Genomic DNA, 72,089 nt, shown 5'->3' on the forward strand with positions numbered 1-72,089 from the left:
GGTTGAGTTTCTGTATGTTTAACATGCACATAAGACATAACTTCGTGATGATTCCACAAAAAAGTAATTGAAGGAACTCGTTCCAACACCGATCTGTCGATAAACGATTCACACAGAGTTCTTTTGTATTCAATATTTGTTAATTGTTTCATTATAGCGTGCCTCACACAATGAAATTAGCACATGTTGTAGTATAAAAGTAACTGTTGAATAATGTATGCGATATTTTCGCATTTAAGATTCAAAATATTTCAGCAGTTCAATATTACTAGCTTGTTTCCATAAACACATTCCAAACATCATGTCCTACCACGTCCTTCATAACCGTTTCAAATTATATGTTTACTATGTTGATTCCAATGTCTCTGTGTGTCACCCTGTAATCTTCTCGAAGTATTCCCTCGCTCTGTACCTCCTCCATGGCCAGCCAGAATACAATTGTGACCAGCTGGAAGACGATCTGATGTATTTAAAGATAAAATGTCGGGGTCGAGAAGGAGTCGCAGGGTTTCTGTGCGTATGCCGGAGTCTGTCAGCCTTGCTCATGCAATGCCTGGCAGAATCTGCCCTGATGGCGGGAAAGTTGATCATTCATTTTATATACAGTTACTTAAGATCCTATGTTGAATTGTCCACTGTGTACACTGTTAACTCTTTTAAGTACCTGAAAGCTAGCGTGATTACTTTTCTCGCATCAATTTCTTTCTCAAAGACCATACCATCTACGTTATTAGTGAGACTTGTATATACGTGTGTATGAACTGAGTTCCAATACGTCTGCATGTATATTGGGCATTTGCTAAGAGGACGCTGGACCAGCTCCTCATGGTCCCTCAGCCCTTACTTCTCCAAGCGTGTACTCGTTTGTTCATGCCTCGTCCTATAACAGGTACTTTTTTAAGCGATCGTAGTTGAGATACTATCGCGGGTTTTCCTTATACAGGGTAGTGTATGTACCAATTCCATCGTGACCGAAGTAGATAAACTTCAACGTTTAGCAGCATCACATAGGTGACTCGGTTCTCTGGTAGCTTGTCGCCATGTTTCTGTCCTTAGATGATGGTATGGACGCCTTTCAGTGAAAATGCGAAACCAGTGTAAAAACTTCTAAATGGATTGCTTCTGTAACGCAACGTTCAGAATATCCTGTCTTCAGAAGTTTAACGTTAATCTGTGTTGAATGTGTATACTTATCTGATTTTTTGTAGTTAACCTTTCACCTCCATTGCTTTATGCTTTGTAGTTTTATCCAGCTGTTTTTTCCAAGTTAAGCTCCCTATTATTCGTATTTACAGCTATTGCGCTTTCAAATTGGTTAATGCGTTGTACTGTAATTATGATTGATTTCTAGTTATTTTACATTCTTTCCCTGTGAAAACCTATTGTTCATATAGCGTTATTTATAACATTAATGGAAAGTTAAGTAATGTGTAGAATAACATGCGTCATGGACAGATGTCATGTTTGCTCAAATTAATTACTTATGAATTGCTTCATTATAAAGGAAAACTGCTTAAACGATTTGTCATTTTAATGAATTGTTAAATTTTATCAGTTAGATAAATGCAATGAAAATATAAAAATGAATCCAATTTAAAGTTAAAGCATTTAAAACGAACATGACGCATGAATGGGATTATGCTTACAATAAATAGCATGACATTTTATGATATTTATATAATATAACATGTCATATTTAAAAATGTTTATTCTCTGGTTTTAATTAGCACATTTTAACATGTTTTCCCATTGGATGTAGAAACTGCAAATTCCATTCAATAACTACGAATATTTTATCCAAACTTCTAAATACAAAATCTTTCTGAATATCACTCGTATGGCAAAACTCGATGCACGCATGCGAACAAGATGAAAGAAGATGAAATATGTCTGTTAAGTAAATCATAAAGCACTATGTTTAAAGCAAATTGAATAAATATATCAGGGTGCCTAAAACGCATCCAGTCCCGTAGCGTCGCTTAATCGTCGTTGGTAATCGTTTGTAATAACTTAAAATATTGTTAGAAGTTATTTTTTTAATAATTATTGGTACAACATCTTATATAAGAGACAAATCACAAGATGTGATTCCACTATTACTTAAGTAATATCCCTTATTGAAACTAATAAAAACGTTCTTGTCCTGCAATACCTATCATTAAGTCATTAAATGAATCAGAGAGATAGTGTATAACTTGTGTTAATTTTAAACAGAAGTTGATGTCGGTCGAACAGATCATTGCCGGTATGCAGTAGTCACATGTTGATGTCAGACAGCTCAATTTCGGTATGCATTAATCACATGTTGATGTCAAACGGCTCATTTTCGGTATGCAGAAATCACACTTTTAACTACTTTAGCGGTTATGTCCCATTACGAGATTTAAACAAAAACAACTACAACTGTTTTTGCTAATTTTATATACAATGTTTTGGACAAATATTGTTTATGGTTGATTTTATTTCATTATATTGTTTAAAGCCCATATGTAATACATTTCTAATTCAAATGTTTGGATTCAATTAAATACATACTACTTCTCAAAATAATCTGAGGATGTCGAACAATATTATTTTATCAATTACCACTAAAAGATACAGATAAGTAGCTGTAAAGATTTCCATTAGTTTAACATATTCAGCTATGTATTATTTTATTATCTTTTTAAAAAAAGTCATTTTAGATTCATGCACCTCTCCAGGTTTTTATTAATGCATTTCAATATCAGTCCCGTCTTGCAATAAGCTGTGTTCTACTCTGCCAGTAATACTACTTTAAAGAAAAAAAATCCTTACTTGATTTTGCATTTCCTTTCATATTTAAGATAAAAATAAATAAATAAAAAAAAGAATTTAAATATACATTTTTATATATGTTTTGCTATTCTATAACATACATGTAGTATAAAAACAAATACATGTCGTCGAGACGTAAATTCATTGTTGAGTATGTCAATGTGTGTTGCCTCTGGCAATAGCTCTTGAACATTTTTCTACGTGTTCAGCTATTCTATCGCATAATTTAAAAATAATTTCTTGTTGGTGAACTGTTAATTCTTTGCATTGTTTCTCACTATGGCTTGCCTCCGCCGTTTGTTGTATACGTTCAGCATGATTTCCGATCGTTTTCGGAGGGTAATTTACACTTTGGGCGTTATATTCCGGTTCGGATTTGTCAAACCAGCAAAGTCGTGCCCGAGTATTAAATATATATTTCAGTATTCCCGTCATAGCGTCTGTGTTACATCTTTCCAGATACACGGGAATAATTGGTACCTGGCCAAGATTTGCATAGTGAAGTTCCTTTTTGCACCATTCACTCTTGATGAATGAATCTGAGATAAAGCACACAACAACATAACATTTTTTTACAGCTTCAACAATACAGTCATCAAGAAATTCACCAATTTTGAAATGTCTGTCGCCGAGTAAAATTAAAGAGTCTTCTTGTCCTTCATGCTCGAACTGTTTGGAGAGTGTGAATTTCATTATATCATAAAAGGTTCCTATCACAATATTCTCATCATCTGAACAATATGAAAAGAAAACAATATATTTGGGCTTTTCGTTGCGGTTGTAGTTAACGATAAACATTTCCTTGTTTTGTAAATTGTCATTCTTTCTTCGACGGAAATAACAACGAATTAAAACAACACAAACTATTACAAAAGAACCTCCGATGACAGATAAAATAATTAACAACTTTTGAGCAGACCCGATTTTCGATTGACACAACTCTTCTAAACTGTTGGAGGAATTCTTGCTCGAAGAGAGGTCATACAGCTTACCACTTTGTTCACATTTTAGGGACATTCTGACATTGTACAGCTGCGATGCCCGTAACATCTCACAACTGCACTCAATTAAGTTGGATTTCAAGTATACGTCTACTATTGTTAGACTGTTAAGTATTTGTAAAGACTCCAAAAACTGATAACCGAGTGTTTTCAATTTATTGTTTTCAAGATCTATTGATTGTAAGTGTATATTCATTGCCAAATTCACTTCAAAAGTTGTAAGACTATTTCCTGAAATATTGATGTGTTCCAGCAAAATGTTTTGTTTAAATGTATCTCGTGGAATAACTGTAATGCCATTATATGCTATGTCCAGTATTCTTAAATTGGTATTTCTTGATAAAAAACTAGCCAGTTCAGTATTATTGAATAACCCAATTTTCAGTCCCGGTAAAAGTAATATTTCAAGCAAAGGAATGTCCTGAACAAATGAGGACATAATAGTTGGTCCAGGATATGCTGATTCCAAATAGGACGCGTCCAGTAGCTTCAAATGTTTGAAACCAACTAACGGGCCTACCTGTTTAAATGTCTTACTTCCAGATAAAACCAAATTTGTCAGTTTATTGTCATTGTCGAAACAGGTGAGGTTCGAAAAATCCCAGAAAAAGGTATCCATGTTAATGAATCGCAGTTGCAGTGTACGAATTTCTTTCGCATTTATACAACCCGTGCTTGCATTTATATACTCCAAAGGAGGGCATGTATCAGTAGAACGTTTAAACAAGAACTTTGAATCGACGGTAGATACAATACTTTCTTGTCCTCTCACTAAAACGGGCCAATGGTCCATTGTTATAACTTCAAGATATTTGAGTTTTATTAAAGCCACAATACAATTCGTATAGCCGATAATAAATGTCCCTGACATATTCAGTACCTTGAGATTAGGTAAGTGCAGGAACGAATCTTCTATTAGATTCAACCTAGTCCAACTGATATCGAACACTTCCAAGCTGGTATTCGCAAGGTTTCTGAAAAAGTGTGCCCCTATGGAAACGGTCGGACGACCTTCGAGGTTGTATATGCCGCTTACATTTAAAACTTTGAGATTTCTTAATTCGTTGTTCATTAAACCACTAGTCACTTGGTCGAATGACAATCTACTGTTCATTGCCAAGTCGATAACCTCTAAATGAGGACTTCCTTTGAACGCTTCATATTCAATGTCTACTATATTACAGTTATAAAGACGTAGACTGTGTAGCTTGCTAAAGATTGACAGAAATGAAATAGTGAGGACAAAGTCGTCTTCATTGTTTGAAATATCCAACATTTCAACTGAAGAAAACAATTCGTAAAAACTTTTATTTTGAAATAAATAAAATCCATTTCCTTGTATAACAAGCCGATCAATTATCTGTGCGTTCTCCGTCAGACATAAATTGTGGTTGTGGTTACCGTCTTTCAAAATGCAAGAAATTGTATTATATCCATCTATATATGCAAATGTACACGAGCACTGTTGTTCGAACGTTTTGTCCTTTTTAATACATAACACTGATTTTATAATTCCATGAGTATTGTTTAAAACACTGAGAAAGAAAAAAAGAATAATACTATGTATTTCAATTATTTTCATTTTGTTATGAAGTTTTAAACAGTTTTAAACCTTAAACACATATTTTCAGAAAGTTGAATCTATAAACATATTTTTAATATTCGTAGTTATGCTTCAACAAGCTAATGTTTATTGCATAACGATGCGTAACATTGAACTATACCGTCATATTTAAATCCATATTCAATTATTTTAAACGCACGTAGATGTTACAAAGCAATCCATTAAATGATGTTCTTGTAAATTAGGACTCAAGCGCGTATATACTAGATGAATGATGGATTGAGTTGAAAGTGAAAGTAGTTATGGATAAAATTGAAACTTGAAACTTGAAACTTGTTTATTTTCTTAAACGCCTATTTCTACATATGAATACATATTCAATGGCGTTGTACAATAATGAATTATAAGATAATAAAAGCAATACAGCAATACAGACACAATAATTAAATAACCAGTAATCAATGGAAAAAAATTAACAAATATTAGCACACTGTAAACAACATACATAGTTCAATGAATAGTATATAAATTATTTACAACATGATGGGTGTTCACCATCGTATAAACAGACAACAGCTCGGCAATATATTGGTAAATAGTTTATGGGTATACATTTTAAAACAATGCATAATAATCTCTGAAAAGATGGGTTTTTAAATGTTTCTTGAATATGTTTACTGAATCACTTTGTCTAAGGCTCAGAAGCAGTTCATTTCAAAGCTTAGGGCCAATAGTTCTAAAACTTCTGTCACTGAAGGTCTTTTTCTTATTTAAAGCACAACATAGCATCCTATTGATGATTCCGAGGATCGTAGTGTGCGTTTTGAATTTTTTCCAGACAAAAGTTCAATAAGGTATTGAGGAGCATTTCCAACGGAACAGTTATACATATAAGTGAGGATCTTAAAATTAATTCTTGCCTTTATGGGTAACCAGTGCAGGTCATATAATGCCTGTTTTGAACTATCACACCTAAAGCGGTTGAGAACAAGTTTGGCACACATATTCTGGATGCGTTGTAATTTATGTAGTTCACACTGAGCGACACCATGCAGAATGACGTTACAATAATCCAAGTGTGAAATTACTAATGACAGAACTAAGATCTCAGTTGCTTCTTTAGTTAGAAACTTACGGATAGTTTTTATCTTAAAATAGTTCAACATAGCAGTTTTACACTTTCTTTTGATATCCTCTTTGAAATTAAGTGTGGCATCCAGAAAAGCACCCAAATGTCTGATATAATTCTGCAATTTGATGTTATCACCGCATATTTCAATTTCTTTGGTGTTACATTTATCCAACTGCGGGCGACTACCAAACATGATAAATTCTGTTTTGGATGCATTCATTTTTAGTTTGTTATTGTTCATCCAGTCGTTTATGACAATAGCACAGCCTTGAAGTTCCTGAATTGCAGCCTCTTCTGCGATTGTTGTTGGTTTCAAACGAACGTTCGCTGTATGGTCGTCCGCAAACCCAAACACGGAAATGGACGGGGGCACAATGTCAAATAGAGTCCCAGCATAGGTCAAATAGAGCCAATGACCCAAACAACTTTCTTGCGGGACACTACATGTAAGATGGCGCTGAGATGAAGAAATTTGATTCACCTTCACGCAGCAGCCACGTGGTCGCAGGTACGAATACACCCATTCCAGCGCTGATCCACAAACTCCATACTGGTTGGTCAATACATGGACGAGAATGTCGTGGTCGACCGTGTCGAACGCCGCACTAAGGTCTATAGCTATTAGTGCCGTAACCTCCTGATGTTCCATCTCATCAAGCAAATCATTCACAAGCCGAAGTAAAATAAAATAAAATAAAATTGTATTTACAGTCTTTGTAACCGATGCAGTTTCAAAATCACTGGCGGTAAAGAAAACGAAATACTGCGTTTGGTTTTTTCCCTTTGGAAAACCTGACACCAAGGATAATCAATTTTAATTTAGTAATAATTCGTGATGTGAAACCTCTTAAAAACTATCGTTTCAATTCACACTCCAGTGGTGATTTTCGCCAACCTGTCAGCTGTTGGAGCAAATGGATTCCCATTATCGTGCCAGCACTATGTGTTTTATATGTTGCAATTATCTATTAAATATGTGCTTCAATATGAAAACGTATTGAGTTTTATGTGCAAAGCTTGATTCGAGACAAAAATGAATAGCGAATACATGTACATTAGGGTAATTATTCAGATAGAAAGACGTCCACCACTTTGAATTATATAAATAAGTAAATAACCAGTTGTCCTTGCAAAAAACAGTTAAGGTTCTTTGTGTGTCGCCTATTCTTTGAATGTTTGCTGACATTTAAGGTCTGTTAAAAAAACAAAGACTACCGGTAATGGTTAAACAGTTCCCACCTGATACTTCGTATTAGTAATATATGTATTACTTTATTTTAAAGCACATAACCTAACGACCTCAATTTACAGCCCAAATTAATGTTACGGATAACAATGTACATACTTTCTGACATGCGTGGAGAGAAAATGTTTACCTATCACAGCGTATTTGTCAGTAATCCCCAATTTCAGAAACTCGAAACGTCTTACAATAGTCAATCGATTTAAACTTGAGTGCCAAAAGTGCTTTCGTTCGCCTTTTATTATTAAACCTGCATATTTTTCGTGTTGACCAGTCCATTGAATGCCGCATGTTTTTTAGTTTTTAATTAAATGGTAAAATATGTCAACAATCAATGTATCGAATTGGGATTATTTATAACGGGATAAATGTTTGAATTGACATTACTCTAAAATGCTTTTGAAGAGTTCAGTGCGGTGCTTGTTCACACATTCAAATGTGTTATCGTCAGATAATACGTTTAAATATATTTTGAAACTGATCTCGTACTATCACAATAGTCTCATTTGATTCAGATTGATGAGGTATTGCTTTTTGATGGAACTTCTTCATTTTCGTATTGCAACATTTGATTTGAATTTTTTTTTCTTGTTTTGATCTCTTTAGATTTAACTGTAGCCGTCGTAAATCAGATGAAGACGACATGTCTCACAATCTCTAGGCATTCTGCAAAATGTAATACACTAAAAATGGCAATGAAAATGCAATCCCTTGATATACCATAGGCAAAGACGTACCAAATAACAATAAGCAGGATACACTTATCGAAAGAACTGAAATAAACTGCTTATTCATCATTAATTGGTAACCTGTTTTCCTCAATCTTCGCCAACAGTGTTTTTCTGGACATTCTTGTAATTTGATATGATTTAATGATTCTCAAAATAAAATATAAGACTTTGCTAAGAACATCTGAGACATTCGGTTTGCACATAATAAGAGTGTAATGCCTTTCCCTTAATAAAATTGAGACCAGCATTGATGACACTGCATTTTGATGCTTGTTATCAAATATGTATGGACAATAACATATTACAACGATAATGAAATATAATTAGTATAGGTTCCATAGCGGCGGTAACCTCAATATGATTTTATAACAATCGATTATCTTTACCGGTTTGCCTGTGGTGTTTTAGGTGACTAGTTTGATGTGTATTGGGCATTACAACTTGTTTGTACATTGTATGTGTTGTCTGTCTGGTATTTGTATCGATCGTTCAGTACTTTTGTGTCCGAGCCGTATGCATTGAAACAGTGAATTTGCTAACAAGTTTTAACTATTGGTATTGTCGCTGTAGTTGTCAAAGCTTCTGTGATTTATATTAGAATTTAAATTATACACATACTCGGGATTTGTACGGATTTGTTTTGTATTGCAAGTGAATAACTCTTTGGCTGTACTGTAAGGTTTGGCAGGTATGTTCATGGATTAAATATTTCGAAACGAAACAAAGCAGAGCGTGTTAATTTTTCTCAGATAAACTCTGATCTTTGCGCCCTCCCACTTTTGATTTGATTTTACGTTTATATAATGTAAAAAAAATCGACACCGCTAACTAAATAATTAACTGGTTAAACACATTGTCCTCAAACTCTTTACTTTATTTGTTTGGTATATAAGTATGGTTCCGATTTTGCCCGAACACAGGGCCTCTAGTGTTTAAAGCTTGCGTAATAACCACTACACCACGGAACCGACGATATGGAGATTGTATGTTTATAGTAATGCCTCATTGAAGTCAACGGAGTTAATCAAATAAAATGATATGGAGATGCCGTGGATCGAACCCGGGGCCTTTCACATGCAAAGCGAACGCTCTACCACTGAGCCACATCCCCCATTTACCTCAATAGCGAAAGAAACATCCAAGTTTTACTTTAGCAGGATTCTTTTTCTTACATATAAATATGCAAGTGATCCACAAAAAAGTCATGATTCTGATGTCAGATCGGGAGGTTGTTCTTTTTCTATGTGATGTCGCCAACAATATAATTCTATAACGCCAATATATTTTATTTGCATCAACTTCCACGTTCATGTCTACGCCAATATAATTTTCGGATTGATTCTGATAAAATAAAGTTTCTAACGAAACTGGCTGTAAATGCTGCATTTAGCCAATATTTGGTTTTATCAATTAGTTTGTTAAACGGTTCGCACATGCGCGCTGGCTACTTGAAAGACATTTCGCAGGAAGCATTAACATAGTTATTATTTATTTTTTTTATTTTAAAACAAGTAAAGTCGTCACTTAGGTCTTTGCTTCGCTTCAATGCTTTTTAAATACTGAAAGACTGAATAAACTCATTTAATTAACCATCGAATATCAATCAAATACGGTTCAAACTCGCAATGACAAAGAGAAGAAAGTACACGAGAATTTTACAATCAAATTGAAATCAGAATAACAAAATTACAGGTTTCAATTTTTGTTATTTAAAAGGTACTCACAAAACTAAATTTATGTACAACAAAGTATTAAGAAATGTTTGTTTCAAAAATAGCATTTCTTAAAAGATGGACACGATATATCGATATAGACCCTACACAACCCACTTATCATACCGGAAATGCATTCCACTATACCGAATGCTAAACGAAAATGTAAAGAGGTCAGAATTTCACGGTTTATTACAAATCCAATCTCCGACCTGCCAATTGCAATAACAATCATATCCTCATTTTGTTCTTCATACATACGTTTAGCAATAAATATTCATGGAAAAAACAAGAGAATTGTCATGTAAAAGCCGAATTGCTAAACACTTAAATAACAAACATCTTGTTTAAAGGCACAATACTCAGGGCCAAACACCCACAAAACAAGACACAACGATTTAGAACAACAACTCTTAAAACACTATGATGAACAATATCTGGTCAGACAAGTTTCGAAATCGCCTTTGAATAGACTATATAAAGTAAGACAAATCATTTTGTTATACTAGTATAACATCTTCCAAATGTAAAACTATCTGCATTTATCATATTTATTAGTGCAATAAAACAATACAATTATAAAACAGCGAAAACTATAATGACAGGTTCATTAGTCAAATAGTCAAATACAAACGCTGTTTACCCAAAAGGATAGGGCCAGAATGACACCGGATGAACACCTGAGGTACAAACATCACAAAACGACCGTTCACGCAAAAAATAGCTTTATTGAAAAAGTAATGGGATTACCGCCGATCGGTCAGTGAAACTCCAGTAAACTTGAACACGAGTTAAATTGGAGTTTGAACTAGTACACTTATCAAAAGTCTCTATACTTATGGGAAAAAACTACAGAAACAAGATCAGTAGCAAAAAGTTTAAACATTAACCCGGTTTAATGGCACTGGGTAAACGCCAACGACATAGAACACAAAAGCAAAAAGTCAGAAACATGGAAGAACAGCACAAAACTCCACAAACAGCACAGTGCATACATATTATATAAACAAACAAGGTATGATTATCAAGGATTGATTGGTGCCGCCTTGGAACGGTCGGTAAATTGTAAATTTACTGGGGGTTTAAACCAGTTTACGTGCACAAACCTTACTCTTATCTCTAAAAATCCTAAATAAAGAAAAAAAACGTAAAAGGTAAATCTTATCAAAGAATGCGTTAAACAAATTAATATAATAAACTTATAAGTACTTCAATGATTAGAGATACCAACTATATCTGCAGAGGGAGGAATACAATTCAGAGCACCTACTGCAAAAAAATTACGATGCAGTCATTGTTTGAAACAATGAGCATCTCACACAGTCTTATAAAAGAAAAGGTTTAAAACTGTGTGATCATAGATTTATAAACAACACTCGAATGTCTTGTCAGTATTGCATTTTTCCTCATGACGCGGCTCATACGTGTACATATTTATGATCTCCAGTGCTTGGTCGATCGCAATATAAACTATCAGGTGTACTCCAAAAAAACAAAAACAATAAAAAACAAGTGTGGCTATGCCACTAGTCAAATAAATGATCTAGTACTCTGTCGGTGAAATAGTTTTCGATTTTTGTAACGTAAATAGATAAGTTTCCGGAATAAGTTTTAATAAATATTATTATGGGTTTGTTATTGCATAGCGTATAAGGAACTAGGATTTTACTTAACGGTATGCGTCATGATTTTGTTTAGCTATTAAAGTTTCAAAAAGCAATCAGATGCCTTATTTAACAGAGGCCTTGCCTCACAACAACATAATTAGATGGATGAACACGATGATGCTTACTGTGGGAAAATAATATTGGCCTTTCTAGGCAAATATTAACCCCATACCGTATTATCTATGTAATAACAGCCGGGTTCTGGCAAATATTATTAAATCAAGCTGTGAGTGACATGTCACTTTAGGTTTCATCTATTTAGAAAAGAGGAATTGGGAAGCTTAATATCAGGATAATTTATTCTTACGTATGAAATAGATCCAAATACATCATGACACATTATGTTATCAACGTAAGCTGATGAATGAACGTTATAACAAAAGAAAGACATCAAGTTTTTGAAGTGCGCAATTTGAAATGTTTTACACGTTGGCATCTACGTCTTCATTTAAGGTGTTGATATATTTTAATTTGGTATTGTATTATTTTGACGGCTGACAGTGTTTTAGTCAGAAATACTTTGGCAGAAATACTATTTATCGCACACTTGTTATTATACACCCACACGTTCTCCGAATCAAGCCATATGAAATCCATGGAAACGCTCAAATAATTAGAACAACAGAAACAACATCTATAGAGAAGAACATACAGGGGTTTAATGAAATCAAGTTTTGTCACTTTAAAGGATATGACATTCCGGAAATGAGACACGTGACATATTAAAGTATGGTCACGCAATAAGTAACCTAGAATTTACCCATATTAATATTGATCATATTGTTGCTGATTTGCTAAAAACGACGACTAGTGGAAATTATTTCCAGTAACTGTTACCAGTGGGTAGACGCAATTGCTACTATAAAAAGCTTCAAATTTGCTCACGATATTTTGCGGACAAAATCCGTTTATTTCTGAGACACACTTTGTCTGTGATTGATGGCAAAAAAGGTGAACTAAGCATTTTAAAGTAAATTTATATATTAATTATTGATTAATAGTAATGAATTATATATATTAATTTCATACAAAAGAACATGAAGTGTCAAGTCGCTTCCTGAACGGGTATGCGTAACTATATTTATGACTGAGAAGAACGTGTAAATAGCTCGTACACCTCTTCTTTAATAAGCATAAAAGGCTGGTCGATCAGAATTGAAGCACATATCTATAGGATACATGCAATTGTTTCAAATCACAATAACAATTGGAAAACACTTTTACTAGATTGTTGCCTGATTTAATTTGAAAGAAAAATATAAAAAGGACTTGTTTAAGAGTATCTGGCTTTTCTTAATCTGCAAATCTCTATTGTATTTGTATTTTAGTGCAAACGGCGTGATGTAAAGATAATTGTTCCTCAAATATCTCATGCATGCAAAGTTGAGCGAATTTAGGAACCCTCTTTAATAAGCTATACCATCTTTTGGCAAACCATGCTTAAATACATGATGATATGAACAATATTTTATTAATTCGATTTATTTATTTTTTTTTTTTTTTTGTTTTGTTTTTTTTTTTTGGTTGGGGTATATTCACAATCCTTGATAAGCACACCTATTTTTGAAAACTTGTTTAATTTGTATTGTTTTTTTTATGGAGTTTTGTGATATTGTTCCATGTTTCTGCTTTGTAATTGTTTATTTTTGTGTTATATGTCTTTGAGTATACCCTGTGCCATAAAACGGGGTTACTGAGCTTGCTTCTGTAGTTTGTTTTTCACATAAGTATTGATACTAATGCAATGGGTCATGAATAAAACAAAGTCAGGTTAATTTTTGTAAGTTCCTTAAAACATGTTTAACCTATGAATGTCCTGATATTGTTATAGCAAACTCTAACAGCATCTATGGAAATAATCATTTCTTTGAAGAACGCACAATGAAATGTTTGTACACGTCATAACGCTCTATTTATCCACTTTACATTGGACATCTACTTATACTGTTAAAAAACCGTAAACAAAATAGACTTTATAGAAGCACTCAAAATATTAGCAGCAAGACTTGTGTATATAACTCGGAAGGCTCAGATGATTACAACAGCAGAAATAGAATGTGTAAAGTATATGTAAACACTCAAATAATTCAAAGAGTTGAAACGTTGAATGCGTTCAGTTTATAGAATAACAAGATGAATAGAACACCAGGAACAAAATTTGTAAAGGATATGAAACACTTTCATGATAAGAACAGCAGAAACAACATCAGGGACACTACTGATAAAATCAAGCCACTTTTAAGGATATTACAATCCGAAAATATGATTCGTGACAAAACATATGGTCGCACATTAATTAACTTGCTTTAAGCATTGGTTAAAGCTGACGTTGCTGATTTGCTAAACATGAAATACTAGTGGAAATGATTTCCAATTTCAATTACCAGTATCACTATATAATATATATTTTATAACAGCTTACTGCATCTTTTTAGTAGTATTATCCGCCTTTAAATACTATTTCTTCAGTGTATGGTCATCTGTGACCTGGGTGGTTTGATTGAATTAATTTGTAGTAGTACGCTCTTTGATAGTATCTTAATTTTGCAGTCCAAAATTGCACTGTTCTTCGATAAAGAACTCTCCATTAGACAGACATAGTATCTATGCTTTATAGGCTAAAATAAAGAAAGAGATTTAAATAACGGATTGAGTGTATCATCGAATCATCGTACTATCTCGTTTTCATTATCGTACTTTCGCCTTTTTATCATCGTGATGTCGCGATTTCATCATCGTTTTGTCGTGTTTTCATCATCGTACTATCGTATCGCGTTTTCATCATCGTACTATCGCGTTTTCATCATCGTACTATCGCGTTTTCATCATCGTGATGTCGCGATTTCGTCATCGTCCTGTCGTGTTTTCATCATCGTACTATCGCCTTTCTACGCGTATGCGCAAAGAAGAATTTGCCCTCCATGTGACAAATGTCGAATGCAGGGGTGCGTTTCAGAGCAGTTTTACGATCTGCCATTATCGTAAATGAACGATCATAGTAGCGACCAACTTAATGGCGTTTAAGAAACGTCTCTTAAACTCTCCAGTCGGTTAGAAGAAAACAAAGATTGCACAGCGTTCGAGCGAATGACACATCCTGAAGTGAAATGACGCCACGTCATATAAACCGGATAACAGCACCTGTCTTTTTTATGAATGATAATTCTACTAATTCAACTACCACTTCTACCATTCACTACTACTACTACTACTACTACTACTACTACTACTACTACTACTACTACTACTACTACTACTACTACTACTAATACTACTACTAATACTACTACTAATACTACTACTACTACTACTACTACTACTACTACTGCAACCACCACTTTTACTACTACTACTAAAATAGCGGTCTCTTTTCTGATTGACTATATGTTGCCTATGCTGCTATTGTATCTGTAATATATCAGTCTTATACGTTTCTTGAAAAAAGCGTCAAAAGGTATCCACAAGCACTTGGATCGAGTATCGCGTTTCAGATCAACACATTCATAGACGATGGCCCTAACGGCAGTATGTAGTTGATGCCTCCGCTGAATTGTTGGCGTTGATAAACAGACTATGATATTTTACATATATCGTTAAATCTTCAGGAAGAAAAAAACACATCTATTCACTCGTTTCTATTACATGTATGTATAAGCAATTGAAGTGTGAAATAACGTCACTATGTGTAGAACTCCAACTAATGACATCAGCCCCACCATAAAGGGCTTCGCTCATGTTTTGGCACCATCTTTTCCCGGTTATGTTTCTGAAAACACTTATATTATATCTACGTTACTCTTTGATACTGAAATTTCAGAAACAAATTGATATATAAAATAATATCTGGTTTTAGCTGGTGCAAACCTACGCCGGTACAGTCAATGAAAATATAGAAAACTGACAACAAAATCTCACGTCTACAAGGATTCATACACAAACTTTAAGGTAAGTTAATCTTTAAGCCTTTTGTTGAATGGCTGTTCTAACGCTATACAAAATCTTGGACTTCAAATGAAAAACAAACCCTGATAATATTGGAGCATAAATCAACATTTGTTTAAGATTTCCCGCCGTCAGTATCTTAGCTTAAACACTCCTAATGATTTGCCACACTTAATGTAGTCCTACAGAAAGAAAGTACATTTTAGAAATTCATTAGCCGTTTTAAGAAATGGACGCGGTAAACTCAGCATGATATTTTCATTAAAGAAATGTGTTGCGGAATGGATGTCATTTTCGCGGTATGAGCGCAGTTGTGCTGGTTGGAGTGTGTGGAGTTTGAGGGAAAAAAGCACATAATTCTTAAAGAATTGGGCCGTTTTACGATGTATGACGCTGCCATAAGGACTGCTTATGTTTTCTGAATACATGTGCTGTCACACATGTTGTAAAATAATGCAATATGCACCGATCTACACAATGAAAAAGTTATTTTGCATTTTGCATATTTTATGAGAAAGGGACACTTTTCCGCGATATTTTAAACACCCACAATATAACAATAAAACTAAAAATACAGCTTATATTCTGCATGATTAATTACGATGAGATAAATAAACCATTACCAAATAACCCAAATTATTTCATCATCCATCCAGTTTGAATTGATTACAATGATAAATATGACAATATAGACTTCCTTACAATGTATAGTGCACTTGGCTTTGTTCACAGGTCTTTGCATTGTTTCTATCATGCTGGCATGTTTTAAACGCGAAAAGTCCTGCGAAAAGCATAATCCATAAATTGAAGAGGGTAATAAGCTTGAATTATAAGGAAATGTCAACTGTTTTTAAGAAATAAAGTCTTCAATATTGAACGACTTGTGTGTCTTATGCTTGTGTTTCCGAACACACAAAACCATTTAAATGGGTGTTAACCAAAATTTGAACAATTATTTGTAAAACGCCGTTCTTCTCAGACAAGAGTGAAGATGATCAAATGTTATAATTTCATTCTAGCCAAAAATAAGTGATCAAGTTTTTATTGGACAATTTCTTCCAGTCATTCCCCATCACATAAACAAAAATAACAACATCACCAACAATATTACGTGCGATGATCAAACCCGGGACTAGACCAATGTTATCTAGAGCTCGATGTCCTTACCACAATACTGTTGTCACCGCAAATATATTCATATCGCTATTAAAGATATAAAATGATTTTGCATCCACTATTGGCTCGTTATGATTAATACATTGTCAATGCTTTGAGTAGAGTAAATCGAATGTGACGGTTAACCACATCCTTTTATAGACGAGCATAACAACCAAACCACGTTACAAAATATTTCGCAAAGCTTAAGAAATAATATGTTTGACTGCTCGTTTAGTTCATGTAATATCTGTTTATTACGCTACGACGTACATGACTAGATTCATGTCAATGGTGCAGATTTGTGGGATTATGTAGTGAGGGCAATGGGGAGTGCGAAGAAAAAAGACGAGTCGAATACATGATTGATTAGACAAAAACCATGAAACGAATGAGGTGAAAAGACAACTTGCCCATCTACAAAGACGATCGAGTTGATTTGGCAATGATAATATGACCACATTTGTATTTTACTTAATGTATTAAAATATTATTTGTTTTAATTTTCAAGTGTCTGCGGATTAGAGAAAACAATTTACCAAGAGATATTATAATACTGGTCAAAATTTCCCATATTTGCATAACTTGCAGAAGAAACTGTCAATATTTATGAGACTCCTATGCAACATTTTTGAAACCACGGAATTAAAGGAAATAAATAACATGTATTACTAACACAGTTAAATACGTTATGGTATACGATATATTGCTGTGATCAGATGGCTGTGTGATTTTCTTATATAGATAAAAAATGTGCTTCGACTATATTTTGAAAAACATTTGTCATAATTACATTTTGGGAATTTTGAACCTATAAATGTAATAAATAAACGCTCAAAATATGTGATGAACAGTAATGATTTGAACCTAAGGAATCAAGATTCTCGCACATTTGCCCATCAAAAACGCCTTCCTTGGACAAACGCTTGTTGGTGAATTGAAAGACTGCCTGGCAATTCGAAATAGATAAAATAGCATTGCAACGTTGTTTTTGTTGTCTTTTCAGACATTATTTATAAAAACAAACCTATTATATGCAATAAGTAGTTTGTGTTGTCTTATTTTAAAAACGTTTACCTTCATGAAGAAAATTTTGTTGTACTTTTATACATTTGCTACATGGAGGCATTCATGTCAAAACCCTAAAAGTAAACCCCCAGATCAATAAATTTATAAATTTATAAACAAACTACATGGACAGGCTAAGCAGTAAAAATAACAATAGTTTTGAAGGTGTTAAAAGTAGATATTTTTTCACTTTCTTACTAGATTATAAGACCCGTCGGAAGCATAAATAAGTCGACAGCCTTAGATTTCACTTAATTCTAAGTGTTTTGCTTAAACTGTAAAGATAACTGACACTGTAAAAAACTGACAAAGGGGCTGAGGGGAATGACTTAAGCGTGCTTATGGACAACGAAAAACGATATTGAATACTGCTCCGATTTAGCCTTGTCTATTCAGAGAAACCGCCCTACAGTAGCAACGTTATATGTAGCACTGTCAACATCACTAGCTTTCACTGACTCTGGCTGAAGCGGTATTCTATGTTTAAGAGTCAATAAGTCGTATTAAATGATCCCAAGGGACAAGAGAATTAATAACTACACCGTGAACTTGTTAAACTGGGATAGCTTCCTAGATAATAAACGTTCCACAGAAGGCATGGACATGACAGCGTGATAATTGAAAAACTAGAAATAGCTGTTTCATTAATACTCTTTTTCGGTCTTCCAACACTCCTAAATGGTCATTACGGTTAGGTGAACTGATAACTGTAAAATTTACTCGGATTTGTAACAAACACATCTGACTGATTGGGAGATAAATTGCTTCGATTAAATAATACTGATGTTTATGTTATAATTCTAAAGAACAATGTATTAACTTTTGTATTGAATGTTATTTTGTAAACATGCATTTTATTCTCCTTTTCCTTTCGTTTCTTCGCCGTTGAACTTTGAGCATTTTCGCTGTGTCACATGGAACATGTACGTCTAATCAACTGCGGTTAAAACATAATGTTTTAAAATTTCGAATTCCGTCACAAAATACCAGAATTCAACCACCACATTAAACAAGCAAAAAATACTTTATACATATATTTACATGTATATAAGTACATATATGCAAACAGCTGCAACATTGACCGTTCAATAATAGTGTTAATCAGTATTTTGGGGACAAATTGTTTGAACAGTAAAGAGCCTTTTTGATTTAGGGGACACCCTTGACTAATGTAGAATATAAATTTGAAAGAGGGCAGATTACCAAATAATGTCCGTGATGGCAAATTAGTGTCAGCGGTTGATTAAATTGTATTATTTTATATTTCCAGATGTTATAATCCATGATTATATCAACCGAAATTATAAAAAACATAATAAAGATAAAGTTCGTCATTATATTAATTGAAGATATTTCCTTGATAACACGCGGAAAACTTCGGTAAAATTCCAAACAAATTGCAAAACAGTTCTTATTTGACAGCAGGACATTTATCATCCTTAATAAATTAAAACAATTCTTCAGCAAAGGTAAACAATTTCTTTTGGATTTATGATGGTATCAGCTATTCATTTCTAATATTCTGCGCACATTTTTAAAGTTTTATTTATGCAGTGTTAGACCCCTGGGTCCCACTGTGAAGTTGTACTTATCCAATAAACTCAATGGAACTTCCGGCGCCATCATTTTATGATAGCAATGAATATGTACCATTATTCCATATTTTGGTCATTTCTTTGGAAATGTACTAGTAACATGGATTATACACTTTGGTATATTTTGGAGGCATACATTGTTTTGAGAGTTATGCCATGTTGATTTTTGTTATAAATTGTTCTCGTTTAATCTGGTCTGCGCTTAGCAAAAACATACAAAACAATACGTTGACATAAGTTATTAAGCCTGTGGAAAGGGTTAAATAATGGGAACACAGTTTACAATGCAATAAATAAAGTGGTATATCGAATATGATAAGGTTATCATACCGATATGAATAAAAATGCTATGTTTTGATCGTATAAGTAAAAGCAAAGGTTTTTTTATATCCAATTTAAGCAAGTGGATAATAATTTCATTCTTGAAATAAGTTAAAGCAGACGTGCTGAGATCAAGATGAAATGTTCAAATGCTTATTTATATTCTCGAACAAGGGAGGTGTTCAGATAAATGGTCTTAATTGAATGCCTACGCAATTTTAATGTAGAAGAAATACACATTATACAGACATAGGTTTGAGATGTAAACTTCTAAGATGCACGTAATAGATATGCAGTGGTGTGCGACCACATCCTCAACAAGTCGTACCTGATGTGATTCCTGGCCAAGGTGCATGTGTTTTGTTCGTGGTGAGGAAGCCGGACACGTTAGTTTCCGCCGTATACACCGTTTCCTCATTACACAATACCACTTTCTCGTACAAGATTGTTATAGACAGGTAAAATCATTAACAACTTTTGAACAGACCCGATTTGAAATTGACACAACTCTTCTAAACTGTTGGTGGAATTCTTGCTCGAAGAGAGGTCATACAGCTTACCACTTTTTTCACATTTTAGGGACATTCTGACTTTGTACAGCTGCGATGCCCGTAAAATCCCACAACTGCACTCAATCAAGTTAGATTTCAAGTATACGTCTAATATTGTTAGACTGTTAAGTATTTGTAAAGACTCCAAAAACTGATAACCGGGTGTTTTCAATTTATTGTTTTCAAGATCTATTGATTGTAAGTGTATATTCATTGACAAAACCACATTAAAAGTTTTAACACCATTTCCTAAAATATTAATGTTTACCAGCAAAATGTATCTCGTGGAATAAATGTGATGCCATTATATGTTATGTCAAGTATTCTTAAATTGGTATTTCTTGATATAAAACTAGCCAGTTCAGTATCATTGAACAACCCAATTTTCAGTCCCGGTAATATTTCAAGCAAAGGAATGTCCTGAACAAATGAGGACATACTAATTGGTCGTCCAGGATATGCTGATTCCAAATAGGACGCGTCCAGTAGCTTCAAATGTTTGAAATCAACGGGCAGACCTGTTTAGATGTCTTACTTCCAGATAAAACCAAATTTGTCAGTTTATTGTCTTTGAGGTTTGAAAAATCCCAGAAAAAGGTATCCATGTTAATGAATTGCAGTTGCAGTTGCAGTGTACGCATTTCTTTCGCATTTATACAACCCGTGCTTGCATTTATATATTCCAAAGGAGGGCATGTGTCAGTAGAACGTTTATACAAGAACTTTGAATCGTCGGCAGATACAATACTTTTCTGTCCTCTCACTAAAACGGGCCAATGGTCCATTATCACTTCGAGGTATCTGAGTTTTACTATAGCCGCAATACAATTCGTATAGCCGATAATAAATGTGCCTGACATATTCAGTACCTTGAGATTTGGTAAGTAAAGGAACGAATCCTCTATTAGATTCAACCTAGTCCATCTGATATCTAACACTTCCAAGCTGGTGTTCCCCTATGGAAATGGTCGGACGATCTTCGCGGTTGTATATGCCACTTACATTTAAAACTTTGAGATTGCTTAATTCGTTGTTCATTAAACCACTAGTCACTTGTTCGAATGACAATTTACGGTTCATTGCCAAGTCGATAACATCTAAATGAGGACTTCCTTTGAACGCTTCATATTCAATGTCAACTATATTACAGTTATACAGACGTAGACTGTGTAGCTTGCTAAAGATTGACAGAAATGAAAAAGTGACGACAAAGTCGTCTTCATTGTTTGATATATCCAACATTTCAACTGAAGAAAACACTTCGTGAAAACTTTCATTTTGAAATAAATAAAATCCATTTCCTTGTATAACAAACCGATCAATTATCTGTGCGTTCTCCGTCAGACATAAATTGTAGTTGTGGTTACCGTCTTTCAAAATGCAAGAAATTGTATTATATCCATCCATATATGCAATTGTACACGAGCACTGTTGTTCGAACGTTTTGTCCTTTTTAGTACATAACACTGATTTTATAATACCATGATTATTGTATAAAATACTAAGAAAGAAAAGAAGAAATATACCGTGTATTTCAATTATTTCCATTTTGTTATGACGTTAAAAACAGTTTTAAACCTTAAACACACATTTTCAGAAAGTTGAATGAATAAACATATTTCTTTCATGCTTTACGATGAAATATCGTGGTTTAACAGTGAAATAACAACAGTGAAAATATCAATTTGATATGTCCACTGCAAAATAAGGAGTGAAAATATTAACTTTCAGAACTAGTTTAAAATTCCTTTGTTGTTACATGTACTTGCCTTGATCAAAACAAAACATTGGACTTCAGTAAATTATGGTAAAAAAGAAAGAAATATTTTATAAATTTAAATGAATATATAATTGGAAATTAACAACTTACCGTTTATTACCGGTTATCCCGTTTATCAAACATTTTACTGAGCTTTGAAGCTGTATGTTCGAACATTTGCTTTCATACCAAACAAATTACAGACAAAAACAACTGTTCGAACATAAATAAAATTTTATATCCTCGTTCAAATGTATTTTGAACTGTTAACCGTTGTAGTACGTAAAATGAGCTTCATGGAGAATTTACACAATTTACAGATAGATCCGATATTTTTTTTACCCCACCCACACCTCAAAATGTGTCAACAAACTAGCGTGGCATTTACTCTTTATCTGGAAAACAAACATTTTAAATCGAAACAGACTGGTCTCTGACAGTAAGATGACTGAATATTAACTTACTATAAAAACACGCGTACATGCAGTCTTAAACTAAGAAGAATGGTTAAAATCCAATGAGTATCCACATTTGTTTTGCTAACACATTTGACCTTCCAAATTTTCATTCTTTAAATAGCGGCGTTGAAATTTGGTTTTGCATTCATGCCCATCTTAAAATAAAAAGTGTTTTCATTATTTTTGGAACATATGTGCACTAATAATACTTCATTGTTTACAGTTCATAAAGCTTTGCAATAAAAAACGAGCGAATATTAAACTATAAGAATGAATAGCAGAGAACTATTTCTCAGCAAACCGAAAGTGGAAAAGTTGACCGCTATAACTATGCATGAGGGGCGCGCATATACTATGTGAATGTTGTATTGAGTTGAAAGTGCAAGTATTTATGAATAAAATTGTAATGACAGTCTTTGTAGCCGATGTATTTTCATAATCAATGACGGTAAAGAAAACAAAATACTGTTTATGTTTTGTTACCTTTGTAAAACTTGACCCAAACGCAAATCAATTTAGTAATAATTCGTGATGTAAAACCTCTTAAATACTATCGTTTTTTTTATATCTTCGTTGGTGATTTTCGCCAACCCGTCAGCTGTTGGAGCAAATGTATTCTCATTATAGCCCCAGCACTTTGTGTTTTGTATGTGGCAATTATCTATTAAATATGAAAACTTATTGAGTTTCATTTGCAAAGCTTGATGCGAGACAAAAATGATGTCAACAAGTAATAGCGAATACATGTACATTAGGGTAATTATTCAGATAGAAAGACGCCCACCACTTTGAATTCTATAAATAAGGAAATAACCAGGTGTCCTTGCGAAAAACAGATAAGGTTCTTTGTGTGTCGCCTATTCTTTTAATGTTTGCTGACGTTGAATGTCTGTTAAAAAATAAAAGACTGCCGGTAATGGTTAAACAAATTCCACCTGATACTTTGTATAAGTAATATATGTATTTACTTTATTTTAAAGCAGAGAATTACAACCTCAATTTATAGCCTGTATTAATGTTCCGGGTAACAAAGTACATACTTCGTAACATGCGTGGAGAGAAAATGTTAACATATCACAGCGAATTGTCAGTAAACCCCAATTTCAGAAACTCGAAACGTCTAACAGTAGTCAATCGATTTAAACTTGAGTGCCAAAAGTGCTTTCGTTCACCTTTTATTATTAAACCTTTATATATTTCTTCCGTGTTGGCCTGTCCATTAAATGCCGCATGTTTTTAGTTTTTAATTAAATGATAAATTATGTCAACGATCAATGTATCAAATGGGATAATTTATTACGGACTAAATTATTGAATTGACATTAATCTAAAATGCTATTGAGCAGTCCAGTGTGGTGCTTGTTTACACATTCAAATGTGTTATCGTCAGATAATACGTTTAAATATATTTTGTAAAAGATCTCTTACTGCCCCAATAGTCTCATTTGATTCAGATTTATGAGGTATTGCTTTTTGATGGAATACTTTATTTTCGAATTGCAACATTTCATTTGAAATAATTTTCTTGTTTTGATCTTAAAACCTATACTACAGACAAAGTAACAAAAAGATGAATTGTTCCGATTTTGCTTGAAAACAGGAACTCTTGGGTTTGAAGCTAGTGTGATAACGACTACACCACGGAACCGACGATACGGACATTGTATGTTTAAATGCTATCTAATTAAAACAAACGGTGTTTATCAAATAAAATGATATGGAAATGCCGGGGATCGGACCCTGGGCCTTTTACATGCAAAGCGAATGCTCTACCACATCACCCATATACTTCAATAGCAAAAGAAACATCCAAATTATACTTCATCACGATTTTTTTTCTTACATATAAATATGCAAGTGAACCACATATAAGTCACAATTCTGATGTCAGACTATATAATAGTTTTATGGCTCAACTACACGATTGAGCGATTCCGAACTTTCCGCTGAGTCCCGTTTCGGATTGGACTTTGTAAATAATTATGTTGTAAAAAGATCGACACTCTAAAATAAACATACAATGAATGGTTTGACACATTGACCGCAATCAAGTAACTCTGTTGTATTATAATATACTTCATTGACTAGTTAATCGCTGGATTAGGTAAAGAAATAAGTAAAATGAAAAATATTGGTTCCACTGGGTATCGAACCCAGGACCTCTCGCGTGTGAAGCGAGCGTGATAACCACTACACTACGGAACCGCTGAATTGGACATTTTAGATTTAAGTGAATATCTGATTGAAACCCCAAACATGATTATACTAAATTAAAACCATGCGGAGATGCCAATAGTCCCCCATAATTTTCAATAGCAAAATAAAACATCCAAAAATATTTCAGCGAGTTATTTTCCAAGTATGTTTTAGAATTGTAAACTTTTTTGTATGTATATCAAAATGACTTTTTAAAACTTGTTTACATTTCTTATCCCTTAAATTGATAAAAAAATGCATTTCTCGCAGTTACAAAATGCAACAGAACCAATTGTATAATCAAATTAAGACGCGCACATATTTATTACGAAATTTGCATATCACGTGACTAATAATTTTCATTTTAAAACTAGAAAGTTACCGGTTTGAATATTTTTTGAAACAAAAAATCAATTTTACACTGTTATTTTCATCAAGTATTTCAATTGAAAACTAAATGATATTGAACTGAAGAAAAGGGAGGAAATTAGTATTGACACATTGAGGTTTAATCCGATTTACAAACATTTGTCAATTTAATGCTAGCACTGAATAGTAGGATATAAAAGCGTATTTTTAAAATTGTTAATGATGAAAAATTGTACATCAAATATATTTATATAAACATACGTTAAGCATCATAGTCTGAACCGGTTAGAAAAATCAAACGGGTCTACAGTTCCTTGTATGGATGTAAATGATCGAGTTAATAAGACATTTTAATTTCGTAAAATAAAAAGAAATCCAAATATACACTGGTTTCACAAATGATGTACGAGTGTACATGTTCTATTACGCTACATTATACACATGTTATACATTGTATAATATACACATTATGTGCAAACCTTAAAATGCGCATTTTGAAGTTTTTCGTGAAGAAAATACCCTTTCCGTAGGTCTTTACGTAATGCTAAATATATAATACTCGAAAATCAAATTATAATATACAGGTATATGCTCTTAGTATTATCAGATTAATGTAAAATTGTAAAAATAGTGTGCATATTGTAGGTCCTTTCCGAAAATATACTTCCTTAATGGTAATTGCGTTCTTACATCATCAATACTTAATCTTTTCCATTGAGATTTGAAATTATTTGCTTTAGGATGCAAATTATCACATTCTTACCCTAAATATCCTTTATTTTTGATTTTTTTTTGTATTTTCACTTGTTTCTTTTAAGCTGCACTCTCGCAGATTTACCGTTTTACAACTTTCTTATTTTTCGTCTTTTCGCATAAATATTGGAATGAGCAAATTTATGCGTAATTATCTGCGAACCAGTGATAAAAGACTGCTGACGCAGATTTTCATATTTCCGTTCCAAAATTAATGTTTTGTCGCTTAAACCGTTACCAACGGTTTAAGAAAAATTTGGTTATAAACATTTACCGAACACATTTTATTATCCAGTTTTTCAAATATTCGTCTGCATCTAATTTATTGATAAGGTTCACATAAAGTGCTCGTAAAATAAAATATTACAAATCCAATCTCCGACCTGCCAATTGCAATAACAATCATATTCTCTGTATGTTCTTCAATACATATTCATCAATGAAACAAAAGGGTTGTCATGGACAAGCGGAATTGCTTAACACTTAAATAACAAACATCTTGTTTAAAGGCACAATACTCATGTCCAAACAAACACAAAACAAGACACAACGATTTAGGACAACAGCTTTTAAAAAAACACTATGATGATCAATATCTGGTAGGAAATGTTAAGAAATCGCCTTTGCACAGTCTGTGAGAAGTAAATCTGTCGGACTCCACACACTTTGACCAGCCCAATTGCGTTCATACCCCGATATTGACATCAACCCCGCATTTCATTCCTTAAATAAGTCTCATCATGACAAGCAATAAAATCAAGTAAGCCAACTTTTGAAGTTCATATTTAATTTACCAAAAACGGCTTGCCACTTGCTATCAAGATACATAAGCCAGGTATGAAATGCTTTTCCCTTCTCAGCAAATATTATTTATAACATGAATGTTGATATGAAATAAGGCATTGCCTTACACGGGCTCTATGTATGTTATCAACTACCGAAACTGCTAATGCGGTACATTTTTTCTTAGGTAAACAAGTTTCAAAGGCGAAATTGATTTTATACGACATACCACGACTATGACTACGACCAATTAGATAATTTAGGTGCATCACAAGTAAAGTTAAGGCAATGCAAAGCTAATTTAATGTTTTAATGTTTGAGAAAAGTCATAATTACAAACATCATTAATATACTTATTTACCCAATACTGAATATCATTCAAGCACGTTACAGTACACAATAATGATTCCTACTTTAAACATAACAAGGTAAACAAAACAGGTTGAGTTTACTTAAAATATTTCGTCATGACGCGGCTTATACATATACATATTATATGATCTCCAGTGGTTTATCGATCGTAATATATTTTATCGAGTATTCACCTATAGAAACAACAATAAAAAAAATGGTGTCAAATAAAAGAGTTGGTTCTCACTCGGTGAAATATTTTTCGATTTTTGAAATACGGAAAAAGTGAAGTTTCCGGAATTGATTTTAATATATGGGTTTGTTTAAGCACAGCGTTTAAGAAAATAGTAATTAAATTGACGATATGCGTCATGATTTTGTTTAGCTATTTAAGTTTCAAATAGCGATCAGATGCCTCATTTAACAGAGTGCTTGCATCAGAACAAGATACATAGATAGTTAAACTCGAAGATGCTCACTGTGGGAAAGTAATGGCCTTTCTAGGCAAATATTGACCCCGTACTACCTTATCCAGTAACAGCCGCGTTCCTGCATACACTATTAAATCAAACTGTGAGTGACATGTCAAATTTGGTTTTATCTATTTAAGGATTGTTTTACCATTTACAAAAGAAGAATAGATTTTCCATCACGAGCGAAATGGGAAGCTTAATGGAAGGCTAAATTATTCTTACGTTTGAAACGATTCTAAATACATCATGACAACAACGTAAGCTGATGAATGAACGTTATAACAAAAGAAAGACATCAAGTTCTGAAAAGATTGCTGAAGATACAATACATTTTGTTTCCTCATAACTTTAAGAACAGTCATACAAGAGTTGCGAAATAATTGAATAACATGGATGACACAATTTTTTGTAAAATGCCGTTATCTTTAACAATCAGCTTTATGTTAAGACACATTTGTATTGTTTAAGATTCCATAGTCTTATTACGCTTCACTTCCCTCAATAAATGTTAGCGTTAGGCTAAGGCGATCCTTATAGATGTCCATAACAACAATCGTCATCACATGACCTTAACGGCACTGTAGAGGCATTTTGTCCCATTTATATCAATTTCTGCCACAATGTTTTTTGACACAGACCACTGTACCCATTGCCGCCATTGTTAGTAATTTTTTTCTTTTCGCAGAGGACGTCTTAATTGAGATGTAGTTATCTATATGTTACTACTAATTGCGTTACTATTAATGAATAATATATAATGAAGAATATGTTGTATAAAAAGGCATTACAATATCACACCTGCTTCGTTCATTAATAAATTGTTTAAGGAAAATGTTCAGGTTTGGGAATTTTCATAGAGCATATTGGTTTATGACTACAAATTTACATTTTCATTCTATGGGAAACAACAATAATTTCTCAATTAATAACTTTCTACTGTCATTTTTGAAGAGCGCACTATGAAATGTTTTACACGTAATAAAACACTTTTGGCATTTGGCAAGGTGTTGATATTTTAATTTGGTACTGTATAATTTTGAAGGCTCACTGGTTTAGTTTTGGCAGAAATATTATTTATCGCACACTTTTTATTTACCACCCACACTTTCTCTGAAACAAGCCGTATGAAATCCATGGAAACGCTCAGATAATTAGAACAACAGAAAAAACTTCTATAAGTAAGTAATTTAAAAAAATAAAAAAATAAATTGCACATAATTCTTAAAGAATTGGGCCGGTTTACGTTGTATGCCGCTGCCATAAGGACTGCTTTTATCTTCTAAATCTAGTGCTGTCACACATGTTGTTAAATAATGCAATATGCACCGATCTACACAATGAATATGTTATATTGTGTTTTGCATATTTTATGAGAATGGGACACTCTTCCGCGATTTTTTAAACACTCACAAGATAACATTTGAACAAAAAATACAGCTTATATTCTACATAACGTCTATTTCTTAAGGTAAATGGAAAACATCGACGAAGACAAAGTGCTTAATCACGCTGAAATAAATAAATCCATCCAGTTCAAAAAGCAGATTGAATGGATTACCATGAACAATAGGAAACTATAGACTTACTAACAATGAATAGTATACTTGGCTTTGTTCACAGGTCCTTGCATTGTCACTATCATTGATGCAAATTAAAATAGGGAAAAGTCCCTGCGATAAGCATAATCCATCAATGGATAAGGGGAATAAGCTTTAATTATAAGGAAAATTTAATGTGAGACTGTTGATAATAAAACAATTCTTTAATATTGAATTTCTTGTGGATCCGAACACAAAACCATTTAAAAATGGGTTTTAACTACAAGTTCAACATTATGTGAATAATGCTGGTCAAAAAAAGAGTGAAAATGACCAAATGTTATCATTTCATTCTAGCCAAAAATAAGTGATCCAGTTTTTATTGGACAATTTCTTCCAGTCATTTCCCCATCAAATAAACATAAAATAACAACATCATCCACAATATTACGTGCGATGATCAAACCCGGGACTAGACCAATGTTATCTAGAGCTCGATGTCCTTACCACAATAGTGTTGTCACCGCAAACATATTCATATTGCTATTAAAGATTTAAAATGATTTTGCATCCACTATTGGCTCGTTATGATTAATACATTGTCAATGCTTTGAGTAGAGTAAATCGAATGTGACGGTTAACCACATCCTTTTATAGACGAGCATAACAACCAAACCACGTTACAAAATATTTCGCAAAGCTTAAGAAATAATATGTTTGACTGCTCGTTTAGTTCATGTAATATCTGTTTATTACGCTACGACGTACATGACTAGATTCATGTCAATGGTGCAGATTTGTGGGAAGATGTAGTGAGGGCAATGGGGAGTGCGAAGAAAAAAGACAAGTAGAATACATGATTGATTAGACAAAAACCATGAAACGAACGAGGTGAAAAGACAACTTGCCCATCTACAAAGACGATCGAGTTGATTTAGCAATGATAATATGACCACATTTGTATTTTACTTAATGTATTAAAATATTATTTGATTTAATTTTCAAGTGTCTGCGGATTAGAGAAAACAATTTACCAAGAGATATTATAATACTGGTCAAAATTTCCCATATTTGCATAACTTGCAGAAGAAACTGTCAATATTTATGAGACTCCTATGCAAAATTTTTGAAACCACGGAATTCAAGGAAATAAATATAATGTATTACTAACACAGTTAAATACGTTATGGTATACGATATATTGCTGTGATCAGATGGCTGTGTGATTTTCTTATATAGATAAAAAATGTGCTTCGACTATATTTTGAAAAAACATTTGTCATAATTATATTTTGGGAATTTTGAACCTATAAAAGTGATAAATAAACTCTCAAAATATGTGATGAACAGTAATTATTTGAACCTAAGGAATCAAGATTCTCGCACATTTGCCCATCAAGAACGCCTGCCTTGGACAAACGCTTGTTGGTGAATTGAAAGACTGCCTGGCAATTCGAACTAGGTAAAATAGCATTGCAACGTTGTTTTTGTTGTCTTTTCAGACATTATTTATAAAACAAACCTATTATATGCAAAAAGTAGTTTGTGTTGTCTTATTTTAAAAAAGTTTACCTTCATGAAGAAAATTTTGTTGTACTTTTATACATTTGCTACATGGAGGCATTCATGTCAAAACCCTAAAAGTAAACCCCCAGATCAATAAATTTACAAATTTATAAACAAACTACATGGACAGGCTAAGCAGTAAAAATAACAATAGTTTTGAAGGTGTTAAAAGTAGATATTTTTTCACTTTCTTACTAGATTATAAGACCCGTCGGAAGCATAAATAAATCGACAGCCTTAGATTTCACTTAATTCTAAGTGTTTTGCTTAAACTGTAAAGATAACTGACACTGTAAAGAAAACTGACAAAGGGGCTGAGGGGAATGACTTAAGCGTGCTTATGGACAACGAAAAAACGATATTGAATACTGCTCCGATTTAGCCCTGTCTATTCAGAGAAACCGCCCTACAGTAGCAACGTTATATGTAGCACTGTCAACATCACTAGCTTTCACTGACTCTGGCTGAAGCGGTATTCTATGTTTAAGAGTCAATAAGTCGTATTAAATGATCCCAAGGGACAAGAGAATTCATAACTACACCGTGAACTTGTTAAACTGGGATAGCTTCCTAGATAATAAACGTTCCACAGAAGGCATGGACATGACAGCGTGATAATTGAAAAACTAGAAATAGCTGTTTCATTAATACTCTTTTTCGGTCTTCCAACACTCCTAAATGGTCATTACGGTTAGGTGAACTGATAACTGTAAAATTTACTCGGATTTGTAACAAACACATCTGACTGATTGGGAGATAAATTGCTTCGATTAAAAAATACTGATGTTTATGTTATAATTCTAAAGAACAATGTATTAACTTTTGTATTGAATGTAATTTCGTAAACATGCATTTTATTCTACCTTTCCTTTCGTTTCTTCGCCATTGAACTTTGAGCATTTTCGCTGTGTCACATGGAACATGTTCGTCTAATCAACTGCGGTTAAAACATAATGTTTTAAAATTTCGAATTCCGTCACAAAATACCAGAATTCAGCCACCACATAAAATAAGAAAAACATACTTTATACATATAATTATATGTATATAAGTACATATATGCAAACAGCTGCAACATTGACCGTTCAATAATAGTGTTAATCAGTATTTTGGGGACAAATTGTTTGAACAGTAAAGAGCCTTTTTGATTTAGGGGACACCCTTGACTAATGTAGAATATAAATTTGAAAGAGGGCAGATTACCAAATAATGTCCGTGATGGCAAATTAGTGTCAGCGGTTGATTAAATTGTATTATTTTATATTTCCAGAAGTTATAATCCATGATTATATCAACCGAAATTATGAAAAAAAACATAATAAAGATAAAGTACGTCATTATATTAATTGAAGATATTTCCTTGATAATACGCGGAAAACTTCGGTTAAATTCCAAACAAATTGCAAAACAGTTCTTATTTGACAGCAGGACATTTATCATCCTTAATAAATTAAAACAATTCTGCAGCAAAGGTAAACATTTTTTTTTTGATTTATGATGTTATCAGCTATTCATTTCTAATATTCTGCGCACATTTTTAAAGTTTTATTAATGCAGTGTTAGACCCCTGGGTTCCACTGTGAAGTTGTACTTATCCAATAAACTCAATGGAACTTCCGGCGCCATCATTTTATGATAGCAATGAATGTGTACCATTATTCCATATTTTGGTCATTTCTTTGAAAATGTACTAGCAACATGGATTATACACTTTGGTATCTTTTGGAGGCATACATTGTTTTGAGAGTTATGCCATGTTGATTTTTGTTATAAATTGTTCTCGTTTAATCTGGTCTGCGCTTAGCAAAAACACACAAAACAATACGTTGACATAAGTTATTAAGCCTGTGGAAAGGGTTAAATAATGGGAACACAGTTTACAATGCAATAAATAAAGTGGTATATCGAATATGATAAGGTTATCATACCGATATGAATAAAAATGCTATGTTTTGATCGTATAAGTAAAAGCAAAGGTTTTTTTATATCCAATGTAAGCAAGTGGATAAGAATTTCATTCTTGAAATAAGTTAAAGCAGACGTGCTGAGATCAAGATAAAATGTTCAAATGCTTATTTATATTCTCGAACAAGGGAGGTGTTCAGATAAATGGTCTTAATTGAATGCGTACGCAATTTTAATGTAGAAGAAATACACATTATACAGACATAGGTTTTGAGATGTAAACTTTTAAGACACACGTAATAGATATGCAGTGGTGTGCGACCACATCCTCAACAAGTCGTACCTGATGTGATTCCTGGCCAAGGTGCATGTGTTTTGTTCGTGGTTACGAAGCCGGACACGTAAGTTACTGCCGTATACACCGTTTCCTCATTACACAATACCTTTTTCTCGTACAAGATTGTGCCAACCACAGAATTTTAACATTAATTACCACAACTTAATTCCCAATACTTTTAAATAGATAAAGTTAAATCTCAGTTATATTACACAATAACCATTGAAAGATAAGCGACTCAACACGCACACAAACAAGACCGCGACCTAATATCAACAAAGATTACTCTAAATCTTCGTATCAACTCAATTAATCACATGACATCAAAAATGAGTCAAAATTTAAAATGTATTTATTGCATTTGAAATCTGTCGTCGAATATGTTGATTATTGTTTTTGTCAAGATTACGCCAAAATATATTCTGCAGCAGTAAATAAAATCTAGTACAACTTAAATCATAGTTTTTGAACAATATCTCGAGTAAATGTTTCAAATATTTACATATAAGGTTTTTATCATCTTTTATGGAAAAATACGGTCAATGAATCATGGTCAGTTGATTTGCTCTTATATTTATATAGTTTTAAACCAAACAATTTCTTAGACTTCTTCAAAATGAATGAGTCGTCTTTAGATCAACAATCTAAACTTATTTAATAGCAGCCATTTCGTAATGTTTACCCCTTTTGTTTTTCTTACCAATACATTATCATGGACAATTGTCTCACAACAAAACAAAAATATTTCTAATCGTGAAACGCTTGTAAAACTTGGCCTTAAGGCAAATAAATTAATTACAATTCGTGATGTAGAAAAATCTTATTTTTTCGTTTACATGAGAGCCCTTGAGAAGCAAATGGTTTTGCATTATATCGACAGCCTTTGGAATTTATTTATTTTAACCAAATTATTATAAAATATTTGCTCCAGCATGAAACATAATGAGCGATTTTAACAAAGCATAATGCTTAACAAAGTCGACGTCAAAAGGTAGCACCGAATACATATACATAAGGGGCATTATTTAGATAGAAAAACGCCCACTCTTTTAATTCTATGAATACGTTAATAACATTTTGTTCTTGATATTCGAAAAGCAGCGAAAAAATAGTGTCCATGTCGTCAATTGTTTTTTTTTTATGTTTTTGCTAATGGATTGACATTTAGCAACTGACAAAATTAAAAGACTGCCGGAAATGCATAAACATATTCAACCTGAAACTTTTATTGGTATTCGTATTGTAATACGATGTTTGTTTTTTGTTTCGTTTAAAAGCAATGATCTAAACGACCTCAATTTAAAGCCTGAAATAATGGTCGGCAAAACAAAGTACATTTGTCAGACTATTGTGATCCAAACAAAAAATGTAACATCCCATTGAAATACCTTGTAAAATATGAGCTGAAGCATCCAATCCAAGTGCAGATGTAGATTTATAATCGATATCAGGAACCTCAAAATGCATGTCGTCTCAGTCGGTCGTCAGTCAAAGTATGTCTATTTCCTGTCAGCTAGGTCCCTACATAAGCTTCTATTAGTCTGGTTTATTACAATAGATAAGGTGGCTGGTTCCTAGAACACAACTGGACATACGTATAATGCAGAGTGTTCTGATCACAGCGTAATCGTCGGTAAACCAGATTATGAAAATCCCAAAACGTCTTGCAACAGCCAATACAATTAAAATGTTGTGCGAAAATGTGCTTTGTCCAAATCTTATTTTTTAAGCTGTCTATATTAAAGATGGACTCGTACTCAGCTAATAAGAATTTTCACAAGTAATACAGTTGTTTTGATATACAAAAAAGGATGAATAAATATCGAAAACACTGGGATTGATAAAAGATACCGAGTTTAATTTGCAAGAAAGTGCAGGAAACACGGTATTTGAACTTTATTAGACGAAAGTAGATCACAGTAAAATTTTTAGCACTCACCAATCATTTCATAATTTTGCGTTTTCATCAATTAAGTACACGGTTATCAATAATTAATATTCACCATAAATGCAGTTAAAGGTTTATCACTCAAAACTTATGTTTGTTATACATGTGTACGTATTGATATTACATAAGAGGATCACTTGAGAGTGTTGAATGCATATTTTCAATCATTAGCTTATTGACGAATCTTTCCATAGATCAACGTTTCAAACTTCGATGATAAATTACAAGGTGAATTATTGATTTGCCATTAGTCTAAAATGTTTGTGAACAGACAAGTGCGGATTTTGATCGTTCATTAGAGTATGCTATCGTTAGATTATAGTTCAACTATACTGTCTATAGTTTGCCACAGGTATCGTGTTTGTCCCAGCAGTCTAGTTAATTAATTAAGTAATTAATCATTAAATTCAGATTGAAAACGTAATGCTACATTTTCGTAATGTATCATTTTAAATGAAATACAATCAAAACCCGTTGTGTTAAAGTCGTTGGGCCTTAGGAAATACATCGATATAACGAACATTCGAAGCAACCGTATTACAAAACATGGCAAAATAAACCCAAATATTTGAATTGTTCGACATAACCGGAACATCGAGATAACTGAGTTCGACATAGCAAGGTTCGACTGTATGTGTTACTCGATGATTTCCATTAATCTATGGATTATTAAAATAATTTTTTCAGAATTTATAGTTCCAAAAGAAATGTCTAATATGACCTTGTTCGAAATCATACCATTCAACTGTAATTCGTCTTAAATCAATTAAACACGATAACTGTTAGGAATCTCTAGGCATTTTGTAAAACGATACATACCCAAATAACGCCCATGGAAACAGAATCCCTTGGTAAACCTGTCCCATAGGCTTACTGAATACGAATAAAGCATTGAGCAGGATCCAATTATCGACGGAACTTAACGAAGCTGATCATTCATTTTAAATCTGTAACTCTACTTGCCTCATTCTTCGTCAACATCGTTTTACCTTGTTCTTCTGATCATTAAATATGATGTAATGATTCCTGCCAAAGACTGTGAATTAACATTTGATATATACGTTTTGCAGATGATTATCGTGTAAGTGTAATGCCATGCCATTTCTTTATTAAATAGAATTGTGTACAACATTGATAACAGTTCGTTTTAATTGTTGTTTATAATTATGAATAGTGTTTTATCAACAAAAATCTGACATTTCTGTGTACATTAATCCAAAGGGAAAAAAGCCATGTGACATATCCGGAAGGTAGGTAGAGGACTGACATTGATGTGCACGGACTGGAGGTGACATATTCTAGATAAATCGAGATAACATAGCCGGAGAGCAAACTAAGCTGGCATAGATGGATGCAAAGTAAAAGACGGTCATTTACGTGGACGAGCCAGACGATAAATCGAGGTGACATAGCCGGAATAACAGTACAGGGCTTACATTGATGTGCATAAGCAGGACATAAGTCGAGGTGACATTGCTGGAAGATAAATCCAGGTTTCAGAGCCGGAACACAAGTCGATGTGACATAACCGGAATTTCCACCTGAACATTTACTTGATCTCTGTATATTAAGATTACATGAACAAGAATAGAAAATAATCACTAAACCTTTATCCGTAAGGAAAGAGCCTGCATTGTTCTGAGTCACTCTCTTGCATCTGAATCGCTGTACAATCTTTATTAATAAATACATACTTTGGGAGTATAAAACTATGTTTATTTGGCTAGATTTAGAATTATTTTAAAATCCTTATTGATATTTTTGCGGCATCGGTATATCCTTATCGCACACATTGGCAATGTACTATAAGATATAGGTACTTTCATATTCACATTCAGGGCCGGCCACAATGCAAAAGTGGGTGGATAATATAAAAAACTGAAACGTTAAAAGTTCATGATTTATTTAGTTTTGAGGAACGAACCTTTTAAGGAGCGAAAAATATATACTTGATGACATGTTTTGGATAGTAAGGTGTTAAATAAATTTAACAAAAGAAGATTTTATCAGATTTTGCATAAAAAAACATTCACATTATTTTGGAAAAATCAATCGACATTATTACCTTGTTATTGTGTCAAAATGCCCAAGACAATGTCTTGAGAGTTTATGATGATATCTTGTCAAATAAGAACGTTATTCAGCAACAACAACAAAAATAATGGATGAAATTTATTTCCGGGTTACAAAAATGCATAACTCTTTTTAAAATAGCTGCAATCAACACAAAACCCTAAGACATTGTTGATTGGGCAGTTCCGATAAATATGACTTAAAAACATACGCTTTTTGTATTCAGACATTTCCGGGAAAACGTAAATGTATTTTGACTGGATAAAATTTTCTTTCGTAATTACTCAACTCCTTATTACAGCTTTTCACATTGCAACGGATATATGAATCATGCTCGTTTACTATCAAACATAAACAAAAAAATAAAATAATTTTTTGTAAACATTTTAAATTTTGGTCCTTCAATAAGCTTTTCATTGATGCCGGCCCTTAAAAGGAACAGTGAATCACTAACAATACAAGCACAGTGCCTTATTGATCATTTTTTATACATGAGCGCAATATTTGGAGCCTGTATAAGCTCACCTCTACAGACCTGAACTGCGAAAAACAATATTAAGTACAGTATCTTTGTTGGATGCCAGTTTGTATTGCCTTTCCACGTAAGTAAGGACAATAAAGGTTTCATGTTTGAGGTTATTAATTCATTAAATAATGTCTATATCTGACGTATTTGTTTTACATTAACACGATGTGAGAAGTAATCTATTTCGGTATATGAAGCAGTTTAACTTACTCTTCACACAGTATTTTAATGGCAAAGCAGTTTTGATAATTGGACTCCTATTTTTGGGAAGAAACGTTGAACTTCCAATTAATAATTTTATCCAGTTTACTACAATTATTTTACATTATCTTCCAATACTTATTTACGATAGAGTCAAACAATAGAGTCTACTTTCTTACTACTTACTTATCTTCAGCCAATCAGTGCAGTTTTTTTTAAGTTTTGCCTTAAAACTGTTTCTTTTTTATCCAACCGCCGGTAATCAAACCCTCTACCCTTATTTAAAAGTATGTGTTACGAAGTGATATCCAAATATTCGATTCAATCCAAAATATTTATAATATACTTAGATTTTTCTACTGATAAAAATAAATATACCGAACAAATACTATCAATTCTTCGTATTCTAATATAATAATTAATAATTTAATATCGTAATTAGAAAAACTAAATCATTTTGATTTCACATACATGTTTTAATGTGTTTCACAATCAATTCTCCTTCCCCTATAATCAGCTGTATCCAACACTTCCACTAATCCGTCTATCCCCCGAGCTGGGTTTTCTTCACAATCTTTTCCTACCTCTCACATACTTGGTCCTGAAGCTCCAACATACCCCTTCCCTTCTTGTCCAGGCAATAGCGAGGATGCGAGCAGCTTGACAACAATGCAAATGTATATTTTGCCGGCTTCTGTCCCGGGTCTTCTGCTGTTTTGTATCCCTCCCATGTGAACGTGTAATGGTAGTTCACCAACTGGTTTTTCTCAATCGTCTTTTCGAATGCTCACCGACATCTTTCCTTGCCGTTATTATCGATATATCGCAAATTCACCGGATGTTCGTCCTGTATAAATGTGTCATTACAATCTAACTTGTATGTTCACATGGCCCTCTGTTCTACGATGTATCACGGCTCGTATAATATCCTCAGTTCGCATTTCAACACATCACGGCTCGTATAATATCCTCAATTCGCATTTCAACACAGCCAGTTATGAATCGTATGTACAAATTTGATGTTCGGAACGTCGCCACTATACTGGGACTGACCCGGCGTATTCTCCAATGAGTCATACAACTGAGTTTTTGTATGTTTAACATGCACAAAAGACATGACTTCATGATGATTCCACAAAATCAAAAATTTCGTTCCATCACCGATCTTTCGATAAACGATTCACACAGAGTTCTTTTTATTCAACATGTGTTAGGTGTTTCATTATAGCGTGCCTCACACAATTAAATAATTAATAATGTAGTAAAAAAAATAACTGTTGAATAATATATGCGATATGTTCGCATTTAAGATTCAAAATATTTCATAAAGTCAATATTACTAACTAGAATTTAATAGATAGTTTTCTTCAACCCATTCCAAACATCATGTCCTACAACGTCCGGCATAAACGTTCAAATTCTATGTTTACCATGTTGACTCCAATGTCTCTGCTTGCTACCCTGTAATTTTCTTGTAGTCTTATCTCGGTCATGACGTCGTGTACAGATATACACAGTTCCGTACCTCCCTCAGGGCCAGTCAGCATTTAATTGTGACCAACTGGAAAACGATATGGTATTTCAAGATAACGCGTTGGGGTCAAGAAGGTGTCACAGGTTTTCTGTGCGAATGCCGATGTCTGTCAGCCCTGCGCATGAAATGCCAGGCAGAATCTGCCCAGATGGGGGAAAAGTTGATCACCCATGTTATATACACTTACTTAAGATCCTAGGTTGAACTGTCCACAGTGGACACTGTTAGCCCTTTTAAGTACATGAAAGCTAGCGTGATAACTATTCTCGTATCAATTTCTTTCTCCAAGACCATACCATCTACGTTATAAGTGAGACCTATATACGTGCGTATGAACTGAGTTCCAATACGTCTGCATGTATATGAGGCATTGGTTACAAGGACGCTGGACCAGCTCCTCCTCTTCCCTCAGCCCTTACCTTTCGAAGCGTGTACTCGTTTTTCTTGCCTCGTCCTATAAGGTCTAGAACAGGTACTTTTTTAAGCGATTGTAGTAGAGGTACTCTCGTTTTACAGGGTGGTGTATGTTGCAATGCCATCGTAACCGAACGAGATAAACGTCAAATTTGAGCAGTATCACCGGGGTGACTCGGTTCTTTAAGTAGCTTGTCGACATGTTATGCAACAGAACCCTTTCAATAAAATCAAAATCGATTGCTCCTGTAAAGGAACGTTCAGTTTTTTGTCTTTAGAAGTTTAACGTTTACTTGTGTTGAATGTGTATATTCAATTGAATTTCTTAGTTTATCTTATATCCCTGTTGTTTTATTATTTAGTTTTATCCAGCTGTGTTTCAAAGATATGTTTCATATTCTCCATATTTACCGATAGTGTGCCTTCATATTGGTTTATGCGTCGCACTGTAATTATGATATATTTCTAGTTGTTTCACATTCTTTCCCTGTGCAAACCTATTGCTCATAAAGCGTTATTTATAACATTTATATAATGTTATTTATAACAATTATGGAAAGTTAAGTATATTGTAGATAAACATGCGTCAATGACAGATAATATGAAATTTTAAAATGTTTCATTTATCATTATGGAGGAAAACTAGTAAAACGATTTGTCATTTTTATGAATTGTTGAATCAGTTACAAAAATGCAATGAAAATGAATCTACTTTAAATTTAAAGCATTTCAAAACAACCAAGACGCATGAATGGGATTGTGCTTACAATAAATAGCATAATATTTTATGATTTGTAGATAATATAACATCTCATATTTAACAATGTATATTCTCTGGTTTTAATTAGCAAATTTTAACATGTTTCTTAACTGCGAATTCCATTCAATTACTATGAATATTTTAACCGATCTTCTAAATACAATTTCTTCATGAATGTCACACGTATCGCAAAACTCGATGCACGTAGGATGCAAACAAAGTACATCAACATTCGACGATGAAAAATGACTGTTTATTAAATCAATATTATTATTGTTACAACATCTTATACTAGAGACAAATCACAAGATGTGATTACACTATGACTCAAGTAATAGCCCTTATTGAAACTAATAAAAACGTTCTTGTTCTCCAATACCTTTAATTAAATGAAACAGAGAGATAGTGTATAACTTGTGTAAATTTTAAACAGACGTTGATGTCGGACAGATCATTGCCGGTATGCAGTAATCGCATGTTTAACTATGTCCCATAACAAGATTTCAACAAAACCAACTACAACAGTTTGTGCTAATTTTATACACAAAATTTTGGACAAATATTGTTCATCGTTTTTATCTCATTATATTGTTTAAAGCACATATGTAACACATTTATAATTCAAATGTTTGGATTCAACAAAATACTAATTCACAAAATAATCGGCAAAAGTCGAAATACTTTTTTTCAATTACCACTAAAAGGGAACGATAATAAAATATGTAAAGATTTTCATTAGTTTAACTTGTTCATCGATGTATTTTTTATTATGTTTTAAAAATAATCCATTTTAGATTCATGCACTTCTCAAGATTTTTATTAATGCATTTTAATATCAGTCCCGTCTCTCCAGCAATAAGCTGTGTTCTACTCTGCCGGTAATACTACTTTAAAAAATCCTTACCTGATTTTGTATTTCCTTACATATTTAAGATAAAAATAAATAAATCAGAAAAAGAAACACTTCAATCATTTAAATATCTTAAAATTGAATGTCTTATTTCATCACAATTTAATGTAAGTTTTTATGTGTGTTTTGCTATTCTATAACATACGTGTAGTATAAAAACAAATACATGTCGTCGAGACGTAAATTCATTGTTGAGTATGTCAATGTGTGTTGCCTCTGGCAATAGCTCTTGAGCATTTTTCTACGTGTTCAGCTATTCTATCGCATAATTTAGAAATAATTTCTTGTTGGTGAACCGTTAATTCTTTGTATTGTTTCTCACTATGGCTTGCCTCCGCCGTTTGTTTTATATGTTCAACAGGATTTTCGATCGTTTCCGGAGGGTAATTTACACTTTGGGCGTTATCTTCCGGTTCGGATTTGTCAAACCAGCAAAGTCGTGCCCGAGTATTAAATATATATTTCAGTATTCCCGTCATAGCGTCTGTGTTACATCTTTCCAGATACACGGGGATTATTGGTACCTGGCCAAGATTTGCATAGTGAAGTTCTTTTTTGCACCATTCACTCTTGATGAATGCATTTGATATAAAACACACAACCACATAACTATTTTTCACAGCATCAACAATACAGTCATCAAGGAATTCGCCAATTTTGAAATGCCTGTCGCCAAGTAAAATTAAAGAGTCTTCTTGTCCTTTATGCTCGAACTGTTTGGAGAGTGTGGATTTCATTATATCATAAAAGGTTCCTATCACAATATTCTCATCATCTGAACAATATGAAAAGAAAACAATATATTTGGGCTTTTCGTTGCGGTTGTAGTTAACGATACACATTTCCTTGTTTTGTAAATTGTAATTCTTTCTTCGAAGGAAATAACAACGAAATAAAACAACACAAACTATTACAATAGAACCTCCGATGACAGATAAAATAATTAACAACTTTTGAGCAGACCCGATTTTCGATTGACACAACTCTTCTAAGCTGTTGGAGGAATTCTTGCTCGAAGAGAGGTCATACAGCTTATCACTTTGTTCACATTTTAGGGACATTCTGACATTGTACAGCTGCGATGCCCGTAAAATCCCACAACTGCACTCAATCAAGTTGGATTTCAAGTATACGTCTAATATTGTTAGACTGTTAAGTATTTGTAAAGACTCCAAAAACTGATAACCGAGTGTTTTCAATTTATTGTTTTCAAGATCTATTGATTGTAAGTGTATATTCGTTGCCAAATTCACATCAAAAGTTGTAAGACTATTTCCTGAAATATTGATGTGTTCCAGCAAAATGTTTTGTTTAAATGTATCTCGTGGAATAACTGTAATGCCATTATATGCTATGTCCAGTATTCTTAAATTTGTATTTCTTGATATAAAACTAGCCAGTTCAGTATCATTGAATAACCCAATTTTCAGTCCCGGTAAAAGTAATATTTTAAGCAATGGAATGTCCTGAACAAATGAGGACTTAATAATTGGTCCAGGATATGCTGATTCCAAATAGGACGCGTCCAGTAGCTTCAAATGTTTGAAATCAACTAACGGGCCGACCTGTTTAGATGTCTTACTTCCAGATAAAACCAAATTTGTCAGTTTATTGTCTTTGTCGTAACAGGTGTGGTTCGAAAAATCCCAGAAAAAGGTATCCATGTTAATGAATCGTAGTTGCAGTGTACGTATTTCTTTCGCATTTATACAACCCGTGCTTGCATTTATATATTCCATAGGAGGGCATGTATCAGTAGAACGTTTAAACAAGAACTTTGAATCGACGGTAGATACAATACTTTCTTGTCCTCTCACTAAAACGGGCCAATGGTCCATTGTTATAACTTCAAGATATTTGAGCTTTATTAAAGCCGCAATACAATTCGTATAGCCGATAATAAATGTCCCTGACATATTCAGTACCTTGAGATTAGGTAAGTGCAGGAACGAATCTTCTATTAGATTCAACCTAGTCCAACTGATATCTAACACTTCCAAGCTGGTGTTCGCAAGGTTTCTGAAAAAGTGTGCCCCTATGGAAACGGTCGGACGATCTTCGAGGTTGTATATGCCACTTACATTTAAAACTTTGAGATTTCTTAATTCGTTGTTCATTAAACCACTTGTCACTTGTTCGAATGACAATTTACTGTTCATTGCCAAGTCGATAACCTTTAAATGAGGACTTCCTTTGAACGCTTCATATTCAATGTCTACTATATTACAGTTATAAAGACGTAGACTGTGTAGCTTGCTAAAGATTGACAGAAATGAAATAGTGACGACAAAGTCGTCTTCATTGTTTGATATATCCAACATTTCAACTGAAGAAAACACTTCGTGAAAACTTTTATTTTGAAATAAATAAAATCCATTTCCTTGTATAACAAACCGATCAATTATTTGTGCGTTCTCCGTCAGACATAAATTGTGGTTGTGGTTCCCGTCTTTCAAAATGCAAGAAATTGTATTATATCCATCTATATATGCAAATGTACACGAACACTGTTGTTCGAACGTTTTGTCCTTTTTAGTACATAACACTGATTTTATAATACCATGATTATTGTATAAAACACTGAGAAAGAAAAGAAAAAGAATACTGTGTATTTCAATTATTTCCATTTTGTTATCTAGTTTAAAACAGTTTTAAACCTTACACACATAGTTACAGGAAGGTGAATGAATAAACATATCACATCTGTATTTATATAATATTTGTAGTTATGCTTCAAAAAGCTTATGTTTATTGCATAACGATGCGAAACCTTAAACTATACCGTCGTATTTAAATTCATATTCAATTATTTCAAACGTACGTAGATGTAACACAACAGTCCATCATATGCGCTTCTTGTTAATTAGGACTCAAGACATAGAAAGCGCGCATATTGTAAATGTTTAAGTTTATTAAGTTGTGAGAAAATTTGGAAATATAGTGTATTGTGATCGTTAATCATTGTCGGCTAAGCGCTTTGTTTATGCGTTCAACGACACTGATAAAACGTTTTTCTAACGAACGAATGGCTTTGACTATTTTTCTTTCTTTTATTCATAATAATTCAATAATGTAAGGACCTTACATTATTGATTACTTAAGAACCAGGTATATTGATGCTTTCTATATAAACGCATTGAACGAAGGCTTTACTTCTGTTTTTCTTAAATGTTTAACAATTAAAATTTCTGTTCAAAGTAAACCGTTTAAAAGGCGTTTTTTTGTTTATTATAAAATTATGCATTCGTGTACTCAAGTACATGTATTTATTTCTTAAATGATTTACTGTCCTAAAGTCCAAGATTCAAACTATTAAGAACGACTGTTAAGTGTGTTTACCATATATCATTGTGGTTAAAGGCATAGTATGACAGCTGTCTGAAAACTAGCACTTTACGTTGTTTGGTTTCCTTTTTTATACATATATTTCTTGTGCATTGATGTAGATTTATTGTCAATTTCGGTTTTTACGGTCTTCGACGAAATAAAAGAATAAAACAAGCTATAAACATTCTATGAGACCAAGGGCCCCCTTACACATATACTAGATGGATGTTGTATTGAGTTGAAAGTAGTTATGAATGAATTTGTATTTATAGTCTTTATAAGCGATGCATTTTCATAATCAATGACGGTAAAGAAAACAAAAAACTGTTTATGTTTTGTCACTCTTGTAAAACTTGACCCCAGGGCAAATAAATTTAGTAATAATTCGTGATGTTAAACTTCTTGAAAACTATCGTTTTAATTCGAACTTCGGTGGTGATTTTCGCAAACCCATCAGCTGTTGGAGCAAATGGATTCTCATTATAGCGCCAGCACTATGTGTTTTATATGTAGCAATTATCTATTAAATATGTGCTTCAATATAAAAACCTATTGAGTTTTATTAACAAAGCTACTTACATGGCATTTAATGTTAAATAAAGCCTTTTTACTAATGGTCGCTTAGATAAATATATCTATAGGACATGCACAGATGTCATTGAAGTTTTAAATTTTGTACTCAATACTATTTTTCTAAAATTCGGTAAATATTTATATAAGGAAACAATTAGGATTCCAATGGGTGCCAATTATGCACCTTTACTTGCAGACCTCTTTTTTATACTGCTATGAAAGGGAATATATGTTGAAATTATCTAAGTCTGGAGATCTGGCTCTTGTTGATAAATTCAATAGCGCTTTTAGTTATATTGATGATATTCTAAATTTAGATAACCCTGTGTTTACAGATGATATTCAATCGATATACCCTTGACAATTTCAACTGAATAAATCTAATACATCCGTTTTAAAAGCATCCTATTTAGATCTGAACTCAAAGTAAAAAAATATATATTAGGTATCAATATTTATGATAAACGTGATGATTTTAATTTTAAAATAATTAACTACCCTTCTTTTGATGGAGATGTTCCTTGTTCACCATCATATGCTGTTTTTATTGCACAGTTGATAAGATTTGCTTGAATATGTACAGATGTAAAAATATTCAGCTCTCGCAGTAAACTTATGACGGAAAACTTCTAAAAAAACTGGGTTTCAGACATTATAATTTAAGCAAAACTTTCTCAATATTTGTTAATGGTCATTATAATCCCATATCAAAGTACAATAGTAGTCTTAAATCGTTGATTGCTAATAGTATTGCTCATCCTGAGTTTTATGGTTATGTTTTACAGAAAATTCGTAAAATTAAAATGTTTCCAGCAGGTAGTTGGGCAGATAGATTCAATGAATGGATTTTATTTAAACCGTGGATATAAAGGCAATGTTTTGAAGAGCACTTGCCTTCTGATTTTTGAAGATGAAGTGCAATAAATAATTGCAATTATAATTCAGCGAAAACCAGGGGACAAGCCCAGTAGTCAATCATTAAATATAAACCCTGTTTAGAAGCACAAGGTTAGGGCCAGAATGACACCGAATGAACACCTCAGGTACAAACACCACAAAACGACCGCCCTAGCAACCAAATAGATTGATTGACAAAATGATGAGATTACCGCCTTGGGACGTTCAATGAAACTCCAGTTAACTGAAACACGAGTTAAATTATGGTTTGAACTAGTATACATCACACGTGTCTCTATACTTACCAGTAATCCCAAAATTAGAAGTGTACTAATACAATGAAAACAAGAGGCATAAGACAAGGGCCCAGACGACAATGAACTAGAGACAAACACGTATTAACACCACATTCACAAAAACCAACACCACAAATACCACACACACAGCGTAATTGCTTTACCGTTAAATGATTTGATAACTGTCTTGGAACGGTCAGAGAAACAAGAGTTCAATGGAAGCAGAGTCCACTTGGATCTTAAACTAGTTAGCATGGCCATAATCTCACATTTGACCCGACATTTATCAATTGTTACTAAATCAAAAATATCCTCTTCGAGGAAGTATATGTTTTATTTACTAAAAATGGCGTACCACTAGCTATCTGGAAAGTATGTACGCCAGGAATAAAATGCATTATTTTTCTCTGCAAACATTATGTAATACATACATGCTAATGAACTATACTCGGACGTGTTGTCATAATGGCTTGTTTCTCATGACGCTGCTCATACCTACTCAAAGTGTATGATCTCCAGTGGTTTATAGATCGCAATATAATTTATCATGTGTACACCAAAATAAACAAACAAAACTCGTGGCTACACCATTAGTAAAAAATTATTTGGTACTCACTCGGTAAAATATTTTACGAAATTGTATTAAACAAAAAAAGTTTCCGGAATTAATTTTAATATGTGGGTTTGTTTTTTTTTAGCGTATAAGGAACTAGGATTTGAATTAACTGTATGCGTCATGGTTTTGTTCTGCTATTTAAGTTTCAAATAGCGATCAGATGCCTTATTCAACATCAGAACAAGATACATAGATGGATGAACTCGTTGATGCTTACTGTGGGAAAGTAATGGCCTTTCTAGGCAAATATAACTCCATAACGTCTTATCTTATAACAGACGCGTTCTTGCATATATTATTAAATCAAGCTGTGAGTGACATGTCACATTCGTCATTATCCATTTAAGGATTGTTTAACCATTTACAAAAGAGGAATAGTTTTTCCACCACGAGAAAAATGGGAAGATCACTGTCACGCTAAATAATTCTTACGTTTGAAATTATTCTAAATAAATCATGACAAAAACTGTCGTCATCGTAATCTTAAGAATGTCGATTACGTTATAACAATACAAGTAAGAGTACTGAATACACAATACATATGCTACTTTACTGCTTTAAGAATTGTCATAATCGAGTTGTGAAATAATTGAATAACATGGATGACACAATTTCTTGTAACATGCCGGTATCTTTAGCAATCGGCTTTACGTTAAGACACATTTGTATTGTTCAAGTTTCTGTTGTCTTGGTATGCTTTGCATCCCTCAATAAATGGTAGCGTTAGGCTAAGGCGATCTTTATACATGTCACTAGCAATAAGGGTACAAGAATACTGTACACGTTGCCGCTATTGTTAGTAACTATTACGTCATTCTCTTTTCGGGGAAGACGTGAACATTGTGAACTTGTTTAATAAAGGCACTACCATATCACGCCTGCTCCATTCATCAATAAATTGTTTATGGTACATGCTCAGTTTGGGGAATTTTCATTGTGCATATTGGTTTATTACTACAGTTTTCTATTTTACGGCTATGGGAAACAACAATAATTTCTCAATTACAATACCTTTTTACTGTCAATTTTGAAGAGGCACTATGAAATGTTTTATACGTCATAAAGCACTTTTCGGCTTTCTTTCAGCTGTTGATATATTTAAATTTGGCACTGTATAATTTTGACGGCTGACAGTGTTTTAGTTATGGCAGAAATATTATTTATCGCACACTTGTTATTAAACACCCACTCCTTCTCTGAAATAAACCGTATGAAATCCATGGAAACGCTTAGATAATTAGAACAACAGAAACAACATCTATAGAGAAGAACATCCAGGAGTTTGATGAAGTCAGGTTTGGTCACTTTAAAGGATATGACATTCCGAAATTAGATACCTGACATAAATTATGGTCACGCAATAAGTAACATATAGTTTTCAGCATAGTTTTATTGATCATAGCTGAGGTTGCTGATTAGCTAGTCGAATTATTTCCAATCACTGTTACCATTCAGTAGACGCAACTTTAAAATGGCTACATAGGTTTTCTTAATGTCCGTAGCACGTATTCAATACACAACATACAAAAATAACGTACTAACGATATTCTGCGATCAAAGACCTCAACAGCGATAATACCGTTTATTTCTGAGACATACAATGTTTGCGAATGAGGGCAAAAAGGTCAAATAGGCATATAAAAGTTAATTATGGAGGATGATAAAATGTTCATACAAAAGTACATGAAGTGTCAAGTCGCTTGCTGAACAGTTATGTAAACCTGTATTTAAACCGAAAATACAACTGAAACGAACGAGTTAGTAGACCTCTTCTTTAATAAACACATACTGTGTAAAAGGTATGGTCCATCCGTATTAAAGCACATGTCTATAAGATACATGCAAATGTTTGAAACCACAATCAATAAAACAGATGTATGAGAAAGAATTATAAAAGGAGAAGTACAACATCAAAATGTACCAAAGAATTTAATCGAAAACAAAGGCCTGTATACAAACTTAAAACCCGTTCTACAAGATTGTTGCGTGATTTAATTTGAGCGAAAGCTATGACAAAGACTTGTTTGGGATATTCTGGTTTGGCTTAATTTCTAAATCCCCATTTTATGCGTATTTTAGTGCAAAAGGCATGATGTAAAGATAATTTTCCTCAAATATCTCAAGCATGCAAAGTTGAGCGAATTTAGGGGCCCCTCTTTAATAAGGTTTATTATATTTTGGCAAACAAAGCTGAAGTACACGATGATAAATAATAATTATATTTTGACGGATTTAAAAATCCTGGATAAACGCACCTTATTTTGTATATTGTGCTGTTTGTGGAGTTTTGTGATATTGTTTCATTTTTCTGGTTTGTGATTGTTTGTTTTAGTGTTATATGTCTTTGACGTCTACCCTGTGCCATTAAACGGGGTTTAGGTTTAAACTTTCGTCTACTGAGATTGTTTATGTATTTTTTCATATAAATATTAAAACTGATTTTGCCCAATACAATCGAAAATATTAAATAACTCAAATTCAATTTGGGATGGAGAGGGATTTTTTTCTTTACAAAAATCAAAATCATTTTAAGTATTATGCAAGACTTTAAGAACACCAAGCAAACTTTTTACAAACTTATCATAATTTTCATTACTTGAAATATAACACTCATATTCAAAATCAAAACATACACATAACAAACATCAATTTTGACTGATAAACCTTTAACTTCTTCTTAGTAAATTATGCATTTATGTAAAATATAAATTACTGATACAAGATGGTAACAGTGTATTTAATAGCAGAAAGCCCAACAATATTAAATGATTGGTGAATGCAAAAAGATTTACTGTGGTCTACTATAGTCTCATAAGGTAGAAATACCATATTTTATGCTCATTTTTCAAAATAAACTCGGTTTCCTTCCTAAGAACCATTGTTTTTGACATTTGTTCATCCTTTTTATTGAATATTAAAACAATGCTATAAATTATGGTTAACCTGATTTCGGATTAAGAGTGCATCTTTAATTGTCACAATACATATATATCAAACAACTATTGATTCGCGGATATCTTTCTAGTCAAATATTAACCCCGTCCCGTCTAACCTTATTAAACATCAACCGCGTTAAAACATATCTGAATAAAGTACTGATTAAAACTTTGAATGAGCATGTGATTTGACCCTTTATCTAATACAGAATAATTCGCCAAATACGTAAAGGAAACAGCATGACTAAGACAAAATAAATTGAAGTTTACCGTCTGGTAAAAATAGTCTTATGTGAAAAAAAGAAACTAATGTACTCGTCAAAACTAATGATGACAACTAATGATGTTTACGAAAATTTGAGAATGTTTTGATACATTATAACAAAAGAGAGAATTCAAGTCCCTGCAGAGTCGCTTTGGCACATTTATATTATTTTCGTAGTACAATGATCTTTGATACAGAACACTTTACACCTTTTGTCACCACTGTGAGTAATTATAACATGTTGTGCGTGAAGTTTTTTTTATTTTTAGAGGGGTGGGGTAGTTGTGTAAATTGCAATGTTTATAGTTATTTGGGAAGTGCATTAAAAACTTAAGTAGAGCCCATTTTGATATGCAAGTATGGTGCATGTTTGTAGAAACCTTGATTGATTGTAAACTTTAACAAATTTTATATGACGTGACTGAAATACTTGCAATAAAAATATATTTCTTACCTCTGTTTCTTGACGTAACGAATAACACTTCGGAAATCTTGTAATGAAAGAAATGCGTTAAGGTTTCTCAAAGGACAATGCGTTAATCGATTGTTAATTTTCGGATCAAACAATTATTACATTTTGAATTTGTGTCTATGTCGATGAGGAGTAACCCGTAGGATAAACTGGAGATAATCTATTTTCTTTAGAACAAGCAATAGTTCTGCTATGATGTTAACCGTTTGTTTCCATTATAGTTTTAATACTAATGAAATGGGAAATAAATAAAACAAAGTAGTAAGTTCCTTAATACATGTAAAACCTATGAATATCATTAATTTGTTATACTAGATTATATCTCTATCTATGCCAATAATCCATTCTTTGATGAACGTACATTGAAATGTTTTAACACGTCGATAAGCTCTTGTGGATTCTCCGGCTATGTTTGCATGTATTTGTACTTTTTTACATTTCATTCTGTAATATTTCAGTATTTCCGATAACGCATGATAACGATTTATTAATGGCAGTAATATTATTTATCTCATAATCGCTGTATATCCACTGTGCGTTGGACACCCACTCATACTGTTAAACAAACAGCATAAGAAATCAACTACATGGAAGCACTCAAATACTTAGCAGAAACACTTGTGTAAATGACACGGAACGCTCAGATAATTACAAAATCAGAAATATAATAGAATGTGTAAAGTATATGGAAATATTCAGATAGCATTCAGATAATTAAAAGAGTTGAAACAGAATGCGAATCACTAAGCTGATTAGAACACCAGGAACACAATTTGTAAAGGACATGAAACATTCAGACAATAAAAACAGCAGACAAACCATCAGGGTCATACTGATAAAATCAAGCCACTATTAAGGATATTACAATCCGGAAACATGATACGTGACAAAACATGTGGTCGCACAATAACTTACTAGCTTTAAATATTGCTTATTTGCTAAACATTAAATACTAGCGGAAATGATTTCCAATTTCAATTAATGCACAATGTAATTTCTACCTATTTTATCACAGCTTACTGCATCTTTTAAACAATAATATGTTCCTTTTAATACTTTATCTTCAGTGTATGGTCGTCTGCGACCGGGATGGTTTGATTGAATTGATTTGCTTTCACGCATTTTGTAGTAGTATTCTCTTTTATAGAATCTTAATTTTGCAATCAAAAGAGAGTGACACTGTTCTTCGGTAAAGAACTCTCAGTAAGACAGACATAGTAACTATGTTTTTAGGCGAAAAAAAGAAAGAGATTTAAATAAGGAATTGAACGATAATTTTGTACATTTATTGTAGAAAAGCGATAGTTGTCTTCTGAAGACGGTGAAAAGCGATTGTTTTATCAGAACGGATATTCGCTCAGACTTACACTTTTGTAATTCAGAAGAATCTATACAACAACGTTTATGAAACAAAACAAAACGTATACAAACAGTAAACCAAATATCAATGTTAAAATAAACGTACTGGCAATGTTTGTTCTGTTGAGCACACCGATTCATATACTTACTGATTCGAACGTTATATTCGAATTACTTATTAACAGCATTTCTATCATGCTTTTCGATGAAATATAGGGTTTAACCAGTGAAATAACAACAGTGAAAATATCAATTTGATATTTTCACTGCAAAATAAGGAGTGAAAATATCAACTTTCAGAACTACTTTAAATTCCTGTGTTGTTACATGTACTTGCCTACTGGACTTCAATAAATTATGTCAAAAAATGTTAAAAAGTATAAAAGAAATGTTTTATAAATTTAGATAAATGTATAATTGAAAATTAACAACTTACCGTTTATTACCGGTTATCCCGTTTATCAAACACTTTACTGATCTTTGAAGCTGAATGTTCGAACATTTGCTTTCATACCAAACAAATTACAGACAAAAACAACTATTCAAACATAAATAAAATTTTAAATCATCGTTCAAATGTATTTTGAACTGTTAACCATTGCAGTACGTAAATTGAGCTTCCTGGAGAATTCACACAACAATTTACAGATAGATCCGATATTTTTTACCCCCCCCCCCCACACCTCAAAATGTGTCAACAAACTAGCGTGGCATTTACTCTTTATCTGGAAAACAAACATTTTAAAGCGAAACAGACTGGTCTCTGACAGTATGATGACTGAATATTAACTTACTATAAAAACACACGTACATGCAGTCTAAAATTAAGAAAAATGGTTAAAATCCAATGAGTATCCACAAACACATTTGACCTTCCTAATTTTCTTTCTTTAAATAGCGGCGTAGTAATTTGGTTATGTTTTCATGTCCATCTTAAAATAAAAAAGTGTTTTCATTATTTTTGGAACATATGTGCACTAATAATACTTCATTGTTTACTGTTCATAAAGCTTTGCAATAAAAAAACGAGCGAATATTAAGCTACAAGAATGAATAGCAGAGAACTATTTCTCAGCAAACCGAAAGTAGAAAAGTTGACAGCTATAATTATGCATGAGGGGCAGCCCACGGGTAGCGGCGTAAAGCCCACCCTTTTGAAAAAAGGGGGTAATTCAGAAATAAATTAAAAAAACAAATAAAATTCCGAAAATAAGCATAAAAGAAACAGAAAATTTGTTTATTTCAGTGTAAGATCGTATTTAATTTCACTCGTGATCATAAAAAAACTACATTTTCACTCGTGGCTTTGCAACTCGTAAAAATATGTTTTTTTATGACACTCGTGAAATAAAATACGATCTTACACTGACATAAACAAATATCCTTATCTCATTCGTTTTAAAACAGGTACGTTTTGATATCGAAATCGATGACTTATCGAAATGGCCTCTATTTTCATCGATTATTGATTGTTCCTATTTAGTTTTGCGTGAATAAGAAAGAAGTTCAAACACCATACCTTAAATATGTAAGACACAACTAACGTATTTTTGTGACACACAAAAGATGTAAGTAAATTGCGAAGTGTGATGTATGGTCTACATCAATTAACGATATTAACGTCAACCGACGTTTTTCATCGTCTGCAGCATTATTTAATATTTATCTTATGGTTTATTTTACAATGCCTGTTTAATTTTGGCCTTTACTTATTGAGACATTTCTATTGTATAAGTTTATAAGACCCAGTAATCAGTAACTTAATGCTTTGATTCCGTCACGAAATGTTAGCGTACGGCTAGGTCGATCCTTAAAGATGTCATCAACAACAAGCGTCATCACATGACCTTAACATCCACTGAAGACGCATTTTGTCTCAGGTGTATCAATTTGTAGTACATTTTTTATTAAGACAGAACACTCCACACATTTACAACTATTACGTGTTTTTTTGTTTATTTCTTCCCTTTAGGCAGGAAAAGACGTAGAGTGTGATTCATATGCGTTTTTATTACTTCTTTTGATGTAACCAATGATGAATATTGATTATGTAAGAAACAACCCTTTTTCATTCTTTGCACAAATTGCTCAAGATACATGCCCAGTTTTAGGACAGGTTAATAGTGCATAGTGGTTCTTGTATACCATTTTCTATTTGCCTGTGATTGGAAACAACGGCAGTATTATATATTAATAGCTCTTCATTAAGGAGTGTCCGTTTTTGTTATCGGCTTATTCTTTACGCTTATTAATATTTTGAGCTTTACGATTTTTTCTAGCCAATTTTCACAGGGAATCATTTATAGTTTATTTATGCTAGGGTTCCAAGGATGCTGTGTTTAAAATATTTAACTGATTTTTTAACATTTTTAACGAAAACGAGTTCGTCCACATGGTATTTGTCCTCCATCAATGTAAGGTTATTGACTTTGTGTTGATATCCATATGACCCTGGGAACACTTAGCGAGCCAATTACAACTTCCATTATATGATAAACATAAATAACCAATACAACTATAATAATTATGTCTTGCTATGTGAAATGTAGCATTCGAAGTGATGTTATTTCTTTTAATTGACATGAGATATTAATTAGAAATGTTGTCTTTCTCCAATATCGGATAATGAAAGTATTATATCATCAAATATGTGAACTCTCATCAATTCAACTATAGTTGCTAGTCAAACACTGATGCATGCATTACTTCTCCCGAGAGACCATCGTTTGTTGATCATAAAAGCTTTTTGTCAGTCTCCGAGGGATAGTCCGACACTATAGTCGAGATATAATTGAAGACAAGTGATATTTGTTATAGCGTTCAGTGCTATGAACCAGAAATATCTTGCCCTAGCACAAATAACATCAATATGAACATAGAAAGCTGATGTTACGTCGTATGCATTACTGAGTGACGTTTGTCAGAAAACAAGGCTTCTTGATAAAATCAATATAACTCTTTATACCATATTAGCCACATTGTTCCCAAAATTGAAAAATGTTATTACAGCAATGAATATTTTGACAGAGACGGATATTAAAGAAGCCTAAATGATGTTTGATAGATACACACGAAGCCTTAGACACATATTTCAATCTCTATGCATTCTGACAGACTATGTTTACAAATGATGTCCATGAAAAATAGTCTCCTGATACACGTGTTCGAAGAATAGAAATGCTTAAAAAGTATTAAACATTGCAATGCTGGAAATAATTATCAGAAGAAAATGATAGAAATCTGCCATCATAATCGATAACTTGCTCGCTGTTGCTATAGATATTGTGTATTTTAAGGATCATATTTGAAGTTATGATGGTTATTTGGAATATTTTGCAGATAATAATAGTGTAAAGCATCAATTACATTGATGGATTTCTGTCAAGTATTGATTAAATATTTGTTGTTATATTGTTTTTTAAAACGTATCGTTTAATATCAATTAAAATAAAATATCATGGTATGTTGTTGCTGGAAAAAAAACACGTGATAAACAGAATACAATTGTGTACTATATGGCGAGTCGTGACTAATTATTTATGCAGTATAAAGTCAGACCAGTATGAATATAAACATTAGGTAAGGAAATAAAACCAGAATAAACAAACAAATTGCATTAAATTAATCAAACTGTTTAAATACCTTCAAGAAAAGTATCCTATGATATCAGAATGCCCGTTAAATTTTCAATGTAACATCTGACATGCCTATCTACTAAGTTTAATTTAAGGAATTAATTGCAGGATTGATGTCATTATCGGGGTATGAACGCAATTGGGCTGGTCAAAGTGTGTGGAGTACGAAGGACTTGACGCGTACTTTGACCAGCCAAGTTGAGTTCATATTCCCGATGATGATATTTATCCCGCAATTCATTACTTATATTGACACCAATAAATCATTATTTATTCAAGAACTGTAAAAAGATACTTCATTTCGTTAAAGAAAACCTTACAATTAGCCTTTCTCACCCATTTGGTAAATAGAAAGACGGGTCTGTAAACGGAAACATTTCATCAAATAACGTCACAATAACGCATGAACCACTTCAAATAAATTTTAAACGTAAAATTGAAACTCTTGGCAACAAAAAAACAACACTTATCATAAATTAGCACTTTCTAAATTGTTTATATATTGTTTATGGGACCTGCTGACCCCCCCCCCCCCCACACCTCCGTTCTCTCATTTATAAAGAAAAATTCATTTTTGTGATTCAGATACAACAGTATAATCCCAGTATCATACATGGTTTAATGATTAACATGAAACACTGTGGTTTAATTAAGGAACGAATTGCGGGGTTGATGTCATTATCGTGGTATTAACGCAGTTCTGCTGGTCAAAGTGTGTGGAGTTCGAAGGTCTTGCTGAGACAATACAAACAATGACAAGATAAACAATTTTCATGAATATTTTTATGCGGTGATTCGCGATCCCAATATATTCGAAGATGTTGCGTTAATCGGATGATAACTGCAATTGCCAAAAGGCAATTATTTAAGCCATGGAAGTTGAGGTTTAAATGTTTTCGACTGTCTTTGCTACATTTCAACACTTTATGCCAGGCTATTGGTTAGACGGTAATATGCTGTGTTTGTCCAGGTAGTTTAAATTGTTTTACTGGTTAAATAGTGCGAATGAACGGAGATTTATTGAATTATTACAGGATAATTCAGAACAATGAGTTGAGATCCAAACATAATGCGTAAGTTTATTGTTTTGTGTGTAAAAGATTGAAGTAATACTGGTAAAGCCATTTTAAAACATCGTAAAAAGTAGTTTAACTGTTTCAGGCACAAATGACGTATGTTGTCCACTTTTTGTAAAACGATAAAAGTAAAATGCTCAGGGTGATGTTTGGTCAACATCAATTTACCGAACTTCTTTTATTATTCTGTTTATAAAGCGATTCGTCTGCCTCATAAATACGGATTGCCACTTGTGCAGGAAAAGAGATTGTCGCATTTATTTGCGAAATGCAGGGAAAATACTGCAGAAAAGTAATTGTGATAACGTGGATAGGGAAAAATAAATGCCGCATACAAGCCAATACCATTTATAATGACATCCTCTTAGAGCCGTCAAGTTCACCGACTTGTCTACGTGATTCTGCGAACTGTGTTTAACGCAAGTATGTAACAAATACATTATTTAGTTCAGAGCATTTGTTTATAGAGCTTTATTTGCATTTTTTTTATCTTATTCCTACATAGTGTTTGACTGTTCGAAAATAAGGTGACAAAATGAAAACAAAATATTTTAAAGCAAAAACTTTAAAGAAAAATAACTTCCTCACAAACGTTTCTGCACAACAATAATATCCTTCATTAAAAAAAGTCGTCAGATTTCGTTTCTGCTATTTTTGTCGTTCACACATATCTTCAAGTTAAGTTCTACGTACATAGAGTACACGTACACAAAGTAAGATGTTCAAAACTGTAAGTCATTTGTCATTTATGTAAAAATGCGCACGATTGGTCCACATGCACATTCTATCCCTTGACCAATGGTGCCATCAACTCTATGAAATGCTGCATGTGAAGTAAAATGGTCAGAACTCCCTGATTAAAGCTGTACTATCAAAGATTTACCGTTTTGAAAACTTTTTTGTCATGGAAAAAGCCAATTTTTGCGTAAATATATTCAAACCAATGATATAAGAGTGCTTACAAAAGATCAGATCGCAGAATTCCATATTTGCGTTCGAAAAATAATGTTTGGCTAAAAGCGTTATTAACGGTTTTAGCCATATACTCGTTTCCATGCATTTTCGCATAAATTGGCTCATTCCAAGACACAAAATAAAAAAAAGTTGTCCAAAAATTTAAATAATAATCAAGAAATATCAATCATACTCTTTTCATAATACATCGTGTTCGCTGACGGACAACATAATATTCATGTATTATTTATATCTTTATTAGAGTCTCGTCCATATACATCTCATAAGTTACATGCAACACATAAAACAAATAATTATATGGCCATTCTATACAGAATTACAGGAGACTATTTGACAAATACACAGAACATATTAATACAAAATAAAATACAGACTTGTTATAAAATATGTGACTGATACTGACTGGTAAAAAAAAAATAAACACTAATATGCCACACAAACAATTTTCATCCATCAATTAGCGTAAGATTTGCTTTAAGAGCCCATAGAAAAAAGTGAAACAACCGACTTAATACTGACAGAAGCTCCCAGAAACACTAAAACAAGCAGAAAAAAATGGATTTACCGACCATTATATAGGAGGTTCATTTAATAACAAGGAACCAATATCATTTGTGTGACCTATTAGAATATCACAAAGTACAATAAGTAAACATCTACATACTTAAAAGTATATACATGAACGCAATGACTATTTACACAGATAAAACTGTCTTCTCTTTAAAATCAAATTACAGGTTTTGGCAGCAAGTCGTAGCAATGCAGAATTACAGAGTATAAATTTCAACTTTTCAGTATAACTCATAGTTAGAAATAAGTTATCAGTTTCAACGGCCTTAGCAAACAATGTAACACGGTAATCATCATATGCTCTACACTCAAGGATAACATGAGACTCGTTTTCTACAGTATCACTAAAAGGGCATTTTCTAGCTTCAACCGGTAAGTTTTCATATCTGCCAGTTTCAATTCGTAGAGGAGCTACACAACATCTAAATTTACTCAGTGCCGACCTATGCTGCAGCGGCATGATTATTTTACAGTACTTTTCTGTACCAAATTCAGTTTTCAACAAACAGTATGTACGCAATTTGTTGCGCCCTCTACCTGATGTACCAACTGTACTATTAATCTGAGCCAACAAGCCCTGCGTAAACTGATGCAGCAACAACTACTCTACTTTACTTAAAATAGTATGTTTAGGTAAAACGATTTCAATACTGCAATAAAAATCCAGGTTCAGAGAACACAGTTTCTGCTTAACCAAATAAAACCAGTTACGACATGAGTTACTCCCCTTTGCACCAGCCCAGAGTGCAATACGTTTATTAAGCCGTGACAAACCAAGGTTGGAAAGGCGAGGCCAGTAGGTACATATAGATTTTCACTGTCGGACTTCTTCATGTATGTATCATTTTGTATTATACTAGAAAATATTGAACACACTCTATCAACAATAGAATAGGAATACAAAAGATCCCATGTATGGCGTGAAATATCACTTGCGGAAATAACCATTACAACAACTGGTAATAAACATAGTGACATTCCAAGCGGCGTAAATAAATGGTTTCAAACTTGTTTTATAATGAAGGAAAAAAAAATATGGATGTATTCTAATTTGCGTTTAATGTGTATCAGGTAAACACTTTGTTTCAAAGGAAATAATAAAAAAAAATATTAAGGTAGTGATGTCCCCTTGGTACTGACATGTTTTTCTCACCGGTAGTGTTAAACTTGGATTTAAAAGTGTTAAATAAAGTTAATAACTTAAATATTTAAACCAGAAGAACAAGGAAGAGATGCGGTAAACAATGATTTATGTTTAAACAAACTTAGAATTAAGAAAATGTGTCATTTGTAACTTTTATAAACTTCGGTCATGGTTCGTATTGATCAATGGGCGCAGCTATATTGAATTATCGAAGAGTTAGTAAATATTAAGATAGGGGATTAATGCACCGGCTTGAAAAACTGTGCTCAATAAAATTGAATGTATACTTCACGCCAAAGATATAGAGGACAACTGAAAATAAATGGCCGACTCGACTAAGCGAAAGCATAGCAGCACAAGCTCTTGTGATCTAGACAGCAGTCATACGTCAGAGACACACAAAAATATTACAACTAAAAATACATCACTAAAACAAACTAAAAAGAAAGGCAAAGTCGATGATAGAAGCTTGAGCGTAGAAAAAAATCCATACACAAAAATGTCTGAATCTAAGGCAAAACAAACTGAAGACAAACAAACAAGTGAAAACAACTCCGATGCTGGAAACAATGAAAGCATAGAAGACTCATTAAGAGAAATAAACAAAAAATTGGCAAATGTCATAACAAAGGATGATGATAGTCTGAGAGGCATGATGACAACTTTAATAAATGATATGAAAAAAGATTTGTTAAAATCTTTTGAACACAAAATCGAAGTACTTGAGTCGGCTTTGCATGATTCACGGCAAGAAAATGAACAGCTGCAAAAAAGAATAGAAAATTTAGAAAAAACATGTGAGAATGAAAAAGATAAGGCCAGTCAGAAAACGGTCGATATGAGAAACGTCACTCTTCTTCAAGGCGGAAAACTAAATGACCTTGAACAATATAGTAGAAGGAATAGCCTCAGAATTGCCGGAATCCCAGAAACAACGAATACGGGCAAAAACTCGTATGAGACTGCGGAGCAATCTACAAAGAAGGTCATTGAAAAACTCAATTCGACCATTGAAGGCCTAAATTTAAATACAAGTGACATTGATATATCTCACCGAGTTGGAAAAAAATACAAAGATAAGCATAGGCAAATATTAGTAAAATTTGTGTCACGACACGTGCGAGACAAAGTCATGATGAACCGGCGAGTTTTTAAGGGTACACAAATTTTCATCAATGAGGATTTGACAAAACTCAACCAACATGTCCTGGGCAGTATAAGAAAATCGATTCCAGAATCAGAAGCGGTGTGGACATGGGGTGGTTTGATTTTTCACAAATCTTCAAGTGGCAAAATACAACCAGTCCCTTTCACTTCCTACAAAGAATGGCTAGGTGTCGACTGGGACAAGTGCATTCTGGGTCAGCATCTACCTACATAATATCTTACACTGAACTTTAGTTGTGAAGTATAGCTGAGGAATGTGATAACATGCTTTTCCTACCTGATCATCCCGTGGACGCACGATTTCTCAATACCATATTATCTGGACAATTGATATGAGAGAAAGGGACCCTTACTATACATTTTCTAAATATAAATTAGAAACCTTAACGTGATTTTTTTTTCTAAATATAAATTAGAAACCTTAACGTGATTTTACATGTCGATCAATTATATCTCATAATCAAACACAGATAGAATCATTCTCTAAAACAACTTAAAATAATTTGTATTTAGGATAATGGTGTACTGAACAAATTGTGTAACTTCTTAAGATATTATAGTGTATATCTTTTAAACTAACATTATACAGGAAATAGAAATACAAATATATCAATCTTATTCGTTAAGTGTATAGAGAATGAAATTGCTTTGTTGTTGATATTTGGTTTAAAGTGCAGATTTTCATGTTCACTAGGCATTGTGTATCCTTTTTATACGCACCGCCCAAATGAACTGGCTTAATAGATAAACCTAACTAAATCAAAACTGTATTAAGTGAATTTGTTTTCATACAACATAATTTTAAGGCTAGATCAATCATATTCAAAACTTTTATAACAGGTAAACATGTAATGTGTGTAAGATGGGTTTAAAAACTTAAACAGAAGTTTGTGCATGCGTGTATGTATATGTAAGTGTATGGAAATGTGTATATATTATACACAATGTTATGAATCACTGGTTACTAAAGTGTTTCATTACACTAAAAACAATTATTTAGTTATGTGTCAAAATGTTTGATGAATGTCTTGTACAAATTTGCTAAGCTTATTTTTTTTCACTTTTTGTATTTGAATTAGCAAATCATTATACATCGCCCTTTTATTTTAGATATAGCCGTGACTAATATGCCCCAAAATGCATTAACTTATACAAGTTCATCAGAATCATGAACGAAGTTCAATTGTTTTTTTTTGCAAATGTCGCATATTTTATACAATTCAGTACTTTCTTTGTTATGGCTAAGTTGTGTCGTAGTTATTCTCAAGTTCGCTAAATGGAAACACAAATAGTATCATTAAATGTTCGGGGCTTAGGCAACACCGGTAAACGTAAACAAGTATTTGAGTGGTTAAAAAGTAAAAACTATGATATTATAATGCTGCAAGAAGTGCATTGCTCGCAAAAAGTATTTTCAAAATGGAAGGAAGAATGGAATGGACCTTTTATTTTTAGCGGGAATAGTACAAATTGTAAAGGAGTGTCAATCCTTATAAATCCAAACGCTAATATAGAAACTCAACAATATACTGAAATTAAAGAAGGTAGAATTATTGCACTAGATATTAAATTGAATGAAGATGAATTAACTTTAATAAATATTTATGGGCCTAACAAAGACGAACCGGAAATATTTAAAGCCTTACATGAGTTTCTGCTTGGAAATGACGAAAAAACGTTTATTATCGGTGGCGATTTTAATACGATTTTAGACCATACACTAGATAAAAAGAACGGCAAAATGGACACACACCAAAAATGTAGAGACGATATTAATAGTATAATCAACACTTGCCAATTAGTCGATATATGGCGATTGCTACATCCGTCAAAAATGCAATATACGTGGCACTCGAATAATAAACCTCACATACACTGTCGATTAGATTACTTTTTAATATCAGACAATCTATTAAATTACGTAAAAAGTAGTAATATAAAACCAGGATTTAAAACCGATCACTCTTTAATACAATTTACGATAGATAATTTAAAGGCGGAAAGAGGTCCGGGGTATTTTAAATTAAACAACTCTCTCCTTCTGGACAGAGAATATCAGTCCAAGATAAAAGAATGTATCCAAGAAACGATATATTTTAATAACGATGCAAACCCAAACACATTATGGGAAATAATAAAAGGTTCGATTAGAAATGAAACAATAAAATATGCTTCATATAAAAAACATTTACTGAAAAAAAAGAGGAGGAAAAGTTAATAAATGAAATAGAATGTATTGAATCACAACTAAATAATAACATCCCTGACTCTATTGATAACCTAACGCAAGCACTAGTACAAAAGAAACAATTCCTTGATGAAATCCGAACTAGACATATAAATGGAAGTATTTTAAGATCGAAAGCAATGCATGTTGAAAATAATGAAAAAAATACCAAATATTTTGCAAGTCTTGAAAAAAAACACGCAGAGAAGAAAACTGTATACAAACTAAAAGTAAACAATGAAATGGTGGTAGGGGTTAAAAATACACTACAAGAAGAAGTCAAATTTTACAAGAAACTTTATAGTAAAAGCACAGACCTAGAAAAAGACATGAGGAACCTATTTCTTAATTCTGTTAACAATAAGCTTTCTGAAATTGATAGCAACTCATGCGAAGGCCTACTTTCAATACATGAATGCGGAAATGCATTAAAAAACATGAACAATAATAAAAGTCCCGGCTCAGATGGTCTAACTACGGAATTTTATAAAATGTTTTGGAATGACATTAAGAATGCTTTAATTAACTCCTTAAATTTTTCCTTTCATAAAGGTCATTTGACACCGCTCCAAAAACAGGGTATAATTTCCCTTATTCCAAAACCTGACAAAGATTTAGAAAACCTATCAAATTGGAGACCAATCAGTTTACTAAACATTGACTACAAAATAGCAACGAAAGCAATATCAAATAGAATAAAACAAATTTTGCCAAAAATTATTGACCCTGAGCAAACGGGTTTTATTAAGGGTAGATACATTGGCGAAAATGTTCGACTTATTATTGAGGTCATGCAATATCTTGAAAACAATAATATGCCTGGGCTCTTATTCTTTGCCGACTTTCAAAAAGCTTTTGATAGTATTGATCACTCTTTTATATTTGATAGCCTTAAAAGTTTTAACTTTGGCACCGATATCGTACAATGGACTTAACTATTCTATAGAGATATACAAAGTATAATTCTAAATAATGGTCATTTGTCGGAAGCATTTACAATTGAAAGAGGAGTACGACAAGGCTGTCCACTTTCTTCAATTTTATTTATCCTTTGCCTACAAATACTATCAAGTTATATCAAGCAAAACCCTGATATCAAGGGAATAAATGTAGATAACGTGGAAATTAAACAATCACTTTTCGCTTATGATGCAACTTATTTTAATGATGGTTCAGAACATTCTTTTGAATCCTTGATCAAATCATTAGAACATTTTTCAATATGTTCAGGTCTAAACCTGAACACAAACAAATCCATAATTCTAAGAGTTGGTACGCTAAAAACAACAGCAAAACAATATTGCAGATCTAAACCATTTATATGGACATCAGAATGCGCAACAGCATTAGGTATTACCTTTTACAACAATAAACAACTAACAATTGACAAAAATACCAACAAAAAGCTTGTTGAGTTTCATAAAACACTGAAACAATGGGAACATAGGAAATTAACGTTACTGGGTAAAGTAACAGTTGTGAAAACGTATGCTCTACCAAAATTAATATACCCATTTACAGTTTTATCGAATCCAAGCAAACAATGTGTTGAACAAATTATAAGAGCCATTTTCAAATTCCTGTGGGATGGTAAGCCAGAAAAAATAAAAAGAAATATTTTGTATCAAAACTATGAAAAGGGTGGACTTAAACTTACAAATATTGCAGCGTTCATTGACTCTTTAAAAGCTGTTTGGGTTAAAAGATACCTGGATGACACTAATAAAAGTCAATGGAAATTATTTTTTCACAATAAAATGAAAATGTATGGAAATAATCTTATATTTGAAAGTGAAATGGATAAGTGTTTTATTAATAAAGTGTCAGAAAACGGCACATTTTTGAATGATGTTCTCCAATCATGGAACAAAATAAAAAAATACACGACTCTAATAAAATCAAAATTGCCAAAACAGTGATCTGGAATAACAAAAATGTTCGTAATATAGGAAACACTATATTCTATAAAAATGGTATGAAAAAGGCATAAAGTACTTTGAGCACATTTTTGATTATAGAACGAATAAATTTTACAATTTTAATCAAATTGAATATTTATACGGCATACAAAGCTCCGATTTCATAAAATACCAAACCCTCATTAAATCAATCCCGATGGAAATGAGAATACAGCTTACTAAAGATGGAATTAGCCACACTAACAACACATCATTCAAAGAAAAAGTTGTACAATCAAAGCAATCAAACAATTTTCTTTACTTAATATTACTTCAAACAACATTAACACCAACTTCAGAACTAAAATGGACAGAAACTTTAGCAAGCGAAAATGAACATATGGAATGGAAACATATCTATAGTAATATATACAAATCAACAATAGACACCACCTTACGTAGTTTTTATTACAAGTTCCTTTTGAGAATAATACCAACAAATACATTACTTTTTAAGTACAAACTTGTCGATTGTACATTATGCTCATTTTGCCGTTCAGGTGTCGAATCCATAGAACATCTATATTGGGAGTGCTATGAAACACAACAGTTGTGGAACAAATTAAATAATTTTATTGCCTCAGCAACAATTAACATCGCTATCAATAAACGTGAGGCTTTATTGGGAATAGTATGTAAAAACAAATATAGTAATGTTTGCAACTTCCTTATTGTTTTAATGAAATTTTATATAAACTCAACCAAGTGCAATAATAGACATCTATCTTTTAATGCATATATGATGTATCTTAAATTAAGGATTAAAATAGAAGAGCAAATTGCTTTGAAAAACGATAAGTACGAAGCCCACAATAAAAAGTGGGAAATACTGAAACTAACATAATCAGTAAAAGACACAAATAGCCATAACGATTCTTTTTTTTCTTTTTTCTTTTTTTAATGTATGTTTTTGTTGAATTATTTAACAAATATTAAATCTCTATTGTAGTTTTTACTTGTATGCATATCTAAGTGTAGGGGACATCACTGTCGTGTGAGTGTGTGTGTGTGTGTGTGTGTGTGTGTGTGTGCGTGCGTGCGTGCGTGCGTGCGTGCGTGCGCGCGCGCGCGCGCGTGCGTGTGTGTGCGTGTGTCTGCGTGTGTGTGTGTGTGCGTGTGTGTGTGTGTGTGTGTGAGCTTAACCATACTGATAGAAAATGCATAGAAGGTTATATTATATAAAGATGAAGATAATGTGTTATTACTACTCTATGTGAAAATAAATGAGAAAAAAAAATAAAAAAAATATTTGAAGAGGAATGAAACTTCACTACAAAGATTATTCGGCCGTTTAACTTACTTACACACGTATATTGAAAGTAAATATTTACCAAAATAGTAAACCGTCCTTTACTTGGCTTTGTGTACATTCTGACAAATCTTAAGACGTTAAAGTTTTATTTGTAATCACTTAAGCAGTACTTAAGGTCTGCAAAACGTCGCTGTAAGTAAAATAAACAACATTATTTGGAGACAGATTTATGATGCATTGAACGTATTTTATAAAGACTTTAAAAACTAAAACAGACGCCATATAGGAAGCAACTGTTACTGAGATCGGTATGACCCTGAGAACACCAAGCGATATTCTTTGATTTTTTTCTTTGAAATAACCAAGGCTTCAAATTGTCAATAAATTGTAATCGAGTTTGGAATGTGACATAACGTTAAAAGAAATGATATAAAAATCTAAACTTATTTTTAGTCATAAGGTCATATTTTTACGAAATTCTGTTTTTCTCATAGTAATGATTATTTCAACATTCCACCATTACACACTGTTAAGTGGCATACACACAATCATAGCGGCTAGTCAATAAATGCAGTAGTGCTTTGATTATTATTCTATCACAACAGCCATAAGCCTGGCTCTTACTCATCTCCTGACACTTGACAAGCGGAAAATATTTGAATTACGAAATGTCCTTGTCGTGATATACACTGCTTTTCATATATACAGAGGCGTCATTTGAATGCTTAAGAATGAATATTGCGATTTATCTGTTAATAATGAACGATAACACAAACAGAGCTCAAAAGGAGAAAAGACACAACCATAACGTCAGTTCTGGCATGACGTCAGTTTGCTCAAATTTGGCGCGAATTTTAAATTAGGTAAAAATAAGTTTATGATTTTGATAAATTATATTCATGCAGAAAATGATTATTGTTGAAGTGTGACAGTTATATTGATAACAACAGAAACAAGCACAGTACCCAAACGTTTAAACATAAACCCGGTTTAATAGCACTGGGTAGACGCCAAGGACATAGAACACAAAAACAAACAAAAAACACACACAAGAAACATGGAACATCAGCACCAAACTCCTCAAACACTCATTTTTATTTTTATTATTTCAGTCAAAATAACATTGACATTGATCTTACCTACACTTCACATATCTGAAAAACTTTTACATACATCCCTTTATACATGTTCATATATCTAAGAATATTTAAGTTACCGATCAAATAACTTGTATTTCCTGGCGGTGATAAAGCCGTCCTTTGGATTGTCTTGTTTTATCTTATTTTTTTAATTGAGATGTGTTCGAGACGGATGCCTTTTGAATCGTTATTTGTTTATCCCCGCATTCCTGACAACGATTTTAATCGAAAGGTTTTACTTGGGTTCCTTTTATTAATTTTATACAAAATGAAATGTATCATTTACTGAAAATTGTACGGTGTATAGGAAAGTTTTCTTTGTGTCTGTTTATATATTTACTCCCATACCGGAAGAATAATCGGAATATGAGGCTTAACCGTGCACAATCTATCTTGGGATAAACCAAAACGGTCATCCATTATCTACAGACTTGTTGTTGAACCTTGCTTCATCCATTTCATTAGTAAACGAAATTATATTATTATCTGGGTGCTGTAACTTGCCTTCGATTTCTTTGCCATGACCTTTTTATACAAAAAGAACGTGTTTGTCCTCCAATCGAGATGTGTCTTTTATAAATTCGTTGGGAACCCGAACGGTTACACTGTTTATGAAAACCATTTTTACTCCATATGATGAATCAATGGCGATATCGAAGCAGGACCGGAAACAAAGATGGATGGATCTGATGTAGTTCGCTGTTGGAAAAGAGGTAATGCAATTAGGCTGATGCTAGTAATGTAATGTATGGTTGATAGCTTAATGTTGAAAACACTGCTGTTCTCATTTCCGCAATCATTACTTTTCTACATCAACCGTAATCATTATCTGCAGGAGGTATCCGTTTATAATATCTTGAATTTAGGTCAATTTTTATATGAAAGGTTTGACGTTTTATTTAGTTTGACATACACATTGCAAAAATAGTGCTAATTATTTTACGATCGTATTTCATATTTCAAAAATGACGCGCTTTGCCGCTTAGTCAAACAATTGCAATGTTAATCATATTTTTATGTTCTACATGCACTGCGTTCAATAAGGGATATCCATGTCTGTCATATTTTGTAAACCGCATATATATCATTCAAGTTTTAAACACACTCTACCAATAATCAAATATGTCTTATAAGATCACAATATGATTATAACACATCGTGATTTGTGCGTAAGATAACCATTACATGTATTGGTAGTGGACAAAGTAACATTCCAGAATGCGTTTATATAGATAATCTCAAATGAGTGTTCATTTTTTTATCGAAATTTATTAAACGAGTTCATTTTGAAACGAGTTTTTATCATTTTTAAATGAAGAGTTTAATAAATTTGATACAAAATATACACGGATTTGAGATTCTATTTATAACATAACTCATTTACGGTCGAAATCTAGGTCAAAGTTTCTTCAATACACTTCTCTTGTCATAGTGCGAATAATTTACAATGTGTGTTATTAGGATTCTTTATCCGCAGGAAAGAAAATAGCCCGACATAAAAACATTTCATTAACACTTAAAAAACATAAATTTTGTCTCAATTATCAACCAGTTATCAAAGTTTTCACTTATAAACAACAATAACACATTTTTAATTTCTTTTTAATCAAGCAAATCAATAATAAGAGCAATGTCATAACTGCGTGACGTCATAAGGAAGCACGCGAGTTTGTATATGTCATTTGGCGGTTGGAGTTTAAAAAGAACATACAAGTCAGCGTCACAGTCGCTTTCAATAGTGTAGCTGGTCGATTACAGCATGGATTTTTTCATTTTGAGGGATGAGCACAAGGACTTTACCTCCGTGAATTGGAGCACCAGAAAGAGTGGGGAATGATGTGGAATCAGTGGCTGTGACAGGTATGAATTTAGCCTTGCTTGCGAGCTGCCTAGAATTAGCATTTTGCAAGGAAGTAGACGGGTATTTTCACTAGAGTACAGGATGTTGGACATTTCCTTGTATTTATTTGGATTTATGTGGCGATAGTTGTTCATAGATGCAATGTTCTTGTGTACCGTTGTTTGCATAATCTGGTTCGATGGAACATTGTTGTCATGCAATTTCTGGACGAGGTATTTTCCGGCGCTGTGATCAGGGAGGTGTTTGTTTGGATTAAGCCCAGCCTTCTTTACCATTCGTTTCATCGTTGAGCTGAGTGTGTTGACACCGACATGATTTCTTTTGAAACAGCGCTTGTAATGTTTGTATACATTTTTTGACAGCGCGCATGAATACATTTTTCTGTGATGCGGTTACCTAATTTGCATAGTTATTACACTAGTTAAATATGAAAAATATTGCATGGGTTGATATCACTCCTGCACCGTAAGTTATGTTATAACATTGGATTGAACACATAGCTATGTGTTTATAATGTCTTGTTACGTTTAAGACGTATCAGGTTATCAAAGTGCCATTCGATCGAAGACTACTTACTCATCATAAAAGCTTTACCGATGTATTTTAAGGTGAATATCACAAATCAAAAAGTAACTACTTAATGAACTTTTTGACGGAAAAAGATATTTAAGAAGCCTAAGTCAAAAAAAGACGTATAAACATAATGGAAACTTTCACGGCTGAAGTTTTATTTGCATCACTCTGTTCAAATAAAATATTGAAGACTTGATAAGTATGGCGTTTATTGAAGATATTTATTTTCATGTGTGCACTGACATTATTTCCATTTACTAACAACATTCAATTCACTATAAAGGGAAACAAACAACAGATCCTTTTTAACAAAACATACAGTTCGTAAAAAATCTCAGCATCGCATATATATTGCGATGCGAACGTACATAAAGAATATGTTTAGTTGGATAGTTTCTGCCACTTTTGAGGAAATATTAGACTAAATATATCATTTTTCGTACGCATTAGCCGTATATCCCTAGAGCAGGTTGTGTACTTTTAGTTTATAAGTGTTTCAACATTTACTTAAAATATGCAGGTAATATGAGACATTGATCACATAACAATTGTTTGACTATTTATTGATTATTTTCTAAACATGTTATTGTCACTAACTGGAGTTTGTAATAGCTCACCCTTGGTCACTGTCAAAGTTATTTAAGTACAGAAACCTATTTGGCTGTACTTTGTATTAACTTTTCTCACGATTCATGATTGGAATTGCCAATCTATTCAATGAAACATATGCGGAAGAACATATCAATGCGTTGAGCTTGATATTGTCTTACGGACTTGGTTCATTATGTAGGCAAACCTGAAAATTGATATTAATTATTATTCTGAAAGTGTCATCATTTGCTTTGTATTCCTTACTCAGATCATTTTATGCCTTCTTATCTATTATGCGACTATATAATAAAAGTTATATTCTGCACACTACAATATTCCATATTGCGCACAATGTAAGTTGACTTTTGTACCGGGTGAACTGTTACGATTTTTGTTTATTCATTATTCATTTTTCCGTCCGTCGACAATAACAATTAATATCATTTTGTCTATAACCTCTGGTCCAATCTAAATGAGACTTGGTTAAATGATATTTCTGAAAATTGGGAGTTGCGTACTGATTTTTTTAAAATATACAAACTATGACACCTGTTCAAAAGTAAGCGATAACGAACAAGTTTCTAAATGCCAGTTCCACATATGCACGTAAGTATAAGAATGTATTCAAATATGTGTAACCAACTTGACACATTCATAATAAAGGTGTACAGGAACCGATAGAAACAGGAAAAGTTTTTTTATTTAATATCAGAGGAGCAGGTGATATAAGAGTTTATATTTCCCCATGACTGCAAACAGCATGTCTGCGCCCAACGTGTGACATGTTGTGAAGGTTAAATGTACTTTGAAGGTTTTTTTTATATAGAGAACAAAAATTTAATATTAAGCTATAAATTGCCTACCGGTATTTCAAAATAATATATTACTGGTAGTGGTTCATAGATACCTACATGTATGAACTAGTCAAACCTCTTCTAATATAAAGTTTACTTTTAGAAACAATATGCAATAATATCAGTATGATCATCAAACGTGTCAAAGCTACGTAGTAGAATAAACATTTAGCGTTTCTATGTTACAATTTACAAGCCAATCTACTAGTTCGTAATATCATTGGCTGTCTGTCTTCCCTCTCTTTACGTTTAGATATATACACAAGGCTATTGGTACAGTGGTTGTGACTGAAGTAAACATGGTTGTATTCATTCAATAGTCCATATGGACGGACATTCACAGAATCCTTACGAAAAAATAACCGTTGAAATTTTAGATCCGATCATAAACATTGATTAGCTTTGTTTGTTTTGTGTGTAGAAGAATGGTAAAGCAAAAGATCAAACGCGATAGAAAAAGCTTTACTATTTGAAACATACACAACGTATGCTATTTAGTTTTGCATAACGATGAAGGTGTAAAGTGCAGAGTGTGATATTTGGTCAACACCAATTTACTGAATATCATTGATTATCAAACTCATCAGGCCATTCGTCTGCATCAAAAGTACTAATTGTCACTTGTTCCGTCTCGGACACGGATTTTCTGTTTTGATTGACACCTTTGAGTTTGGAATGTTGAGATTAAAACTGCGGATAATGTACAGTGATAACGTAGATAGGAAACTAAGACAGATATTAAACTAGTCAATACCATTCCCAACGACCTCCCGTTGGATTTGTTAATTTTGCAAGGTTTTGTAATGTTATACCGCCAACTATAAACTTAAAGTTTATGAAATGACGAAACAGAGTCCTTGAACAGGGACAGGATACAGAGATGGATGAACTTAATAATGCTTGCTGTGAACAACAATGATCTTTCTAATCAAATATTAACCCCGTCCCGTCTAAACTAATTGAGAAACAGCCGCGTTCTAACATATCTGAATAA

The 72,089-nt window shown here is 32.9% G+C and overlaps 2 non-coding genes across 2 annotated transcripts; both read right to left on the reverse strand.

Annotated features, from left to right (window-relative positions):
* Nucleotides 1–9,506: 9,506 nt before the first annotated feature.
* Nucleotides 9,507–9,578, reverse strand: Trnaa-ugc (transfer RNA alanine (anticodon UGC)). Its single transcript has one exon. It is a non-coding gene; the product is annotated as a tRNA-Ala (tRNA).
* Nucleotides 9,579–24,827: 15,249 nt separating this feature from the next.
* Nucleotides 24,828–24,900, reverse strand: Trnav-cac (transfer RNA valine (anticodon CAC)). The gene has a single exon. It is a non-coding gene; the product is annotated as a tRNA-Val (tRNA).
* Between the last annotated feature and the right edge of the window lie 47,189 nt (nucleotides 24,901–72,089).

Source organism: Mya arenaria, chromosome 7 (genome assembly GCF_026914265.1).
Source record: "Mya arenaria isolate MELC-2E11 chromosome 7, ASM2691426v1".
In the NCBI taxonomy this organism is placed as follows: Eukaryota; Metazoa; Mollusca; class Bivalvia; order Myida; family Myidae; genus Mya; species Mya arenaria.